Genomic DNA, 72089 nt, shown 5'->3' with positions numbered 1-72089 from the left:
CGCGGACTGTGCGGCTGGTCCCGGCGGAGGTTCGAGTCCTCCGTCGGGCATGGGTGTGTGTGTTTGTCCTTAGGATAATTTAGGTTAAGTAGTGTGTAAGGGACTGATGACCTTAGCAGTTAAATCCCACAAGATTTCACACACATTTGACCATTTGAACGCACCGCTAGTTCCTGCTACTAATAAGGCGAGTACACCGTTCGCTTGTTACATTTTTTACGAGCTTCAAACAGGAGCGACTTATTTTCAGTTATCTGTGTAGTTACTAGTTTATTTTTGTAATTTCTTGCATGTTCAAGTGCTTACTAGGCACAACCCTTTATTTCAATGACAGTGCAGTGTACAGTACCGCCGTTGCTATTGACCCTCGTATCGTGAAGGCTTTTGTTTGGTTAGAACTCAGTGCCAGTTAGAACGTCAGTGACAGAGCACCTCGTGTTCCTGCTGCTAATAAGGCGAGTACACAGTTCGTTTGTTGTATATTTTTACGAGCTTCAAACAGGAGCGACTGCAGTAATGGATAGGAACTGCGGTTGATGTGTACAGAAGCGAGCTGAGTTGGCGACCCGTCACTCACAGCTACAGGCTGCGTTGGCATCCGTCACTCAGCTTGAGGCTGCTGCCAAAGGGCGTCACTGCGGGGGATCGAACGCGGGGATGCGAGGGACGTCGAGCACGTCCCACGTGTCCTCCGATCGGTCCACTGCTGTGACCTCCCCGGGTACTGCCTGCACTGAGGTTGACCACTGACCCGTGGTCGAGTGGGAGATCATTCCAAAGTCTGGCAGGCAGAGAAAACTTTGCGAGGGGCCGTTCGCAGGGCCTCCCCGGTTCGTTTGACGAACAGGTTTCGGGGGTTATCTGAGGCTGACGATGTCTCTGAGCCGGATGCAGTGTCGTCCACCCTGTTGCAGAGGAAGCTTCTCGGCCCGCAAGGTCTGGGCATTCACAGAGGGTGGGTTTGCTGGTAGTTGGGAGCTCCAACGTTAGGCGCGTAATGGGGCCCCTTAGGAACATGGCTGCTAAGGAGGGGAAGGAAGCCAGTGTGCACTCCGTGTGCATTCAGGGGGGAGTCATTCCGGATGTGGAAAGGGTGCTTCCGGATGCCATGAAGAGTACAGGGTGCAGCCAGCTGCAGGTGGTGGCTCATGTCGGTACCAATGACGTGTGTCGCTTTGGATCGGAGCAGATTCTGTCTGGTTTCGGGCGGCTAGCGGAAATGGTAAAGCCTGCCAGGCTTGCTTCTGAGGTTAAGGTGGAGCTCACCATCTGCAGCATCGTCGATAGAACCGACTGTAGTCCTTTGGTGCAGAGCCGAGTGGAGGGTCTGAGTCAGAGGCTCAGGCGGTTCTGTGACCGTGTAGGCTGCAGATTCCTTGACTTGCGCCATCGGGTGGTGGGTTTCCGGGTTCCGCTTAATAGCTCAGGAGTCCACTACACACACGAGGCGGCTACACGGGTAGCGGGGGCTGTGTGGAAGGGACTGGTAGGTTTTTTGGGTTAGAGAGTCTCAGGGAACCACAGAAGGAACGTCCGTCTAAAAATGGGAAGGTAAAACACAGTAAGGTAGTTGTAGAAACGATTGGTATTGTAGTTGTAAATTGTCGTAGCTGTGTTGGGAAAGAACCAGAGCTCGAAGCCCTAATAGAAAGCACTGAAGCTCAAATAGTTGTAGGTACATTTTTTCAAACGATCTAACAGTGTTCAGAAAAGACAGATTAAATACAGTTGGCGGTGGAGTATTTATTGCTGTGAGAGGTAGTTTGCCTTGTAACGAAATTGAAGTAGATAGTTCGTGTGAAATAGTATGCCCAAATCAGTAGATATAGTTGCTGAACAGTTAAAAGAAAACATGAGTCTCATTTCAAATAAGTACCCCGCTCATACAATTATAGTCGGTGGTGACTTCAATCTACCTTCGATATGCTGGAAAAATTATACGTTTGAAGCTGGCGGCAGGCATAAAACGTCATCCGAAATTGTACTGAATGCTTTCTCAGAAAGTTATTTTGAACAATTAGTTCATGAGCCCACTCGAAGCGTAAATGGTTGCGAAAGGATGAAGTAAGCGGTTTTTGTGGTGTGCTCTTCGAAGCCACCAAGTGTTAAGCTACAATATAGGAATTTCGAGTACAAGTGTTTTAGAGGTGTAAATGTGGAAGCAGAAGACTTCTCACAAGCAAGGTAAAGATGGTAAATATTTATTACCGTCGTGTCTCCAGCGCGTTAGTGTAGACGAGTTGGCTGATAATCGGCAGTTGTTGAATAACCCCAGATTTTATGTAAAGGCTAATTAGATATTTCCCTTTTGTAACCTTTCTAAGATTTGTTAACACAGGTATATGTAACTTGATGATTTGTTTTTATGATTTTTAGTGAGGTTAGGTAATACTTGTTATATAAATGTCATTGTTTGCGAATCAATTAGTAAAAAAGGATGTAACTTTTCTGAGTAATGTAAAGTCAATTGTCAGATGTTTTGGAAAGCCAAACTTAACTTCGAATACAATCTCGCCCAAATCAGTACCGCCTCCCTGTCCAGGTCATATGTTTCTCAAAGGCATTGAATATTTCTTCAGTATTTTCATTTATCAGCCAAAAGAATTAATTACACATATCAAAGCAATACGGCCAGCACTGCACACCTCTGAGTCTGTTGCTAGCATATTTTAATGTTTTCGTGAGAGAGCTGCTTTAGAGGTAAGACAATTTAATTTATTTGTTATCTGCACAGGGACCAATGTTATCAGTTTTCAACAGGATCAGACTATTCAGTGAATATGGGGCTGAATGTATTTTGCAGTGACTGTATTTCTTTACTGGTACTGGGAGTTGCATTTCCAAACCAATGCGTATAAATGTTTCGATAACAGTAACACAGAGTAAGTACACCACTTGCTGTTACAACACACTACACGATAACTCCAGTTATATCCATTGCACAATCACGCATTCATTTAGTGTGCCGCAAAGCAGATCAAGTAAGACAATTTCATTTATTTATTATGTGCATAAGCACTCACTTAAGTATCTCAAATTATATTTCAAGAATGTTACACTTGCTGACAGCTCTGCCAGTCGTTCGCTTTTTGAAATCTTTGATATTAAAATAGTCAGGTATATATATTCTGTTTTTCTCAACCACTCTATAGCGATAATAATACTTAGATGTTTTTGGGGTATCGAAATTCACTAATTTGTACAAAATTTCTTCCTCAGTTCGTTGGCATTCTTACTCTCCACCTTGTTTTTCATTATTTGATAGCTGAATAATTTTTGTCTTAGTCTGTGTAATCTGTATTTGATTTACGGTTCCGCACAAAAGTGTCACCGAGCGAGGTGGCGCAGTGGTTAGCACACTGGACTCGCATTGGGGAGGACGACGGTTCAATCCCAGGTCCGGCCATCCTGATTTAGCTTTTCCGTGATTTCCCTAAATCGCTCCAGGCAAATGCCGGGATGGTTCCTCTGAAAGGGCACGGCCGACTTCCTTCCCTGATCCGACGAGACCGATGACCTTGCAGTTTGGTCTCTTCCCACAAACAACCCAACCCCACAAAAGTGTCAAGGTTCCGGCGCGTAATCTGACAATTAAAGATACCGAAATAGACGATTTTCCGATTATTGACAACGATCTTGAGAATGATAGTAACCACTCTGCAGTGCAACAGTTGCAAAGCACCACAGAAAACGTGATTTCCATTTCCCAAAATAATGTACAGTTTACTGTCAGTATGATTTCACTTAATTTACCATCTGCTCAGACTGTTGATACCAGCACAGCGAACGACGCTGAGGTAGACATTCCTAACACGCAGGTGTCCAAAAAGAATGGTTCAAATGGCTCTGAGCACTATGGGACTTAACATCTATGGTCATCAGTCCCCTAGAACTTAGAACTACTTAAACCTAACTAACCTAAGGACAGCACACAACACCCAGTCATCACGACGCAGGTGTCAGAACAGGTTCTTTTACCGAATCAGGTCAATAAACTTCCTAATACTTGCACAGTCAGTCAGAATGCCAATAGTATGTCAGAGAACACAGTAGTGCAAAGTACCCAGTCTGTTTCTAAAAATCCTCAGTTTCCATTAGAGGTAATTATGCAGATAATACAACAAACGAGACGTTCATGATCGTGGATGATATCTCCACAGCACCAAGCAGAACACAGGTAACACCCGACACATCATTTCTAACGAATTTGGAAGCAATGCTTCAAACTCTCATGCAAATGATGGTTAAACAGATTAACAAAACTGATGCCTGTATTGCTCGGTTCAATGAACGGTTTAACAAAAATGATGAACAGTTTTCCAGCATACGAGAAAATGAACAATTTTCCAGCATACGCGACGAGCCTAAATCATGCACAGAAACGACCGATAATCGTTTCAAATAGGTAGATACAGATATTAAGGCCATTGAAAATGATAAAGCCCGTTACATATGTTGCCGAGACGCAAATCCCACATCCTATTAAAAAACACATCGACAATACATAGCAAAATTTTACTTGAGGAATTATCCAAAATTGTTCAAATGGCTCTAAGCACAATGGGACTTAACATCTGAGGTCATCAGTACCCTAGACTTAGAACTACCTAACTAACCTAAAGACATCACACACATCCATGCCCGAGGCAGGATTCGAACCTGCGACCGTATCAGCAGCGCGGTTCCGGACTGAAGCGTCTAGAACCGATCGGTCAAAGCGGCCGGCGAGGAATTAACCACGATCTCTATTAAGCAGCTTGAAATTGTCAGTATTTCCTCTAACGCTACCGTCAGCAACAGTAGTTTGATAATCTCAGAAAACACTGATGAACCATTTGTGCCTACTAAAACTGTTAACAAACCTGTTTTCCACGTCAGAGGCCACGGACAGACAAAGTGTGATAGCTGCTACAGGTAAGTGCTACGCCGTCCTTGAAACCAGCAACGGCGCTATCAACAATGCCGCAGGGCCGTATAACGGCACGCCACATCTTACTTCGAAGCAATGTAGCGCCACGTCGACCAAAATAAAACTCTGCTGCGTATACATGAAGTCCACTGATGTCCAAGTTACTTCCTTATACTGGCAATGCCAATCTGATTTAACAGCAGTGAACAGATCCCATGAAATTAATCGCTAAGTTATCAACAGCAAATCAGTCCACAATAAAATAACCAGGGTCCAATATCACCAGCACCAAACTTTCAAGCATATTTATTAGAAAAGATCGATTCTCAAAACTAGTCACATTTACATTCATCTCGAGAATATTATGCCAAGCCAAACACAGAGCTGGATCAAATATATTGCGCTATGTAAATACAATACAGCAGCAGATTCTGCCTAAGCCGTACGCGGTCCGGTTCATGCTATTTATTGTTTGTCATCTTCTATTACGGTACTTCCGCCTCGTTTTCTTATTTCATTTACTAGCGTCATTAGCTTCCTGCCTTAACTGTCCGTGAATGGCAGCAGCAGCGCCTATCGATAGTGCACTGTCGTACCACAGTACGTACCGATAGTATTTCCGGGCCGTTGAGTGTCTGGAAGTGACCTGGAAAGGGACCAGGAGGGCGGTCGGGGACGGAGCTCCAGTGAGGTCCGCACAGCCAATACCAGCTGGACGACCGTTGGTTGGTCGTTCGGTCTGTCGTCTCATCGACGACGTGTATTTCAGCCGGTTCCTTCCAGCGCAGAGATCTCGGTAGTGTTCCCTCTGCCTGGTTGGGTCCGAGCCAATGTCTCCAGATCGTCGTCCGGCCGAAGGAAGTCAGTTCAGTTGGACCAGGAGTGCAGTCGGGTACGGAGCAGTGAGTCGACAGAATCAGTCGGAAGGCAGACAGTGCGAGTAAGCACCGGGACCGTGGTCGACGCAGACGGAAGGCTGTTGGTCGGTCGATCGGCTGGTTGTCGCATGGCGACATGTGGTCTGCTGAGCACTGACACCAGAATCAGTCGGCGAAGAGTTGGCAGCCAGCAGCAGTCAGGTCCGTATGGTGTTAGTATTCGCCGGGACCGCTGTTGGCGAAGGTGGGTTGCCGTTGGTCGTTGGCTCGGCAGTCGTCTCAGTCGACGACGTCTTGGATCCTCAAGACGAACACCATTTTCCGAGTTGGGATGTGGTTGAACCTTGTTCGTTTGTTGGAACTGAGCAGCGACGCAGTCTCCACACCGCGAAGCCAGGCCGGGGCTTTTGGGCGGCGGGCACGCGCTGTGCCATCTGGAGGCGCTAGCTGTGCGAGCGACTTTTCGCTTTCTTCCGAAGCAGGATCCTCAAGTTGAGTAATTAGTTACCTGTTCTTAAAACTCGACTGTTGCGATTTGTTCGTTATTTGTGGATTGTTGTTTCCTCAGCCGTTGATGCGTGTGATCCACAGATGGTTCAGATGGCTGTAACCACTGAAACCTTCCCGTCTCCTCTATATCTCTTTTGTTACGCAACCTTCCCTTCTACAATAACCTATGAAACCTTCCCTTAGGGTTTCTATCTCTTGCTTAATAATAACAAATGAAATCTTCCCTTTGAAATTAATTCTCTTTCTCATTTATAATATGTGCAATCTTCACATACAAATTTAAACGCTGCTTATTAAAAGTGATTTTCTGATTATTTCGACAAAACATAGAATGTGTCGTCGTCGTGGCCCTCAGTCGTTACCTGCAATAACCCAAAACTGTTCCTTACCTTTTTTTTTTACTGTTACTGGATAGCCCGCATCTCGTGGTCGTGCGGTAGCGTTCTCGCTTCCCACGCCCGGGTTCCCGGGTTCGATTCCCGGCGGGGTCAGGGATTTTCTCTGCCTCGTGATGGCTGGGTGTTGTGTGCTGTCCTTAGGTTAGTTAGGTTTAAGTAATTCTAAGTTCTAGGGGACTGATGACCATAGATGTTAAGTCCCATAGTGCTCAGAGCCATTTTTTTGTTACTGGATAGCCATCCGACTGCTACATCGAACTGCGACATCAACAAACTGACTCTGTTTTACTATATTAGCTGCTGGTGGGCTGTCATAATAAGTGGCTGTATTTATTACTAAAGCTGACGTTATTCTTTAATAGCAAAGCTGACGTTATTTAATAGCAAAGCTGACGTTATTCTTTAATTAATTTGACTGAAGTTACGTAATTCATAGCGAAACTTTTTCTTGACAACAATAAATTTTTTCAAAGTTTTACGTTGATGGTCATAAGATTGTTATTCTTTAATATGAGGCCTTCAGCCGAGTTTTACATGAAATATTTTAAGATAAGGCCTTCAGCCTTTTCAAATGCAGTAAAGCAATATTACTTGCAAAAATTAATTATATTCTGAAAACGATTCTTCAAATGTTTAATGTTGGTGATGAAATGATTTTAAAAACGTTCAAGTGGGACTTACTTTTTACAATAATCGTACAACTGACATTGCACAAACATACCTTCAGTAGTCTTGAGTTCCTCAAAAAATAATAATAATAATAATAATTCAATAATATTAGTTCCTCTTATGATAATAGTTAGCTGATGTCTCTGTACATCCGTTTATAATCTCTTGTAAATCATAGCTGGTGGCTGGCAGGCACACCGCTCCTCTCAACCTATCGCTTCAGACCTGCTACCGACTCGCTTCACATCTCGCTTACTACTGACTTCCTGCGAACGCTAAAGTGCGGTCTCTCCCGCCAAAATGCTTTCTGGTGCAATAGACGATAGACGATAGACGATAGAAATATACACGTCTTACAGCACTATGCGACATAACATCTGAGGTCATCAGTCCCCTAGACTTAGAACTACTTAAACCTAACTAACCTGAGGACATCACACACATCCATGCCCGAGGCAGAATTCTAATCTGCTACCGTAGCAGCCGCGTGGTTCCGGACTGAAGCGCCTAGAACCACTCGGCCATAGCGGCCGACCGTGTGATAACAAGTCGTGTGTGTTGTTGCCTAGAATCTGCAGCCTCCCGTAGTGACTTGACAGTTGTGACTTGTGTTTTTGGTATTCTTTTAAACTTAAGTGGTATTTGATGCCTTGATCTTGGTGAGGCCGCGTTTGAAGTTATTGGTATCTCGGTTTACTCTTCATTGGCCGATATTTTCCATTATCTGTGCTGCTGGTTCTGACCGTTGGAAATCGGTCAGATTGTCGATCGGTCGTGAACCGTCCCGATGCTGTGCAGCCTTCCTATTAAGAGGTTGTCGGTCGGGCTGTCTGTCTCACCTAAGCGTGCGTTAATGGTACTTCGCAAGCCGACCCTTGGAACCTTTTGAGCGCCGCTTCTTCTGTTTTACATTGTCATTTCCTTTTATTTTTAAGTACTGTGTATGGCCTTCAGCCGAGTTAGCTTATTTAAAATGCAAGGCTGTTCTTTTAGGTCTTAAGCCGTAAAATTGTTTTCTGCATGGTAGGTGTGGCCTTCAGCCGTGTTTTAATCTCACACAAATTAGAAAGTCAAAATCTTTGTCTTGCCCTTAAGTCATAAGATTGTTATTCTTTAATATGAGGCCATCAGCCGAGTTTTACACGAAATATTTTAAGGTAAGGCCTTCAGCCTTTCCAAACTGGAAGCTCTTATTCCTAGGCCTTAAGCTGTTAAATTATTTGTTGATATGCTGCCTTCAGCCCAGTTTTCAGCCTGTCCAGAATTAACATTGAAAATCTTTGTTTTGTCATTAAACTGTAACACTGTTCTTGCTTAATGTGGGGCCTTCAGCCGAGTTCTATGGGAGAGATTTAAGCTGAGGTCTCCAGCCTATTTTTATTGATGTAAGCCTTCCGGAGAAGCCGAGCGGTTCTAGGCGCTTCAGTCTGGAACCGCGCGACTGCATTACTTATTGAACGCCTCTTCATATCATATCTGACACTTCCTGACATAGTAGAATACTGTGTGAGACTTGGACTCACTTTTCCATGATATCCATTCTCCCTTGAGTACTATTCCAGTAACCATCATTTCCATTATTCTGTATATTATTCTTCTCACCAACTTGGATGCATAAAGTGTTATGATGATTGTGTAATGGCTCTCACACTTATCTGCCCTTACTGTCTTTTGATCTCACCTCGGGCATGGATGTGTGTGATGTCCTTAGGTTAGTTACGTTTAAGTAGTTCTAAGTTCTAGGGGACTGATGACATCAGCTGTTAAGTCCCATAGTGCTCAGAGCCATTTGAATCATTATTGAAGTAAAAAAAAAGTTTTTTTTGAAAGAAGTGAAACTTCCATAAGAACACCTGTACCTCAATTCCTTGCTTAGGGCTTGGGCCCTGGATTTTCGTATGTGGCCTTCAGCCGATTTAAATCAAATCAACGGAGCTCTTTCGTTAAAACCTTGAGAGTTTTTAATTCTTGCTTATGTTATTGTGTGTTTTAACTTATAAAATTTATATGTTGAGTGTAACTGACAGCAACTTATTTTGCCCCCTTTCCACAAATATTTACATCACCCGCTCTGTCCTGCTAGTACAGGGATTTCATTGCCATCTCATAAATTACTTTTTATACGCTTTTGCTTTCCCGGACTGCAACGTTAGACACTATTTTGACACTGATACACTGAATTTGTCCACTTTTTACGTCTTTTCTAGCTATGCAACACCTGAATGATATGTACTGAATTTCACTCTCCATCGTATAGCAGTAATGAAAAATTACTGAAATACCAATAAGGTAAGTTTTGGCGCCAAGAATACGGCTACGATTATGAACCAAATTATACGCACGCTTATTTCAGCAGCAAGAATTTCAGAAGAAAATTTTACGGCCTTTATTCTACAAAATTTCTATGTAACACAAGCTACGTTATTTACACTACTGATATGCGTGAATTTTGGCGACATAAATTATTTCGTCAGTTAGACTTCTTGCATTCTGAAAACATCACACTACTGCTATTCATATATATATTTTTTAACACTTTTCAGCTTTGTATAACTTTTTTGCTACTTTTCAGGAACTATGATATTCGGCATTTGTCTTGCAGAAGTCGTTATTTGCATTACCAGCAAATCTCAGTTTGCTTGCCTTGATTTTATATATGAGTCCACAAACCTATAAAACACACCAGACATTTTACTTGACATATTTCCCATGCTTATACAATTTCTATTGGCACCTTGTTTTCACCTTTCTTGATTGTTCAGCATTTTATTAGGCGGCGACGTGCCCGGTAGGGAGAATCTTGCAGGTCGGTACTCTTACCGTAAGTTTAGGCCTTCCACATTATTCTGTTTTCAAATGGTTCAAACGGCTCTGAGCACTATGGGACTTAACATCTGTGGTCATCAGTCCCCTAGAACTTAGAAATACTTAAACCTAACTAACCTAAGAACATCACACACATCCATGCCCGAGGCAGGATTCGAACCTGCGACCGTAGCAGTCCCGCGGTTCCGGACTGAGCGTCTAGAACCGCTAGACCACCGCGGCCGGCATTCTGTTTTCATACGCTTGTGTATGCAAATAACAATTGAAAGAGATACAATTTATTCTGCCTAGCGGATCACATACCTTGGATGGTCTGACCGCTGCAAACTGTCACTCATTTTTTTTTTCATAACAAAAATGTGTGTCCTTTGGTACGAGCCTGTATATGCCTTATGTTCATTTATTTCTGATTCTATTTTGTCTTTGCTGATACCACGTGATGTGCTATTTTTTATGATGCTATTCCAGTAACCCTCATTTCCATTATTCTGTATATTATTCTTGTCACCAACTTGGATGCATAAAGTGTTATGATGGTTGTGTAATGGCTGTCACACTTATCTGTCCTTACTGTCTTTTGATCTCACTTCCACTTTGCCATTATTGCACACACTATGCAATATACTACTGAAGATGCAAGATACTACCAGATTTAGCCGCACTGTGCTAACGGATACGCTCGTCGTACGTCCCACATTGATTTCTGCGGTTATTTCAGGCAGTGTTGCTTATCTGTTAGCGCTGAAAATCTTACACAAACGCTCTCGGTCGTTAAGCGAAACCGTCGGCCACTGCATCGTTCGTGGTGAAAGGTAATGTCTGATTTGGTATTTCTAGCACGCTCTTGGCACTGTGGATCTCGGAATATTCAATTCCCTATAGATTTCCGAAATGGAATGCCCCTTGCATCTAGCTCCAACTACCATTCCTCGTTCAGAGTCCGTTAATTCCCGTCTTGCGGCCATAGTCACGTCGGAAACCATTTCACATGAAAAACCCGAGTACAAATGACAGACCCGTTTTTTTTTCTTTATTGTGATTTCATTCCCCTGCCCCATATGGGCAGGGGAGGGCTGTCAGCAGCACAATCCGCCGCTCTTCAGCCGAGTGACATGACAACTAAAACAAGAATAAAATAATAATACATACATAAGGAGATAAAAAGGGGAACATAAAACAGAGTAAGGGGAGAAAATGGAGGTAAAAATACACTGACACGTAGACGTTCATTGGGGACAGTTAAAAAAGTCACCAGAAAGTTAAAAAACACAGTTGGCGATTCTTAAAACACAGAGAAGACACTGGATGCGCATGCACAGGTTAAAAGTTGGCCACAGTATTAAAAACACTCCGAAGCAACACACTTAAAACCCACTTGGAGCACACACGACGAAGAATAAAACTACCAGGTGGGACCTGCCGAGGGAAAGGTCAGAGAGGATGGAAAAGGAGGGGAGAGCATGGGGCAGCTGGGGAAGCGGCGGGATGAAGAGAGGTTCATGAAGAGGCAGGAGACACATGGGGCGGGAGAGGAAAAGGGAAGACAGGGCAGGAGGGAGCGCAGAGACACTGAAAGAAGGCACAAGAGACGGAGGGGGAGTAGGAGGGGAAATCCGCTCAGAAGGAGGGAGAGGGGGGAGAGGGAGCCCTGAGGAGGAGGCAGGAAGAGGGGGTTAGAGTTGGTAGGAAGGGTAGATGTCAGGGCGAAGCTCATCATCCGGGAGGGATAGACGGTGGAAGTTGGGTTGGGAAAGGAGATGGAGGGTGTGGAGATGGAGAGAGGGAGGGACACAACGGTAAAGGCGCGGCAACTGGTTGGGAGTGGAGAGGAAGGGAGACACCAGGGGGTGAGGGGGATCAAGGCGGCGGACAATATATAGTGTGCGGATGTGTTCAAGGAAAAGGAGAAGGTGGGGGAAGGGGATGAGGTCATAGAGGATGCGCGTGGGGGACGGAAGGCAGATGCGGAAGGTGAGGCGGAGTGCATGGCGTTCGAGGATTTGGAGGGCTTTATAGAACTGGGGAGGGGTGGAAATCCAAGCGATGCTGGCATAACAAAGGATGGGGCGGATCATGGATTTGTAGATGTGAAGGATGGTGGAAGGATGCAGACCCCACGTCCGGCCGGACAGGAGTTTCAGGAGGCGGAGGCGGTTGTGAGCTTTGTTTTGGATGGTAAGGAGATGGGGAGTCCAGGTGAGGTGGCGGTCGAGTGTGAGGCCAAGGTATTTGAGGGTAGGAGTGAGGTGGATAGGACGGCCATAAATGGTGAGGTAGAAATCATGGAGGCGGAAACAGCCCCGTCAATGCACTGCCCTTTTATACCTTGTGTTTGCGGTACTACCGCCATCACTATCCCGTGACTTTTGTCATCTCAGTGTAATTCGCAGCGCATTTGATCTATTCGCTCGCCAACAGTACGGAAGTAAGACGCAGCCCCTGCCTGCGCTATCTGCTCAGCGCAGCGCAGCGCCTCGCCTTGGAGAACTTGACTCTGGCTGTCAAATTGGCCGCATGGAGCGCGCGGCGAGATTTAGCGGCGGTAAACAAGCGCAGTGCCCTCTGACCGTGGCGTCGCGCAGCGACAAACACCCGCTGTCTCCGGCCGCCCTAAAAACATCGCTAAATGAACCGGTGGGCGCGCGCGCAAATGTAGCGGAAAAACTGGCTGTTTTCGCGAGCTTTTAAGCACCGCCGGGTCTTATCTCGGAATATGGGGCGGAATGCGATTCCCCTCCCCTCCCCCACCACCGCCCCTACCTGCTCGCTCCCTCGACACAGACGGCGACTTTCTGCTCCGACGTAAACAGGCAGGTCTGCCCGTATCAAATGGCCCGTGCGAAGTGCTTTTACCTCTTTGTGGACTCAAAAAGCCGGAACGAGAAATCATTAACAGCACTCACAGTGGACCGTTTCCGCCGTTTTACGAGTGTGTGACAGGAAAACGCAGCACTGAGGCTTTCCGTGTTCGTCAAAGTTACCGTGGAATCGTGAAGGAAACGTCAGTGCTGGGCGCAATAAATTTCTTGTATGCGACTACCTTCCGAAAACATTCAGCCGTCGGCAACTGACAGCAAGTTAACCCAAGAGAGAGATATTACCACTGCCCTCTTGAAATAGCTCTAAGAAATATCTCCATTTCCACTTCCCCCTATGCGTTGCACAAACACTTTCATAATACCATTTCACTGATGCATACTCTTTCTTTAGTTACCTTTTCGAGAGAAAATCATGCACATTAGGGTTTATTAGTTGCCGGCAAGGAAATTCAGAATCAAAGGCATACAATTTTTGAGTATTTATTTGCGAAAATTGTGATCCATTTTGCCGGCCAGTGTGGCCGAGCGGTTCTAGGCGCTTCACTCTGGAACCGCGCGACCGCTACGGTCGCAGGTTCGAATCCTGCCTCGGGCATGGAGATGTGTGATGTACTTAAGTTAGTTAGGTTTAAATAGTTCTAGGGGACTGAGGACCTCAGATGTTAAGTCCCATAGTGCTCAGAGCCATTTGAACCATTTTTTTGTGATCCATTTCTTAGAAGTCACTTATGAATTCTCTATAAAGAAAGTGACCGCATGCGCTCATAGGGGAGATACTGGGGGTTGAGGGAATCAAGATCTCAGAAATCGGTTGTAAAAGTGACTTTTTAGAAACTTCCATTGTGGTACTTACCGAATGTATCGCCACTACGACTGTTACCTCTTCCCCTGCTCAGAGAAACGTTAACCCTTTCGGGACGGAGCGCGTTTCCCCAAATCGGAGGAATTCGGTGGTGCTGTGCGGGTTCCATATCCCTTAGGTTTCTTTCGTCGGTTATAAAATCTAGTTTTTGACTTATCGGTGTACCTTTTTTTGTAAATGAAGCTTAAAACACGCTCTTTACTGGCATACTATTTTCATTATTTCATATCGCGCTCTTTTTGACTTGGCGTTGGTGTCAAAATAGAAAAAAAATGAAAAATTTGATTTTCTTTTTACTTTTTTTTAGTTGAGAGGTGATGCATTGAATCAGAGATATTAAAATTAGTTGCATCTTATTCTTTAAAGTTTTAGCTTTAAAACGACATATAAAATACAGGGTGTCCGAAAAGTCTTTGCCTGATTACATAAATTGATAACTCAGGCTAGAGGTAAGATACAAAATGTGAAACTGGTGTCTAATTGTTTACAAACTATCAAAGTTTTTTTTCACACATCAATAAACTTCCACATGAGCACCACGTACCACATCTAGACGATATTCAATTTCCGTCCACACATTAGCCAATATCTCTGGAGGGATCGATTCAACGACTGTGGTTATCCGTTGCCGCAGGGTTTCAAGATCTGGTACACGTGTTCGGTAGACCTCGTCCTTGACATAACCCCATAAAAAGAAGTCTAATGGTGTTACGTCAGGAGAGCGTGGAGGCCAAACTGCTGGCCCATCACGCCAAATCCATCGCCCAGGAGAGGTCATATCGTGATAGGCACGGACGTCCAAACCCCAATAGGCGATGCACCGTCTTGCTGAAACAAGACATCTGGCTGATCCTGAAGCAGCTGGGGAACAGCATACAGTTGCAATATATCCAGATACACTGCAGATGTGACGGTAGCCTCAGCGAAGAAGAATGGCCCGATAATTCGATCGTGCAATAGCGCGTACCAAACATTCACCTTTGGATTGCCTCTGGTGCAGTCCATGACCTCGCCAGGGTTTGTGAACCCTAAATGCGCACATTATGGCGATTCACTACTCCACTGACAAAAAGGTCGCTTCGTCGGAAAACGCAACTCGTCTGAGATAACCATCATCGTCCTCAAAGCGTCATAGCATTTCGACCGCAAAGTCATATCGACGCGTTCTGTCATTGGGCAACAAGCCCTGAACAATTTGCACTTTGTATGCACGAAACGTTTGTGTAAAATGTCATGGAGAGAGCTTTTTGGCATCTGTAATTCACGTGAGGCCCTGCGCACCTATTTCTTCGGACTTCGCAGAAAAGACTGCCTTACAGCTTCCACCCTGTCTGCTGAGGTTCTTGGTCGACCAGACCTCGGAAGGTCAGCAACCGATCCTGTGTTCTTGAACTTCTCATACCAGGCTTTAATGCCCTTGACAGCAGGTGGATTCCTTCCAAATGTTGTCTGGAAGTGTTTCTGCACTGTGGTTGGTGATCGTGTCTCATGGTACGACAGGACACACTGAGCCTTCTCCTGATTGGTTAACATGGCTTCTTGGGCACTGCACCTCATCCACTACTTACGTACTGCGAACCTAAAACAGAAAAAAAACTTTGATAGTTGTAAACAATTCAACACAAGTTTCATATCTGTAACTTACTTCTAGCCTGAGTTATCAATTTATGTAATCAGGGAAAGTCTTTTCGGACACCCTGTACAAATTTATCTCTTATGGGACGTCCGTAGGAAGAAAAATCAAAAGTCCATTTTGAGGGATGAAAAATTTGATTTATGTCAATAAACTACAAATTTTCATAAAATTTGCTTAAAACAAACTTTATAACTTTGGTAGGTGTCACGCGAGCTCCCTAGCAACAGCGCGACCAATTAGTAGAGAAGACTGGGGGGAGAGGAGTTGAGCACTTGCCGATCACCCGCGCTCCGAGTGTAGTTCTCATTTTTCCCAACAGAATGCGGCCCGTCCCGTGTCGATACTCCAAGCCAGTCCCTAGATACAGCGCTGGGTGTGTGACGCTACAATCGGGCCATGTATATGGGCCTCGCGTCCCATAGTGACTGCCGCGTCGGGCCACGTATACAGGCCTTGAGTCCCAAAAGGGTTAAATACTGCTCAGCAACATCGTTCAGTCTCACTTTTGTCGATTTTCTGGTGCACGCCCCGTCGAGTAAGTGTCCATCGCGGCAGACTTCGTGTGCACCCTCTCTGGCTTGTAAGCATGCACTGATTCGGTTGGGAAGCGTGTCGTAAGCCCGTTATACCCACTCCTGTTGCAGGATGCCCCAAGACCAGTTCCAACTGCTCCTTAATATCTTGGACACTGGAACTAGGACGGAGTTGTCGCCCCAAATGATCCCACACATCGCGGACAGAACTGGGGGTCTTGAATACGGGAGTACGTCAACGTCATCCAGAAAGTTCATAGGAATACGTGCCACGTTTGACGAGCATTGTCCTTTTGAAAAATGGCACCGTGATACTGTCGCATCAGACGTAACCCATGAGGATGCAGGATGTCCGCGACATCCTGTTGTACTGTCAATCACTACCAGCCGTGACCTGTAGTCACACCAGATGGGTCTTCACACCATGAAGCTGGAAGTAACATCGCTACGCCTCTTTCAAAAATTGGAAAGCGGGACCTCTCCCCAGGTCCCCATACTGGCGGACAATGGTCGTCCGGGGTAGAACAGAACCGCTATTTATCGCTGAGCACAAAGCGTTGCCATTAATCAACATTCCATGCTTCCCAGTCAAGGCACCATTCCAATCACAGCCGTTTGTGGTGTAGTGTTAAGAACATCCTAAGCAAGGGACTGTAATTCCCTAGTCCTGTTGTTGGTGCTAGACTCCTACCAATCATACGGAGCAGGAGAATGTCTCCCATAGCGTAATACTGCTGCCACCAGCCTGCGTCCGTGGCGGGCTGCACGTTTAGAGCCGCCGTTCACCTCGGTGACGACGTTTACGGAAACAACTACCGACATAGTGTAACAAAAATGTGATTCATCCGAAGAGTCGACACGTTTCGATTGATCGGTGGTTGAATCCCTATGGTCCCGTGCCGGCTGCAATTGCAACTGACGATGTCGTCGGGTCAACATGTGAACATGTAGAGTCGGTCTGCTGCGGAACTCCATGTTCAACAATCTACGATGAACGGTGTGCTCCTTAACACTTGCGCGTGCATCAGTATTGTGCTCTTTCAGGAGAGATGCCACAGATCACCATCTATCCCATTTTGCAGAGACGACAAGCCTCCGAACTCCACATTCCGTGAAGAGTCGTGGACGTCCAGCCATTTGGCGCCTAGCAGTACACTACTGGCCATTAAAATTTCTAGACCAAGAAGAAATGCAGATGATAAACGAGTATTAATTGGACGAATATACACTCCTGGAAATGGAAAAAAGAACACATTGACACCGGTGTGTCAGACCCACCATACTTGCTCCGGACACTGCGAGAGGGCTGAACAAGCAATGATCACACGCACGCCACAGCGGACACATCAGGAACCGCGGTGTTGGCCGTCGAATGGCGCTAGCTGCGCAGCATTTGTGCACCGCCGCCGTCAGTGTCAGCCAGTTTGCCGTGGCATACGGAGCTCCATCGCAGACTTTAACACTGGTAGCATGCCGCGACAGCGTGGACGTGAACCTGGGACCGGACCGCAGCGACGCACGGATGCACGCCAAGACCGTAGGATCCTACGCAGTGCCGTAGGGGACCGCACCGCCACTTCCCAGCAAATTAGGGACACTGTTGCTCCTGGGGTATCGGCGAGGACCATTCGCAACCGTCTCCATGAAGCTGGGCTACGGTCCCGCACACCGTTAGGCCGTCTTCCGCTCACGCCCCAACATCGTGCAGCCCGCCTCCAGTGGTGTCGCGACAGGCGTGAATGGAGGGACGAATGGAGACGTGTCGTCTTCAGCGATGAGAGTCGCTTCTGCCTTGGTGCCAATGATGGTCGTATGCGTGTTTGGCGCCGTGCAGGTGAGCGCCACAATCAGGACTGCATACGACCGAGGCACACAGGGCCAACACCCGGCACCATGGTGTGGGGAGCGATCTGCTACACTGGCCGTACACCACTGGTGATCGTCGAGGGGACACTGAATAGTGCACGTTACATCCAAACCGTCATCGAACCCATCGTTCTACCATTCCTAGACCGGCAAGGGAACTTGCTGTTCCAACAGGACAATGCACGTCCGCATGTATCCCGTGCCACCCAACGTGCTCTAGAAGGTGTAAGTCAACTACCCTGGCCAACAAGATCTCCGGATCTGTCCCCCATTGAGCATGTTTGGGACTGGATGAAGCGTCGTCTCACGCGGTCTGCACGTCCAGCACGAACGCTGGTCCAACTGAGGCGCCAGGTGGAAATGGCATGGCAAGCCGTTCCACAGGACTACATCCAGCATCTCTACGATCGTCTCCATGGGAGAATAGCAGCCTGCATTGCTGCGAAAGGTGGATATACACTGTACTAGTGCCGACATTGTGCATGCTCTGTTGCCTGTGTCTATGTGCCTGTGGTTCTGTCAGTGTGATCATGTGATGTATCTGACCCCAGGAATGTGTCAATAAAGTTTCCCCTTCCTGGGACAATGAATTCACGGTGTTCTTATTTCAATTTCCAGGAGTGTATTATACTAGAACTGACATGTGATTACATTTTCACGCAATTTGGGTGCATAGATCCTGAGAAATCAGTACCCAGAACAACAACCTCTGGCCGTAATAACGGCCTTGATACGCCTGGGCATTGAGTCATGCAGAGCTTGGATGGCGTGTATAGGTACAGCTGCCCATGCAGCTTCAACACGATACCACAGTTCATCAAGAGTAGTGACTGGGGTATTGTGACGAGCCAGTTGCTCGGCCACCATTGACCAGACGTTTTCAATTGGTGAGAGATCTGGAGAATGTGCTGGCCAGGGCAGCAGTCGAACATTTTCTGTATCCAGAAAGGCCCGTACAGGACCTGCAACATGCGGTCGTGCATTATTCCTGCTGAAATGTAGTGTTTCGCAGGGATCGAATGAAGGGTAGAGCCACGGGTCGTAACACATTTGAAATGTAACGTCCACTGTTCAAATTGCCGTCAATGCGGACAAGAGGTGACCCATACGTGTAAACAATAGCACCCCATACCTTCACGCTGGGTGATACGCCAGTATGGCGATGACGAATACACGCTTCCAATGTGCGTTCAGCGCGATGTCGCCAAACACGGATGCGTTTTATCATTCGTTCACCCAGGTTCGTCGTTGAGTACACCATAGCAGGCGCTCCTGTCTGTGACGCAGGGTCAAGAGTAACCGCAGCCATGGTCTCCAAGATAATAGTCCATGCTGCTGCAAATGTCGTCGAACTGTTCGTGCAGACGGTTGTTGTCTTGCAAACGTCCCCATCTGTCGACTCAGGGATCGAGACGCGGCTGCACGATCCGTTACAGCCATGCGGATAAGATGTCTGTCATCTCGACTGCTAGTGATACGAGGCCGTTGGGATCCAGAGTTCCGTATTACCCTCCTGAAACCACCGATTCCTTATTCTGCTAACAGTCATTGGATCTCGACCAACGCGAGCAGCAATTTCGCGATACGATAAACCGATAGGGTACAATCCGACCTTTATCAAAGTGGGAAACGTGATGGTACGCATTTCTCCTCCTTACACGAAGCATCACAACAACGTTTCACCAGGCAACGCCGGTCAACTGCTGTTTGTGTATGAGAAATCGGTTGGAAACTTTCCTCATGTCACCACGTTGTAGGTGTCACCACCGGCGCCAGCCTTGTGTGAATGCTCTGAAAAGCTAATCATTTGCACATCACAGCATCTTCTTCCTGTCGTTTAAATTTCGCGTCTGTAGCACGTCATCTTCGTGTTGCAGCAATTTTAATGGCCAGTAGTGTAGTTTACCTCTTTCCGTAGATGCTCACTACAGTAGAACGTAAACAGTCGACTAGCTTCGTTATGTTCGAGATAGTCGTTCACAACCTCTGCGTAATAATAATGTGTCGTTTGTCAAAGTCGCTTTGTTATACCTGTCACGTGCCTGCAATGGCACCTGGCGACATCCAGCGTCGCGGTGGACAGTGGTCATTACGTTTTGTCTCATCAGTTTATACCGAACTTTACCATTATATCTTCAGTGGAACGGCACAAAATCTGTATCAATACACACCGTGTATGTTGAGGCCTGAAGAGCAGAGTACAGGTCACGCATGAGCGTAGTTAAGGCAGAAAGCCGAGAAGATGCCATGGGATCCCCTGAAGGCGCCGCCGCTGCCGCAGTCGCTGCTGCCGCTGCCTCCACCTCCACGGGTCGAGGTCAAGGCGACGCCGCCCCCGCATCCTCCTCTCCGCCTCCGCTTCCCGCTCTCCTCCCCCACCCCGCCTCTGCCGGCGGCGCGTTAAACATTGAAGGGCCGGCGCGCGAAGCGGCTTAATGTTTCAGGAGCAGCCTGCGGCCCGGGATTACGCAGCTCTCTAATTGCAGGCGCCACGCCGTGACACGGCTCGGCCCTCCCTGCACTGCGCTGGTACAAGGCGACGTATCGCGCGCCGCTGCCGCCTGCACTATCGCTACACTACATCCACTGCCTCACAATTTTCGTCGTTACGAAGTCCCTTCTTCTTTGTAACCAGAACTAGGTGACCACCCTGGCGTTACCCGGGTTTTTACTAACGCAACCCCACCGCTCCAACACCCCTCTCCATCCACCATCCAACTCTTCCAACTTTGAAACTTTCTGGCAAGCTAAAACTGTGTGTCGGACCGAGACTCGAACTCGGGACCTTTGCCTTTCGCGGGCAAGTGCTCTACCAACTGAGATACCCAAGCACGACTCACGCCCCTTCCTCACAGCTTTACTTCTGCCAGTACCTCGTCTCCTACCTTCCAAACTTAACAGAAGCTCTCCTGCGAACCTTGCAGAACTAGCACTCCTGAAAGAAAGGATATTGCTGAGACATGGCTTAGCCACAGCCTGGGGGGGTGTTTCCAGAATGAGATTTTCACTCTGCAGCGGACTGCGCGCTGATATGAAACTTGAGTAGCTCAGTTGGTAGAGCACTTGCCCGCGAAAGGCAAAGGTCCCGATTTCGGGTCTCGGTCCGGCACACAGTTTTAATCTGCCAGAAAGTTTCATATCAGCGCACACTCCGCTGCAGAGTGGAAATCTCATTCTGGAAACATCTTCCAACTTTCATTACATGGTCTGAATGCCACCCGTTGGGCCGAGGCTCAATTCGATATGCTTCAAAATATTTCCCCTTGACGGGAATACTCGAACGGTGTTACATTCGGCCACCTGTGGCCAGTGGAGGAGCTACTAGGCATATTCAGAAAGCAAATGTATTGTGGCCATAACGGGCTGTGCTTTTTCAGCATTGGCAACACTTAGTGGTAGAGGAGAATCTCCTAACCACAGCGAGCATCGCAGGAACACTGTAGGACGTATACCCACGTTGTAGTGTCCAGCTGCGTGAAAAATGATAAGAAAGCTCGTCTGTGACAGCGAAAGGTATAATTCAGGCACTGAGAGTCGATGGAAAGGACTAAAATATAGTGGCAGGGTGTAATCGTTGATGTGTAAAGACATAAAGCCACTGTAAGACCCCTCACTAAATAAGCTCCAACGGCTGGGAAATAAATTATTCTTAAATTGAATTCATAAGTGAAACTTCCTGGTAGATTAAAACTGTGTGACGGACCGAGACTCGAACTCGAGACCTTTGCCTTTCGCGGGCAAGTGCTCTACCATCTTTTTTTCGTTCTAATTTATTTATTTATTTATTTTTCTATATTTGTTGAGATCACGTAGGACGCCCTCCAGGCGAAAAACATTGATGTAGAATTACCATCAATAACAAGCAAAATAAAAAGGGAATTACAGAATTTAAAGAAAACGACCTCCTGGCAGAACAGGCAAAATGGCTTCCGCGTCCCGCCAACTTGTGGGTGGACGCACACTGAATCCCAAGTGTGATCCAGGCATGCCTTCACGAAGAATATTGCATTTGCCGATATATTGGATCAGTTCTGGTATTACGAAATCTCACTGAAATTACCTTCTCATACCTGGGACACCCCACCTGCAAGGGGGATCGAAGAAGGCACTACCCAAAAAATTAGCACAGTACTGACGGTGTCGCGGATGGTGCACGAGAAAAGTAAAGCGATCTTGCAGGAACGTCCAAAAATGAACAACACTCTTATCACCTTCATGGAACAAATGAGAAATCTAGAGGCCTTTTATCCAGTTCACAACGCTGGTCTTCGTACGTGGGAAGTATGTCTCATCTGGGAACAGAAGAGATTTCGGTGTAATGGCATGGGGAGCCGTACGTAGAAGAAAGGCAAGCATCTTTTGAATCAGCTCCACACCTCTGCAGAAGATCCACACATCAGTCGATGTTCGTCCGTATCAAGTGTGTGTCTGCGAGGACACAGCGGCAAATCTGTCATTTTTATGACATGTAGACGAAGTTGTGTCATGTATTTTCCATTAACGACCAGATACCAGCTCGCATGAGCGCTCGTGTCCAGGAGGATATGGTGCACAGAACGCCAAACCACAACTTTCCTAGTATGATTTTTCAACATTAGGCGGTAAACATCTGGTACTAGACAAGTTTTTTTTTCTTTATTGAATTTCAATTCCCCCGAAGGGGGCGGGCTGGCAGCAGCTTAGTATGCCGCTCTTCAGCCTACAGACTTTGTGAGAAAGATGAAGAGAATAAATAATAAAAACAGGCGATAAAATCGGAGACTTGAAGAGTAACATGGCGAAAAGAAATCGTGGAACTTAAAACAAAGAACAGAGGGATGATGATGCTAATAAAATACATACGAAGCAGACAGGTAAAACAAAAGACAGACAATTAAAAAACACGGCGACAGTCTGGATTCTGTTCGCAAAAGACATAAAATTCACACCTAGCGACAGCATGGTTTCTGTTCGCAACACGAGAAAGACGAACAACACTGAATAGTCACTGGAACACTCCACTAAAAAGTTGGCAAATGTGACATACCACAGCCGAGAGCAGGTGGGGGGAAACTGGACAGATGATGGGAAAACAAAAAAAGGGGGGAAAGGAGAGTAAAAGCGAAGGGGGGAACCGGGAAAGGAGCTGATGGAGGATGATGACCCATAAGAGGGGTGGGGGGCAGACGCGACAGGGAGTGGGGTAAGCAGAGGAGGGGAATACAAAAGGACTCTGGGTGGGGGGGGAGAAGGGAGGTAGGGAGAGGTTTAGTGGGGAGAAAACAGGACGGAAGGGGGGAAGAGGGAGCCCAGGGAAAGAACAGAGGAAAGGAGGGGGAGTGAGGATCAGAGTTGATAGGAGGGATAAATGGAGGGAGAGAGGGCATCGTCCGGGAGGGTGAGTTGATGGAAGCCACCTTGGGAAAGGAGATGTAGGGTGTAGAGATGGAGGGCAGGGGGTAGGCAAGTGGGCATGGACATAACTGTATTCGATGAAAAATGTTCTGACATGTGAGAGCGAGGAAGAATTAAGGACTACTGCAGCAGGTGCCACTCGAGAGGGAGGGGCCAGTTCGTCAATCAGGCTTCCCGATAATCCAGTTCGGCGGCGGGTCCACGACCTAACCATCGTACTTGCATAAAGGGCAGCTGCTCTCGCTTGCACGTTGACAAGGCCGAGGCCGCCATCTCGAGGAGGAAGTGTCAGCATGATCTAGCGGACTTTGAGGATAAGAGCCGCGCTTACAAAGTAGCCGAACGCCGCCTAAAGGCTGTGTGCCATTGACTTTGGCATCGGTAAAATCTGTGCTAAATGGGGCAGTTGCGAGACTAGATGAGTGTTAACAAAATCCACCCCTTGTAACATGTCCAATGCTCTCAGGAGGCTGCCACGAACGTTCGCGCGGATAGCTTGAAGCAGGCGTTTATAGTGAAATGAGATCGTGCGCTGTATATCACGCGTGATAAACATTTGAGCTTGTCCACTAGTGACAATGGAGCCACACTCTCTGCTGGAAGACCTCTACCGACGGACATAGCACTAAATTTGTTCTGTTGACGTTTCCCACATCATAACGTTTAGCGTGAATTTTATATATAGGCAACAAGCAAGTAACTAAGTAAAAATAGGTTCCAAAAGCATCCAGAAAATTAAACAGAGTTCGGTCGTTCCTAATCGACTAACATAGACATCAATGTGATTTCGTCTAGGACGTGCCGCACAGGTCGTAAATATTTAAAGATAGTCGCGTTTTTTGACACTTAGTTACTGATAAAACAAATCTTTATTTGCCAGCAGTTTCATTTGAAACGACCATGATCAGCAACTTACGCAGCACAAAGGTGATATGTGAGGTACTTTTCACCAACTGGTTATTATTTTACGAATAAAACAGTCTGTCATATTTTATTTAGCTACCATGGCGAGTTCCGGCCAAATTAGTCTGTTTAAACATATCAAAAAGAAAAGGATCACCACCAGCGACACTTGTTGTGTGTCGCTGGAACAACAGTCGAAATTAATCACAGTAGCAGCTAAGAAACTGTTGTATAGACCGTTTTGTTCGTAATATAATAAATCAAGATCCTTGACTTCTTCTACGATACAGTGGCTCCTTTCTTTAAATTTGACCATCTGACTATCAAGGCCACGATATGTGGTGATCGTACTCACAAAAATTACATAAAATGTAAATCAAACATACGCAAAATTGTCGCAGGAGCCTACATGCCTACACTTTTACTGTGTTGTCAATATTTGGAAACAGAATTTAAATTACTCTTTTGTGTCCATGAAATACATACAATATCTGATCAGAAGTATCCGGACACCCTTATGTGAATCGGAATTGACCACTAGATGTCACGAGAGGCGGACTGACCACAATAAAACAAAGTCGGAAGTGTTCCGTTGACAGGAAAATGGAAAGTGTTTAAGCTACTTGTCTCATAATGAACTTACAGCTCCGGATAATCCTCCGAAAGAATCGCAGTTTGTCGTTTTCTTTCAGCTTCTCCAAAAATAATCGTTATTTTCGTCCTATATTATTGTACATTTGATGAGAAATTTATTTATTAATTACTGCTTTTATTTTACCTGAAAATATTAGGGGCGTTGCACCCTGTCTTACATCTTAACAGGCATACTCAGAGATTCGTTTAACATTAACATAGAGAGTGAACGCTGTACAGCAGTTTTAGTAATACAGATTATTATTATAGTAAAGGCAGTCCTATCAAGATTGCGTTAGTTAAATTTTTCATAACTTTGCTGTAAGGCAGGTGTTATGATAGGCCTACACTATAGAAAGGTGTAGCACCAGTACAGAAAGACTCAAATCTGTGAAAGAATTTGACTAGTTCGGGGAAGAACGACAAATAGTAGCATCAAGTCAGAAGACACAAAAGATAAAACATAGAAATAAAATCAGATATGGATGAGTAAAACTGGAAGTATGCTGAAAGTGTGGACACGGACCTGCTTCGTTATTGCATAGGGGGCGAGAGCTGAACTGCGCTGAGAGGAAAGGTGATAGGAGTTTAGTGTCTGGTCGACGGTGAGGTCTTTAGAGACGGACACTAACTCGGAGTGGAGAAGAACTAGGAGGAAAATCGACCGTGTCCTTCTCAAAGGAACGATCCCAGAATTTCCCTTCAGCGGGTTAGGGAAACTCACAGAAAACCTAAATCTGCGTTGTCGGACAGGGATTTGAACAGCCGCCTTGCCGAATGCGAGTCCATTGTGCTAACCATTGTGCCACTGTGAAACGCGTAAGCGGATTTCTATTTCAGTCAAGAAAAAGGCTCCATAAGATACAATGTAAGTTGTGTTGTTGGGGTCTTCAGTCCAGAGACTGGTTCGATGCCACTCTCCATGCTACTCTATCCAGTGCAAGCTTATTCATCTCCCAGTACCTACAGCAACCTACATCCTTCTGAATCCGTTTAGTGTGTTCATCTCTTGGTCTCCCTCTACTATTTTTACCCTCCACGCTGCCCTCCAATACCAAATTGGTGATCCCTTGATGCCTCAGAATATGCCCTACCAACCGATCCCTTCTTCTAGTCTAGTTGTGCCACAAATTCCTCTTCTCTCCAATTCTGTTCTGTACCTCTTCATTAGTTATGTGATCTACCCATTTAATCTTCAGCATTCTTCTGTAGCACCACATTTCGGAAGCTTCTATTCTCTTCTTGTCTAAACTATTTATCGTCCACGTTTCACTTCCATACATGGTTACAGTACATACAAATATTTTCAGAAACGACTTCGTGACACTTAAATCTATACTCGATGTTAACAAATTTCTCTTCTTCAGAAACGCTTTCCTTGCCATTACCAGTCTACATTTTATATCACTACGAAGTCTTTCGCGACGGAGTCCTTGCATAAAAAGTTCTCGGTTTACTTGCCGCGTCAAATTTGGATAAAATCCCAAGCTTTTGATGACTACCTCCGTCATCTTCGTCAGGGGTAAAACTGACTGTCGTGGACCGGTGAGGCTTCCGCTTTTATAAGCAGTGGACGACTTCTCATTGGCTGGATGATGTCACGGTGAAACCGATACGTACTGCGGTGGCGGCCTCTATACCCATAGATTTTTATATCCTCTCTACTTCGACCATCATCAGTTATTTTGCTCCCCAAATAGCAAAACTCATTTACTACTTTAAGCGTCTCATATCCTAATCTGATTCCCGCAGCATCACCCGATTTAATTCGACTACATTCCATTATCCTCGTTTTGCTTTTGTTGATGTTCATCTCATAATCCTCCTTTCAAGACAATGTCCATTCCGTTCAATTGCTCTTCCAAGTCCTCTGCTGTCTCTGACAGAATTACAATGTCATCGGCGAACCTCAAAGTTTTTATTTCTTCTCCATGGATTTTAATTCCTACTCCGAATTTTTCTTTTGTTTCCTTTACTGCTTGCTCAATACACAGATTGAATAACATCGGAGATAGGTTACAACCCTGTCTTACTCCCTTCCCAACAAGTGCTTCCCTTTCCTGTCCCTCGACAATGTAATATTTTTTAGTAAATAGCAGCCTATGTTACTAAACGACTAATCATGCTCGGACTCACTTTTCTGTTTAACCGTTTCCAGGGGCAACAAAAATTTTATTTGTAGTATTTCATATGGTTGCTGAGCGAATCTGAATGTCCTGCCCGGACAGCCGAGCGCGTTAGTATTGTGTTTCCGTGTCGCTGGGAAGGGAGGCTGCTCCAGATCGCATCCGCCTCGCTCGTTAATGACGAGGGTTGGCGAATTGGCCAGCGCGGATGTGGTTTTTGGGCGTTTCCCACATCCACTTAAGTAACTACGAGGTGATCCCCACTTTCTTCCTCCGAAACACGCAAGACGAACATTTAGAAAAACGTTCCCACACTTGCACGTGAGAATATTCTAGATATAGGTGGACAGGTACATGCATTCCGTCCCATGAGGGTAGATGGGGGAGGAGGGAGGGGGAACGAAGACAGCATGGTGTCAGAAAGAACTTCTGGCCATCAACTAACACTAAAATCGCATCGACCTATACAACAATGCATACCCCGTAAGGGAAACGGGAAAAAACAAAAGAGGAAGAGTGATGAATTTAAAAATTTACAATGTCCTCGTGATCTATTTCTATTAAATATATTGGCTTTCTGGTCGTCCCCAGACAACCATCTTAACAGTGGAATGTCAATTACGACGATACGAGCGTGAGGACAACACAGCACCGACGCGGCAAGTCGGTTAGGTATCCGCCGCACTGACCCCGTATCTGCCACTAAGATGTACAGTCTTATCTTAAACGTTTAGCGCGATAAGACAGGTACTGCAGTTGGAGACTGTGTTATGTCTTTGAGGCAGTGTAATTCAAGGTCCATGGATATAAAATGTAGTCTGGCAATGGCAAGGAAAGCGTTTCTGAAGAAGAGAAATTTGTTAACATCGAGTATAGATTTAAGTGTCAGGAAGTCGTTTCTGAAAATATTTGTGTGGTGTGTAGCCATGTATGGAAGTGAAACGTGGACGGTAAATAGTATAGACAAGAAGAGAGTGGAAGCTTTCGAAATGTGGTGCTACAGAAGAATGCTGAAGATTAGATGGGTAGATCACATAACTAATGAGGAGGTATTGAATAGAATTGGAGAGAAGAGAAATTTGTGGCACAACTTGACTAGAAGAAGGGATCGGTTGGTAGGGCATATTCTGAGGCATCGAGGGATCACCAATTTAGTATTGGAGGGCAGCGTGGACGGTAAAAATAGTAGAGGGAGACCAAGAGATGAATACACTAAACAGATTCAGAAAGATGTAGGTTGCAGTAGGTACCGAGAGATGAAGAATCTTGATCAGGATAGAGTAAGCATGGAGAGCTGCATCAAACCAGTCGGTGGACTAAAGACCACAACAGCAACAACAAATTAGACAGAATATGTTCATGGAGTATTTCAGAATGAGAGCACTTAATGACTTGTAACAAACTTTACACATAATTTCATACCTTTACTAAACCTTTTCTCGACAACAATACCCACAAAACGACGATAGGAAAAACGTTTGTCGCTTACTACATTTTCGCTGTTCCTACTTTATAATTTCAGCATCAAGCATGACGCTTTAATTTATTACTTCTTTATTACGAACTCTGTTCCCAACACATTTTGCAGACAATATCCTCATATATCGCTAAATTTATCTGCAAGAGTATCATTGTACGGCACATTGTTCAGAAGGTAAGTACTCAAAAACATTCAAAAAATGGTTCAAATGGCTCTGAGCAGTAGGGGACTTAACTTCTGAGGTCATCAGTCCCCTAGACTTAGAACTACTTAAACCTAACTAACCTAAGGACATCACACACATCCATGCCTGAGGCAGGATTTGAACCTGCGACCGTGGCGGTCCTGCGGTTCCAGACTGTAGCGCCTAGAACCGCTCGGCCACCCCGGCCGGAAAAAAACATTCAGATGCGTCAAAAACTAGCTTTTCCTTAAAACGTATCGCAAATTAGTGTCTACCAACAAATTTTAAAGATAATTTCAAACCTTTTTTTACTTATATGCTTAATGTCAAATATGTAACATTAATTCATTTGTAAACTGACCAAACTGTTTTATAGTTGGGAGTTCGAGTCTTTAAGAAATTTGGGTAGGGTTACTGATGTAATCCATACTAATATTATATAAGCGAAAGTAGCTCTCTCTGTTACGCTTTCACGATTTGGATGAAATTTGGGATGGAGACAACGTGAACGCTGAGAAAGAACACTGGCTACTTTAGAACTCGCGCAAAATATTTATTGATCTGAAGGATATAACGTTAAATAAGAAACAATAACTACTCTTTGAAGAAGCTATTTACTTTTGACTTTAGAACTTTATATGTCTTTATAATATTTGTGAAAATGCATTTGTTGTTTGATATGTTATACATAATACGATTCAACGTAATGAAAGCAACGCTTGTACAATCCTCAATGTGTTTAATCCATACTTCCATACTTCATTAGTCACAAGCCCATCGCATTTTAGCCGCTGAGCACCGCGCATCTATTATAGCTTCAGAGACGCTTGAAGATCTTCAGCGACGCCATCATTTAAATTCTGTGTGACAAACAGAGATACATCATGCTGTAACATATAGAAAATAGAGACTTTTAGTGAGGTTGCATTTGATTACTATATGCGAGCGTAGTCGTGGGTGAGAGGCAGATATTTAGAGGGCAGCAGACTTCATTGCACGTACAGATATTGTAAAATTTGTACTGCACCAGACTACAAAATATTTTTCCTTCACGAAATTGAAATTACCATTTTCTTCAAGGAAATGTGACTAGTTACCGTATTTACTGGTTTCCAGTGTTCCAGGGAAAAAGTTACCAACGATCAGGCGAATCTGAAGAACCATTCCCCTTAGATTAATAAACCTGCAGTAGAATTCGTTACGAAGTTTTAATAATCTAGTTGTAACAAAGACGTCTAACTTTTCATATAAAGTGTGCTAAAACTATAAAGAAGTGCATAATTGTTTATATGTTATCCTTTTCCAGACTATTCCAGTCGCTGCTACATCTTTCTTTCTCTCACATTCACCAGTGTAACTTGACTGGTATTTCTGCCGTTGTGCGTTTTCAGCTATTTTTAAGTAAAATTTTCGTATGAGTGTGTTGACTATGAATATATTTTATTCCATTTGAAACTCGCCATGCGCCTTTTCCTAGTTAAAAACGTAGCCACTTCGTGAAAAAATAGGTAATAAATATCTTCTACTGTCTTTTCAGCGGCGTTTATTACTATGCCGATCTACATGTTGAAGCTAGAGCTTCAGCATCAGAAGGTCAGTTGTATGAATGCTGGTGAAGCTGAGATTTTGAAATGAACACTGGCGTAGCAAAAAATCTTATTGAAAAGACAGTAGAAGATTTTATCATCGTGTTTTCCATTAACTCGCTGTCTCGATTTTGCTAGTCACTACGTCAGTCACGCAAGTAGCAACAACTTTGTTACTAACAACAGGAATGTGCAGCGGTGGACTTCCGCCTGTGCAGAAACGAGCGCAAACAGCTGAAGTAAACTGACGCTGTTTTCTGCATTTGATATAAGGTAAACAGTTTCCTACAGAAGAGCGATGTTTAGTTTGTTCCTACAGCAACATACTGGATTGACAAAGGAAAACATCTTTCGTAAAGCAACGTGCTACGCCAAGCCACTGTTGCTGGGCTCTGTGCTTGTGCGCCTTACAAGGCAACACTCTCGGCGCGTGTAGCGGGTTGCCTGCCCAGCCGCCGTGTCTGACGTCACGGCAAAGCCAGCCGACGCACCCCGCGGACGACGGCGTGGCGGCTGCGAGCAGACCGGTAGGCCACGCGGCGTCCAACAAGCTCTGACCTCTGCGTTCTGTCGGTCGATCAATATTCGCGCGTCCATCGCCGGTCAGTCCATCGGAACAGTCCGAGGGGTGGCCCGGACTGCACGCCACGCCACATGTGGTGCCAAACTGAGTGGGCACTCTACGCGAGTTGATTCCGTCATTCGCACAAGGCTGTGTGCTTCAGGTAAATTAACACATTTACCTTCCTTGTGATCGGTTTGATTTTTACCCTCTGATTTCCTTTACCTTACGTAAGGGAACTGAATAAATACGTCAGCAAATTCAACTTATCCGACAAATACCAATCCAATTTCCGTAAACGCCGCATCACAAACATTGCGCTAAGTAATTATTCTTTAAAATATGGCATTAAAACCGTGTGGGTACAATTTGACACAACTAGACTCCTGTAAAGCATTTGATACAGCCAACCTGAAATATTGCCCTGCAAAAAGGGACAGCTGGAATTTTCAGATAGTGCACGGCAGAGGATTGGAAACTATCTGGAAACTATCTGGTAAACAGTCACAAGACGTCTTGGATGAAACTTGACTCAAGAGTTCCACAGGGCTCACTTGTGGGGCCGCTGTTGTTCTTCTTGTATGTAAAACATATATCACCAGTCCTTTCCTGCTCTTAATATCATACATAAGCCGACGATATTCACATTAACTCAAGTGCCAAACCTGAAGATGTCAGTACTGCCATTGTCTTCATAGTTCGTAAGGGCGAAAAATCTGGGACTTTGGCGTATTTGCAGCATTCTGCTGCATCCTTTTCAATAAGCTACCACAAGAACTCAAAAATCTTAGCAGTAGCCCAAACTCTTTTAAGTCTAAACTGAAGAGTTTCCTCATGGCTCACTCCTTCTATTCTGTCGAGCAGCTCCTGGAAGAACTAAAAAATTAAGCAAATTCCAGTGTTACATTGTTGATTTTCTTTATTTAAACTTACGACTTGTCGCCTGAATATGTTTTTTATATTTCATTTTATCTGTTACTACTATCGTGTTATTATTTTATATATTGACTCGTTCCATGGCCATGGAGACTTCTCCTTAATTTGGTCCCACGGAACAATAAATAAATAAATAAATAGAAGGCCCAAATAATTTTAGTATTCTTTCAGAATTTAATTACATCTTAATTCCGCGAACAGCTATATACTATTCGACAGTATCGCAGTACCATATCAGAAAATAATGAAGATCTTACTGTAACATTCGACAAGCACCTGAACTAGGCACAAAACATTGCCTCCATGAGAGTAAAACTTCTTCCTTCTATGTCGTCCAGATCCTATTTCCACAGACTATCAACAGTGAACTTGTGCTACCATACGCTGTACCGAACCTCCACTAGACTTACGTAATCCAGTGCATAGTAAGCTCTCAACAACTTAATTCCAAATGATCCGAACATGATCATATTGGCTGGCCATCTGACTTTAGGGAGAGACTTACTTCGGCCACTACCTTACGAAAACCAAACTGCGGCCTCGCTGTATTCGATGTGGCTTTTCCTTCACAATTTATTATATAAGAAGGCAAGGTTCTTCTGAAATAAAAAATAATATCCTATAACTTACTTTAATCAACTCGCAAAGAGTAGAAAACACGCCTAATTTTATCGCACTCATTCACTTTAATGAAACTGACAAATTTCAAAAATTATTCGCACTAAAAAAGCCAAGGTGGATTCAATATTCTTATTCCAACAAAATATTTCTCTCAATTCAACTAAATACTTTAGTGCAACTGAGCACCTTACAACTCAGCTTCGTGTATTTCCCGCTCACGACTCATTCATTACACGTTCACTCGACTGACCACACTCCAATACTGGCTTCGCGCCCTCCCCAGTGACAAGCCGTATCGACGCAAGACGACCATGTCCAATCCTCCGGAAAAGGCGAGAAACTACAGGAAGTTGCAGAATCAGAGGCTCGCCAGCGAGCGCGTGATACTAGGCAGCTCGCTAACAAGGATTTCTGTCACGGTATCCTTACAATATATCGAGTAGTGAAAGTTCTAGGTCTAGACGGTTAGAACTGTACATAAACGCGTTACATCTTTAACATGCATCTATCTGACCAAGCCAACGTTTCATACGTCAAGTTAGGATTTGCGAACAGACAAGTTATGTGAGTGCCATAACTGTCTACATTAACAGCTCAGCAGTGTGCATGCATCGCATTACTTCGCATCAGTGATGAAGTGTTTTTCATCTCATCACAATCTAAACACAAAATCTCACTTCTTAAACTCCTCCCCTGTTGTTCCTGACCGCCTCTGAGACAAACTACCTTTAAACTCTACCCACTACTCAGTGTCCTGTTGCTTTTAAGAAAAAGCTGAAGCACTTCCCAATGTAAAACTCAGAAACTTTCCTCTAAAAATGAACATGTATGGTCAGCTCACAGTGTCAAAGAGCAAAGCAAATCCTTTAATTTTCTCCTAGTTACAGTTCTGTCTCTTCATTTCTCAGCCAGTCATACCACTGTCAATAGCGCTCTTCATTACTTGGGCCCATCATGTTCTTATTCCACTTCTAACCTTTCTCTTACTAAAATGCTTCCACTGCCAACAGGTTAAATCTGTCAGCTCGAAATCTGTCTTTGTTCTAGTTTCAATGAACCAATATAAACTAGGTTTTGTTTTTTAGCTAGACTTACTACTTTATCCAATATATATTGTAATTCCTCCGTCAGTAACCACTTTCATCGATTCGCAAAGCCAATGACTCAGGATGAGGACAAAGTCGAACCTGATATAGCAGCCTGCAGAGACAGAGGCATGGGGGCATTCTGCAACCACAAAGGTGGTAGACTGGCAGCTGCATAAGAATGCACACCTTTCGAAGAGAATGGCAGGTAATAAATGTGTCGATAATTCGGAGACCCTGCAGGCACTAAGATAAAGCATAGATACAAAAGCGTCAATAATGCACACGTGAAAGTGTGTCAAACTCCTGGATGGCAGCAGCAGTTTTCACCTGCCTTAAAAAGCGAGAGACATGCCTAGTATTCATGGACACCTGAAGGCAATGAGACGTGCCATAGAGACATGCACGCCAAGAATTCGGACAGACAGGTGTTTGAAACTATGGAACTGCGGATGAAGTCAGCCTGCTTAAAAAAATATTTTCCAGATAGTAAGAATCTTGTTTATAAATCAAGAGCTCCAGCAGATTCTTATAAGAAGCACAAACAGAAGATTTTACAGACCTCATACAGAGACAGACGTTACAAAGAAGTGTTGTATGGCTGTTTTCGCGTCAACTAAGGAATGCAGGAAAACATCGGAACAATATGCTGGACCAACGCTGGGAACAGCCTCGATAGTGGACACAAGAGAAAAACAACAGCTCCTGAATCCACACACCAGCCCAAGCAAGACAGAAAATTCAGAGGTGTCGTCACGGAAAGATGAGTCTCTGGGTGGCACTGAAAATTTAGTTCACTAGTGACAATGCCGAGAGAGGAACCTGTGAGCTAAGGAGAGTGATGAGAAGTGGAGAGAGAGGCGGTGATACAGCGCGAAAGCAAGAGGACATGGACGCTCTTCCAACCATCGCCTACTTAGACTGCTGATTTTGTATATGATCTTTATTCCCATCCGAATGTTCATCGTCACTTTTTTACTTTTTCTTTTCCTGTTCCAGGCTAATTAGACGAATCCTTGATGTCTAGTGCTTGGGAAGGAGACATTCGACTGAGCATTGCAATTTTCTGCCTAAAATCCACCCGCCCCCCCTCACACCATGATGTCAGTGCTTCGGCTGTGGAGACCATACCCGGGCCTCGACGTAAAGCCGCGGGACATGGGGGAGGGCGACCAACCCGCCACCGCACAGCTCCGAAGCGGCGCGCAATCCCGACATCAACATACGACACATGACTGAGAAGAATGGTGAGAAAATTCATCCCCCGCCCCCCCCCCCCCTCCCTGCTTCACCTTAATAACTGTGTCCACGGCCAGTCAAATCCGCCATGAGTTCTGTAATTTTATGTAGAAAAGGTACTGTAATGAAAGCAAACATATCATATTTTAATTATCTAATCAATGTGTTACATTCGCTTATTAAACCCTTAATCTCATAACCTTTTGCTGTTTTATTTCATGATCATAGTAGTCACTTAAGTATTGGCTCCCAGCGTGAGACGATCTCATTCGTAAATTGCATGTCATTTCGTGCCAGGGATCAGATTTTTGAGTTCACTTCTGTTTGGAGTCCAGCGTGTGGCCATCTCCCTGGTAATTTGCATGCTACACGATGTGATCAAAAGTATTTGGACACCTGGCTGAAAATGACTTACAAGTTCGTGGCGCCCTCCATCGGTAATGGTGTCGGCCCACCATTTGCCTTGATGACAGCTTTCACTCTCGCAGCCATACGTTCAGCCAGGTGATGGAAGGTCTCATGGGGAATGGCAGCCCATTCTTCACGTAATTCTGCACTGAGGAAAGGTATCGATATCGGTTGGTGAGGCCTGGCACGAAGTTGGCGTTCCAAAACATCCCAAAGGTGTTCCGCAGAATTTAGATCAGGACTGTGTGCAGGCCAGTCCATTACAGGGATGTTATTGTCGTGTAACCACCTCCGCCACAGGCCGTGCATTGTGAACAGGTGCTCGATCGCCATCCCCGAATTGCTCCTCAAGAGTGGGAAGCAAGAAGGTGCTTAAAACAACAGTTTAGGCCTCTGCTGTGATAGCGCCACGCAAAACAACAAGGGGTGCAAGCCCCCTCCATGAAAAACACGACCACATCATAATACCACCGCCTCCGGATTTTAGTGTTGGCACTACACTCGCTGGCAGATGACGTTCACCGGACATTCGGCATACCCACACCCTGCCATCGGACCGTCACATTGCGTACCGTGAATCGTCACCCCACACAACATTTTTTCAGTGCTCAATAGTCCAATGTTAACGCTCCTTATACCAAGCGAAGCATCGTTTGACATTTACCGGCATGATGTGTGGCTTATGAGCAGCCCCTCGAACATGAAATCCAAGTTTTCTCAACTCCCGCCTAACTGTGATTGTGCATGCAGTGGACCCTGATGCAGTTTGGAATTCCTGCTTGATGGTCAGGATAGATGTTTGCCTATTACACATTACGACCCTCTTCAACTGTCGGTGATCACTGACAGTCAACAGACGAGGTCGGCCTGTATGCTTTTGTGTTGTACGTGTCCCTTCACGTTTCCCCTTCACTATCACATCGAAAACAGTGGAACTAGGGATGTTTATGAGTGTGGAAATTTCGTGTACAGACGTATGACACAAGTGACACCCAACCACCTGACCACGTTCGAAATCCGTGAGTTCCGCGGAGCGTCACATTCTGCCCTCTCACGATGTCAAATGACTACTGTGGCCGCTGATACGGAATACCTGGCAGTAGTAGGCAGCACAATGCACCTAATAGGAAAAACATATGTTTTCGGGTGTCCTGATACTTTTGATCACGTGGTGTATGTCATATCACAGAGATCTGAAGGATTCACTACCATCTGGCTCCCAACGTAGAACGATCTCAATGGTAATTTGCATGCTATGCGGTATCACGGAGCATATTGAAAGATTCACCGCAATGTGTTGTAATTATTGGATCCCAAATTATACGTAGGATCTCAAGTAAAATGTGCATTGTATGTTGTTGTTGTTGTTGTTGTTGTTGTCTTTTGTTGTTGTTGTTGTTGTCTTTTGTTGTTGTTGTTCTGGTCTGGTGTGTTGTTGTTGTTCTGGTCTTCACTATGATGAGTGGTTTCATGCAACGCTTTTGTATACTGTGCAAGTCTTTTATGTCTGTATAAATACTGTAGCCTACATCCATTTGACCGTGCTTACTGTATTCAAGCGTTGTTCACCTTCTGCAATTTTCGGCTCCTTTCCCCCTCCGCAAACACACACACACACACACACACACACAGTACTTCCCTCCGCTAACGATTCCTTGACGCCTCTGTATGTGTTACATCGACCGATTCCTTCTTTTAGTCAGATTTTACCACAAATTTTGGTTTTCCCAGATTCGGTTCAGCCGGCCGCTGTGGCAGAGCGGTTCTAGGCGCTTCAGTCTGGGAACCACGTGACCGCTACGGTCGCAGGTTCGAATCATGCCTCGGGCATGGATGTCTGTGATGTACTTAGGTTAGTTAGGTTTAAGTAGTTCTAAGTTCTAGGGTACTGATTACCTCAGCTGTTAAATCCCATAGTGCTCAGAGCCATTTGAACCATTTGAACCAGATTCGGTTCGGCATCTCCTCATTCATTGTTCTATATATTCCTCTAACCTCTAAGAATCATGTGTAGTATCACATTTCAGTAGTTTCTATTCCCTTGTTTGCTGAACTGTATAGCTTTCAAAGTTTCACTTCCATACTAGGCTACACTCGAGACAATTATCTTCAGAAAATAGTTTATAATATTTAATTTATATTCGTCGTTAACAAATTACTCTTTTTCATGTATTGTTTTCTTGCTGCTTCCAGTTTACATTTTATAGCCTCTCCACTTCGTCTTCATGACATATTTTGCTGCCCGAACGGGAAAACTCATCTACTACTTTTAGTGTCGCATTCCTTAACGCACTCTCCATCGCCTGATTTAACTCGACTACACTGCATGTCCCTTGTTTTACTTCTGTTGATTTTCGTCTTATAGCCTATACTGAAGACGATATACAATGCTTTTAACTGCTCTTCCACGTCCTTTACAGTCTCTGACAGAATTACAACGTCATCGATACACCCCAAATTTTATTTCATTCCCCTGAATTGTAAACCCCTTCCAAATATCTATTTCGTTTCCTTCATAGATTGCTCAATGCACAGACTGAATAACATCGAGAATTGGCTACAAATGTGTCTCATTACCTTCTCAACCATTGCTTCCCCCTCATGTCATTCTACACTTACAACAACAGTCTGGTTTCCGTGCAAATTGGAGATAAGCTTTTGCTCTTTGTATACTGTCTCTGCTACCGTCAGAATTTCACAGAGTGTGTTCCAGTCAACGTTTTCGAATGTTCTCACGATGTCTAAGAATGCTGTAAACACAGGTTGGCCTTTGTTCAATCTTTCTTCTAAGGTAAGCCATAACAGCCGGCCGCTGTGACCGAGCGGTTCTAGGCGCTTCAGTCCGCGCGACCGCTACGGTCGCAGGTTCGAATCCTGCCTCGGGCATGGATGTGTGTGATGTCCTTAGGTTAGTTAGGTTTAAGTAGTTCCAAGTCTTTGGGACTGATGACCTCAGAAGTTAAGTCCCATAGTGCTCAGAGCCATTTGAACCGTAAGCCATAACGTCAGTATCGCCTCGCGCGGTCCTGAATCTTTCCAGCACCAAAATTGAGCTTCTCATAGGTTGGTCTCTGTCAGTTTCGCCATTATTCTGCAAATGATTCGGGCCACTATTTTTCAACCGTACCTTTAAACTGATGGTTCGATAACATTCAAACTTATCAGCACTACCGGCTTTAAATTAGCACACTCTTCTTGACGTCTGAGGGTCTTTCGGATGTTTCGTATACCTTGCACACAAGGTGGATTACCTTTGTTTTGCCGCAGTGGCACGGCATCCCATGTGTTCACATTTCAATCAAATCCCAGAAAAAGGTGAATGTGAAAATTGTAAATGTACAGTCGTGGACAAAACGAGCGAGACCCCCTCGCCTTTTCGTTATGCTGATCCGCACAGCTTTAAAGTCTGCTACACAGCATAACAGGCAAGGCGACGAAGTGCTACCCACATACTACCCATAGGCGTAAAATTGAAAAACTATCGGAACTTTGTCAGACTGTTTTCAATCATGTGTAAGACTGTAGTCTGACGTGCGATCATTCCCATTGCTAGCTAGCTAAAGAAACATTTCGGCTAATGAACGTTTTCTGACTGTGGAGAATTCGAAACATTGTAGAATACTTTTGACAGCTGTGTCGCCGTTTATTTCCTGGGGTGGTGCAGAATTATCCTACTAAATTTACTCGCTAATAACAGTATCTTGTTAATTCGATAAACATCCCGAATGATTGTCATATAAGCGGTGACATAAAGGTAGAAAATTCAAGTTTTTTAGTCCATTGAGTCCAGATAGTTCTATGTAACAGAAACTGCAGATGATTTTGCCATTTTCATTGCGAAATTGCCGACTCATTCATGTCTGGGGTAATACGAGTAGTAGAGGGCTGTTTTGGCTGTTTGTCTGGGTTGTATGCTAACGTGTTTGCTACTGCAAGGGAGGTGTGGTTTGTTTTCGGTTCTAATCTCGATGGAGGCAGAGAGACTATCAGTAAAGCAATTTTAAGAAATTCTCGCGCCCCCCAATACGTTTTAATGCTACCTTTATCCTGTACTGGCGCCCTGTGGATGTCAATATGAAACTCCTGTAGAATTTCATACTTGTTCTGCCTAGTTTTTCCGCTTCAGACAATAATTGAATTAAGTACTGCACTGAATGATTTTTAGCTGAATTTCGTTATGAATCTTCACGTATTGCTAAATTTGCACACTTTCATGGTAGATCAGCAACGGTAATCCAGTATGACTGGTCTGAAGGTTGACACAGACAGTTTCGCGGCATAATGCGTATAATATTTTGCTAATTCGTAACGACCTGGGGTACTTTGCCTTACTGAAACAGTTATGTTATCTCGATAAGCTGAAATTAATTTTTATTGGTACAGTTCATATTGATTAGCGTTTCTTCTTTCATTTATATCTTGTATTTACGTGTTGTGTTTAACACACTAATCGGCATTAATATAGTCTTACACATGATTGAAAACAGTCTGACAAAGTTCGGATAGTTTTACAATTTCACGCCTGTGTGTAGTATGTTGGTAGCACTTCGTCGCCTTGCCTGTTATGCTGTATAGCAGACTTTAAAGCTATGCGGATCAGCATAACGAAAAGGCGAGGGGTCTCGCTCGTTTTGTCCACGACTGTACACATGAAAACAATCATTCTTCATTTTTTTCTCATATTACACCATTTTATCCGCATTTTCAAAATACTTTTACCGTATCAAACGCTTTTAAGTTATCCAGATAGCACGCATACGTGCCAAAGCGTTGGCCAGGTACTGGTGAGGTTGAAGTTCTGTCCTGAGCCTCTATGAGTAAGCTTATGGGTGTTCCTCCTGCACGGAGGGACAATAAGAAACGTAGCTAGTAACATGTCCACTTGCGCTGGTGGAAGGACCAGCTCAAATGCTAGCCTAACTCTGACGGAAAATCACGAACTGACCCAAACTGAAAGGGTGGAGCCCACAGCCCAAGCAGTAACCACGAGTCTTCATTGTAACGGAATGATTTTCACACAGTCGCTTAGCTGTATATTAATTTATTCATAGTGCTATTGTGTTAACAGCGCCCTTGGTCTAGGGTTCGCCGGCATGCTAGCTCAGCGTGTTCGGTCGCAGGGTCATCTTCCCTCTGTAATAAAAACACTGAGTAAACTGATCAACGATGAACTTGAAAGGGTGTCACAGGACGCCCGCCCCGAATAAACCTAACGAACAAAAACGAACAAAACTAAATTAAGAAAAAAAGTTAGTGTCCTCGGTTAGTAATCAAAACGTCTTCGATCATGGGTTAGAAACCCGCCACGGCGTAAGAATTCACCCTCATTCTGCTAACCGCCTCGTCAAAGATGGCGGAGGAGCGGACAGAGGTTCAGGGCACTCTCGTGTCCTAGCAGTGGGAAACCGCCCCTTAACGTGGGAGAATCAGCAATGATTAACGACATGAGGATGCAGAAGGCAATGGAAACCACTGCATTAAAGACACGTAACGTGTATCCACAGGACATGTGATCTGTTACTGATAAAGTGCCATGATGATTTCTTCATTGGAAAAAAATCCGGAATAGTCCTCCATTCAGATCTCCGGAAGGGGAGTTGACCATGAGAAAAAGACTGAATAATCAACGAAAGTATAACGTACTACGAGTCGGGACGAAGAACGTCAGAAGCTTAAACGTGGTAGGGAATCTAGAAACCCAGAAAAGGGAAATGTAAAGGCTCAATCTAGGTATAGTAGGGGTCAGTGAAATGGTACGGAAAGAAGACAAGGATTTATGGTCAGATGAGCGTAGGATAATATCAACAGCAGCAGAAAATGGTATCACGGGAGTACGATTCTTTATAAATAGGAAAGTAGGGCAGAGTGTGTGTTACTATGAACAGGTCAGTGATAGGGTTGTTCCTATCAGAATCGACAGCAAACCAACACCGACAAATAGATCAGGTACACATGCCGACGTCGCAAGCCGAAAATGAAGACATGGAGAAAGTATATGAGGATACTGAAAGGGTAATACAGTACGTTAAAGGAGGTGAAAATCTAATAGTCATGGGGGACCGTAATGTAGTAGTGGAAGGAATAGAAGAAAAGATTATAGCAGAATATGGGCTTCGAGTAAGGAATGAGAGAGGAGAAAGACTATTTGAGTTTTGTAATAAATTTCAGCTGGTAATAGCGAATATTCTGTTCAAGAATCACAAGGGCAGGAGTCATTCTTGGAAAAGGCCGGGTGATACGGTAAGATTTCAATTATATTACATCAGGGTCAGACAGAGACTCCGAAATCAGATACTGTATTGAAAAGCGTACCCAAGAGCAGACGTAGACTCAGATCACAACCTTATAGTGATGAAGAGTAGGCTGTAATTTAAGATATTAGTCAGGAATAATCGATAAGCAACGAAATGGGATATGGACGTACCAAGGAATGATGAGGTACGCTTGAAGTTCTTTAAGGATATAGATACAGCAATCAGGAATAGCTCAGTCGGCAGTAAAGTAGAAGGAGAATGGACACCAATAAAATTGGCAGTCACAGAATTTGAAAAGAAAAACATAGATACAAACAAGATAATTGCGACGAAACCATGGGTAACAGAAGAATAATTCAGTTGATCGATGAAAGAAGGAAATACAAAAATATTCAGAGAAATTCAGAAATACAGCAATACAAGAAGCTGGGGAATAAAATAAATAACAGGAAGTGCAGGGAAGCTAATACGAAATGGCTACATGAAAAATGTGAAGAAATCGGAAAAGAAATGATTGTCGGAAGGACAGACCCAGTATACAGGAAAGTCAAAATAAACTTCCGTGAAATTAAAAGCAAGGATCGTAACGTTAAGACTACAAAGGGAAATCCACTGTTAAATGCAGAGGAGAGAGCGGACAGGTGGAAAGAGTATATTGAAGGCCTCTATGAGGGAGAAGATTTGTCTGATGTGCCAGAAGAAGAAATAGGAGTAGATTTAGAAGAGATAACGGATTTAATATTAGAATCAGAATTCTGGGTACTTAAGATCAAATAAGGCAGTAGAGATAACATTCTCTCAGAATTTCTAAAATAGTTGGGGGGAAGTTGCTACAAAACGACTATTCACTTTGGTGTGTCGAATGTTTGCAGCCCTTGTATTAAAGTTACTGACAAGAATAATATAGAGAAGAAAGGAAAAGAAAATGGAGAATGTGTTAGATTACGATCAGTTTGGCTTTAGGAAAGGTAAAGCCGCCAGAGAGGCAGTTCCGACGTTCGGTTAATAATGGAAGCAAGGCTAAAGAAAAATCAACCTTCGTGGGATTTGTCGTCCTGGAAAAAGCGTTCGACTATGTCAAATGGTGCAAGATGTACGATGTTCTTTGTAAAACAGGGGAAAGCTGCATGGAAAGATGGGTAATATACAATATGTACGAGAGCCAAGAGGGAACAATAAGAGTGCAAGACCAAGAACGATGTGCTGAGATTGAGAAGGGTGTAAGACATGGATGTAGTCTTTCGCCCTTACTATTCAGTCTATACAGCGAAGAAGCAAGACAGATGTTGTTGTTCTGTGGTCTTCAGTCCAGAGACTGGTTTGATGCAGCTCTCCATGCTACTCTATCCTACAACCTATATGCTTCTGAAACTGCTTTGTGTATTCATCTTTCGGTCTCCCTCTAAGATTTTTACCCTCCACGCTTTCCTCCAATTCTAAATTGATGATCGCTTGATGCCCGAGAATCTGTCCTACCAACCGATCCCTTTTTCTAGTCAGGTTGTGCCACAAATTCTCCCCAAATCTATTCAGTATCTCCTCATTAGTTATGTGATCTACCCATCTAATCTTTAGCATTGTTCTGTAACATCACATTTCGAAAACTCTTCTTTTCTAACCTATTTATCGTCCATGTTTCACTTCCATACATGGTTAAACTCCATATAAATACTTTCAGAAAAGACTTCCTGACACTTAAATCTACACTCGATGTTAACAGATTTCTCTTCTTCTTGCCATAGTCAGTCTACATTTTATATCCTCTCTACTTTGACTATCACCAGTTATTTTACTCCTCAAACAGCAAAACTCATCTACTACTTTAAGTGTCTCATTTCCGAATCTAATTCCCTCAGCATCACCTCATTTAATTCGACTACATTCGTTTTGCTTTTGTTGATGTTCATCTTATATCCTCCTGTCAAGACACTGTTCATTCTGTTCAACTGCTCTTCCATGTTCCTTGCTGTCTCTGATAAAATTACAATGTCGTAAACCTCAAAGTTTTTTTTTCTTCTCCGTGGATTTAATTCTTAGTCCACATTTTTCTTTTGTTTCCTTTACTGCTTGCTCAATATACAGATTGAATAACGTCTGGGATAACCTAAAACCCTGTCTCACTTCCTTCTGAACAACATGCTTCCCTTTCATGTCCTCCGACTCTTAAAACTCTCATCTGGTTTCTCTACAAATTGTAAATAGCCCTTCGCTCCCTGTATTTTACCCCTGCCACCTCCAGAATGATAATGACAGATAAAGAAAGGTTAAAGAATGGAATTAAAATTCAAAGTGAAAGGATATCAGTGAGGTTGCTATCCTGAGTGAAACTGAAGAAGAATAACATGATCTGCTGAATGAAATGAACAGTCTAATGAGTGTAGTATACAGGACGGTCCATTGAACGTGACCGGTCCAAATATCTCACGAAATAAGCGTCAAAAGAAAAAACTACAAAGAGCGAAACTTGTCTAGCTTGAAGGGGGAAACCAGATAGGGCTATGGTTGGCCCGCTAGATGGCGCTGCCATAGTTCAAAGGGACATCAACTGCGTTTTTTTAAAATAGGAACCCCCATTTTTATTACATATTCCTGTAGTACGTAAGGAAATATGAATGTTCTATCACAAAGCGAAAAAAGTGGTCAAACTAAAACATTCATATTTCTTTACGTACTACACGAATATGTAATAAAAAATGGGGGTTCCTATTTTAAAAAAAACGCAATTGATATCCGTTTGACCTATGGCAGCGCCATCTAGCGGGCCAACCATAGCGCCATCTGGTTTCCCCCTTCTAGCTGGACAAGTTTCGTTCTTTGTAGTTTTTTCGTTTCACGCTTATTTCGTGAAATATTTGGCCCGGTCACTATCAATGGACCACCCTGTATAGATGGAGAGGAAATTGAAAGAAGACGAAAGTAGTGAGAAGTTACAGAAATGAGAACAGCGAGAAACTTAACATCAGGATTGATGGTCACGAAGTAGATGAAGTTAAGGAATTCTACTACCTTGGCAGCAAAATAACAGACGACGGATGGAGCAAGGACAGCAAAAGCAGACTAGCACTGGTAAAAATAGCATTCCTGGACAAGAGAAGTCCACTAGTATCAAAGATAGGCCTTAATTTGAGGAAGAAATTTCTGAGAATCTACGTTTGGGCCACAGCATTGTATGGTAGTGAAACATGGACTGCGGGAAAACCGGAACAGAAGAAATTTAATTATTTGAGATGTGGTGCTAAGACGACTATTGAATATTAAGTGGAGTGATAAAGCGAGGGATGAGGAGGTCTTGAACAGAATCAGAGAGGAAAGGAATATGTGGAAAACAAAAAAATGGTTCAAATGGCTCTGAGCACTATGAGACTTAACATCTGAGGTCATCAGTCCCCTAGAACTTAGAACTACTTAAACCTAACTAACCTAAGGACATCACACACATTCATGCCCGGGGCAGGATTCGAACCTGCGACCGTAACAGCAGCGCGGCTGCGGACTGAAGCGCCTAGAACCGCTCGGGCACGGCGGCCGGCTTGAGGAAAACAATAACAAGGTGAAGGGACAGGGTGATAGGGCAGCTTTAAGACATCAGGGAATGACTTCCATGGTGCTAGAGGGAGCTGTAGAGGGCAGAAACTGTAGAGGAAAACAGAGATTGGAATACATGCAGCAGATAGTTGAGGACGTAGTCTGCTAGAGCTACTTTGAGATGAAAAGGTTGTCACAGGAGAGGAATTCGTGGCGGGAGGCATCAAACCAGTCAGAAAACTGGTGACTCAAAAAATGGTGTTTTTATACATATTCAACTGTTCTTGAACTTTCCTGAAGTTTTCTTCAAGTTTACCTTGCGTTTATAGCTTTTGTATGTCTTCCTTCCTTCTGAGAATGTACGTTTGGAGCACAGTACTGTATGGTAGTGAAACATGGACTGCAGGAATTATTTATTTTACTATAGTTATGATCAGTATTTATACATTTTACTATAAATCCAGTCACAGACCACAAATGTTTATTAATGAATTTATTTATTTCGGTCAACGAGTATGACCCGAGCAAAGACAGTATACCACGTTATTCGTGTCACAGCGTATTTTGATGGTGCAGTCACACGTGGATACGTCCAACGTGATGCAGAGCACAGCAGCGGAACTCCTCTGAAAAGACGACTTTGTGCCACCTGACTAATCCGTGTTATCGTTGGACGCACCACTGACCAACTACTGTTGCAGCTGGTCAAACTGCTGCAATGGCCGTCTTCAGTCGCTGGTGATCCACATTGCACTGTCCTTGCAGTCGCACGCATTTCTCCAAACAAGCCCATATCCTCATTGAAGGTTCTTGACGTTTGTATACGATCTTGAGCGGCCGAGCGAACAATATCTCTTTTCTCTCGGGCGCTAGTCGCGTGGGTCCGTTGAGATTCTACATAACATTGAATATGGCCCTCTTGATTCCATCCGTCCTGGGATCCCGGCGATTGAGAGCAGCAGTATCGGGGAACGATAAACCGACAAACATGGGTAACATGAGGCCTAAAATGCAATTCGCACAAACAATCAACATCCAAACGCAATTTCTGAGTTAGAAAACTGCAGCGTTATCTTCCCTTCGACGTTAATTCTACCGCCTTTTTGCGGCTACGGTGAAACGGTAATCATTTGCATGTCCAAATATTGTCCTCCAAGACATATGCCAGTTTGTGGGATACACCACCTAAACGATTTAATTTTAATAGACAACGATGGATTAACTATTTCTGCTGGGACACTCTGTACGTACACGACGAAATAGGTGCAAAATTTCAAAGCCGTTCTGAACGAGTGTACTGCCTGCGACAGACTGGCCGACGCCTGCTTTTTTATTTCCGACTCTTTTGCTCCGCAGAATGTCGCTGCCGTTTCTACGGCTCAGTAAGAACCAGCCTCCTCAGCAGAGTCTGGCAAGCTTCTCTAGACACTCCTAGGCGACCTGTGACTTTCACAGCCGCCATCCAAAATTTACGAGTGCGCGGCGGAGCTGCTGGAAGAACAAGACGCTCGCTCGGCCCGCTGTCTCGTTATGAGCGAGCGACCGCGTCGTCGCCGCCGCCTCACCTGAACTTATGACCTTTGCCCGGCAACGCTGAACTCATCCCGGACCCGTCGTCATCCTTGCTGCTTTCATCTCCACAGCTCGCTAGTTTTCCTGAATAAAAGTAAAGACGCCGCCCTCATTAGCTTCCTAACTTGACTTTTTTCTACAGAATTCCATCTTAATTGGCAAAATAATGCGTAGAAGTAGAATTAACTTTTGTAAGAAACCTTGCTCACGTCAGTCTAATCTATTAATAACTTATAAAGCGAGAAACTATGATTCTTCTCACTGAAATATATGTTTTGAAACCTTTTTTGAGTCAGCTGTCTTCCGGCTGGTTTGATCCGTCCCGCCACAAATTCCTCTCTTGTACCGGCCTCTTCATCTTAGAGTCGCACTTGCACCCAGTGCTCTCAACTTTGAGGGGCACTCAGATGAAAACTCTTGATTACTAAAAAAGTAATCGCCATAACTGTTAATATATTTATCCTACTGTGAGACAAGACGGTCAATACCATGAGATACTTTCAGTCCTACTTTTATCCATGACATACTTGCTCCTGCGACAGACCCTACGACCACAAAATCAATATAGTACCCCTCCCCACAACTCCGTCCAACCTGCCTGTCCTGGACCGATAGGTTTAAACTTGGTTGTCCTCTAGACAGATGCGGACTGTTGTGAACAGTATTTAACAACTGGCAGGGACCGGTGGGCTGGGGAAGTGCAGGGAGGGAGGGTGGTAAGTCAGTGTATCAGAAATGCAATACAAGGTAGTATACCTACCCCAATATGTCTGAATACAATACACGCTGAATTCAAAGCATATATACTGAAGAGCCAAAGAAACTGGTACACCTGCCTACTATCGTGTAGGGGCCCCGCGAGCACGCAGAAATGTCACAACACGACGTGGCATGGACTCGACTAATATCTGAAGTAGTGCTGGAAGGAACCGATACAATGAAGTGTGAGTTCTGCCATGGCTTCGGTGACAAAAATTGATCAATGGGAGAACAAGGTGTCCACCTCCTTCAGTGTAAGTCGGACTGTGCTGTTGTCCAAGAATGAGGCACTCCACATTGAGGACCAACCATGTCATCTGCACAACAGATGGCTTAACTTATGATGTCTTCCATATAGTGAAAACTGTGGCTGACGCATTTGAGTCCCAGAATCAACTACACGTCCAGGATCTCACGCCTGATGAACTCCAGAATGAACACGATATTCTGACAGCCGTTACCGTTTTCAGAAACAAACCACCTTTTACTGTCTCTCACCTTATGGCCCCAGGGGAAATCCAACAGATCCTCCAGTGGAACTGTGGGCTGTCGGCTTCCAGAATGAATGGTATCTTACACGAACACCTCCCGCGCAAGTCAGTCCTCTTATTCACTGAACTGCTGTCTCACAACTGATCCTTTCCCCCGACAGTGGAAGCAGACCACATTGATTGCAATCCCCAAACCCTAGAAGACTCCTACAGTCCCTACCAACAACAGGCCCATTAGTTTTCTGAATAACATAGCAAAAGTCCTGGAATCTTTGATCCCCCACCGCATTTATCAGCCTCTGTCGTCGGCTTGGAGAATCAATTGTTCAGTTGTGTGTGAAATCTTATGGGACTTAACTGCTAAGGTCATCAGTCCCTAAGCTTACACGCTACTTAATCTAAACTATCCTAAGGACAAACACACACACCCATGCCCGAGGGAGGACTCGAACCTCCGCCGGGACCAGCCGCACAGCTTGGAGAATCCATCCAGAACAGTTTCACATCCCATCTGTGAGCCGAACTAAGAGTTCTCAGGCTCGCAGAAAACGTCAGCAAAGACTTCAGCTCCGCCATGTCGATGCCAGCAGTTTTCCTGCACCTGCAAAATGCTTACAACAGAACAGTCTCGTGTACAAAATGCTGACCCAGACGAGCATCCTAGGCAGCACCTCCGTGACTGGACCTTCCCGGTTGCTCAACAAGGAAAACTTTTGAGCATGTATCACATGTCGATGGTTACCCCTCAAGGCTCTGTTGTCTCCCACCTCTTCAACATTTATGTTAATGATATGCCAGTCATCTCACATTGCCACCTGTTGCAATACGCAGATGATATGGCGCTCTACACGACTGGCTGCAACACCGTCAAGTTCATTGCTCGTCTCCAGAGACAGGTGGACACAAAAGTCACCTGGTGCGGCATTCTATCCTCCACCACAACACCACTATTGCAGGTATTTGGGTGCCATGGTCCCCAGATACCAAATATCTAAAAGTCCGGATGAACATGTGGAATGTATCACTCAAAAGGTACAGAAGCTGACAAGAGCATTGTACCCACTCTTGAACTTAGACACCAATCTCCAACTCCTCTGTACAGTTGTCCATCCTTCCCTCACCTATGGCTCCACCACATGGCCACATTAAGTGCTTCCTGGATCCAGACCCTCCAGCACCTGCAGAATAAGGTGCTTCTGTGGAGTCTCCATGCCCCTACACTAACGAGAATTGTTACCCTACTTATGGAAACAAACATTGTCCCTCTTAAGAAGTCCATTCGAGAGAAGGCAAGGCGGTTCTACAACAAAGTGGAACCCAGCGCGACAGGGTCAATGGCTTGCCGCGCATTGGCCCCACAACTCTCTGGCACTGGCACCAACACCCAGTTCCTCTTATCATCCAATAAGGGGTCAGTTTTGATACATCTGCTCATTATGTGCATTTCTTGCTACGACCTCCGCTATATCTACCTATGTAGATGTGTCATTTCTTACCAGCAAGCCTTTGGAAGGTGGTACATGACTTGAAGCCCCACCGCCGCACCTTCAAAGTACAATACGAAGAGGTCATTGTAAGATAGGAAGACTCTACTCCTTGACCAAGACAGACCACTCTAAACCAGTAACGCTGTACACAACCCACCACCAAAAAAGCCTTGGCATCAGTTTTCAGCGGGCCTCAGCGCCATAATCCTGAAGATGGCTACCACCTAGATCCACAAGATATTAAATCTAGTTGATTTTAAGTTCTGGCAGCAAACCTGAGGAGACCCTCAAGACTTATTACACTGGGAAACCTACACAGTCAGACTTCGTTTCTCTCTTTCCATAAGATCTACCCTTTCAATGTGTCCTATCTACACATCATTATATTGGTTGATTGGGATGTATACCTGTGTTAATTTCACGTCTTTTTGTTTTAAATGTGATCTTATCGTAATCGGTCTTCTGCCCATATAGTCTACATTTCCTTACGTCCTTCTAGCTTCTGTCCTAATAATATTCCCACTCCGTTTGCTCCACTTTCTTCCTCTCCAGAACATTGTAGCCTATATTTACTGTTTTCTGTCTGACCGTTTCCTCCCTGTCTCACTTAACACTGACAAGTACATCCAGGTTCTTCTTTTTCATCTCTTGTCTAACATTCTCTAAGTTTGCTCTCTGTAGTAAAGTTAGTAAATTCCATGTTCCAGTTCTGATGTATTCTTATTTTTTGTTCTTTCTTTTTTGGGCATTTCCTCTCAATGTATTTCCCTACCAGTGATAAAACTGAGACGGAGCTTTACCTCTGGAATATTTTACAGAGAGTCATACCATGTACTTGGTAGTGATCCATTCTCAAAAATCTAATAATTACAAGAAGTAACAATGTAAGCAGACAATGACAATGTGGCAATTAAATGCAGTGCTACATATTAAAAAGTGACCTGTCGCTTAGGTATGTTAATCAAGAATTGAAAACATTTCGGTACACAATTTCATGAACTCCATTATGACATACACTCCGCTCTGTAAGAGGTGGAATCCAAAAGTTTCCGAAATTTGAATTTTGCGCGCAGGTGGTTAAGAGTTCACTGAAATACCGAGAAGTATCTCCCTGGAATCAGTGGCAAGTGGCTGTGAACTGAGTTGTTTGGTTATCTGTTGGCGAGAATATTTTCATTGTCTGTAGTTTCTGAAAGAGCAGCCTATGTACATTGTTGTTTTAAACTTGTGCAAACTGCTGCAGAAATGCGCCAAATGTTGAAGCAAGGTTTTTAAGAGATTTAGATGCCGATGGAAACAACTGTTTAAAATGGCTCTGAGCACTATGGGACTTAACTTCTGAGGTCATCAGTCCCCTAGAACCTAGAACTAATTAAACCTAACTAACCTAAAGACATCACACACATCCATGCCCGAGGCAGGATTCGAACCTGCGACCGTAGCGGTCGCGCAGTTCCAGACTGTAGCGCCTAGAACCGCTCGGCCACCCCGGCCGGCAAACAACTGTTTAGATCAGACACAGACTTATAAGCCTTTCAAAAACTGGCGAACATCGACTGATGACCGGAGAATGTTACTGAAGTGATGAATTTGATTCTGGAAGATCGTAATAGACTATCCACGACTCTCTAGCACCTTGGTAATACATTGTGATACATGTGACCGAGGCCTATGAGAATAACTGAACGTGAAAACGATTCAGGCGAAGTTTGAACCACGGACCAAGCAGAAACCACCGCAAAGAAAGAGTTCTTCAGCTAAGACAGAAAAAAGTTGTAAAAGTTCTACAGGTCAAGTGTGCGGTAATGTCCTTGTTGATCGGTTCCTTTTTTATACTGGCGGGACTGTTAACAAAGAGCTGTCCCTCCAGGCTAGACGGTCAGTAAAGAGTTATATCATGAAGTTCAAAGCTGTTTCAGGGTGGAGATGAGGAGAAAACGTCCACAGCAATAGCGTAAAAACTACTGTGCGCTCCCCATAACAACATACGATCGCATACGGACTATTTTATTCAAGAATTTTTTACTAACGTAGGTGTTCTCCACCTTCCGTACTCACAAGACTTACCTACCTCTGACTTCTTCCTCAAGATGAAAAACGCTTTGGAAGGGTTCAGATTTCATGCGGGAGAGGGGATTCACTCGAAGTCACAATGAATATTAAAGAACCAAAAAGCAAAAGCCTTCCAGGATGCGTTTCAAAAGCGTCAGAAACGTTGGCATCGGTGTGTTCTTTCCCAAGTTGATCACTTCACTATTGCGCTTGTACAGATATGACTTCTGAAAGTAGTCGTCATCACATCGTAAAACTCACCTGGGCACCTTCTATCTCATTAATGTCAATGTATTTTACAAGAGAAAAATTTGAATTCACTCTAGAATTTTCAGGAGCATCTACCAGTATTGTCTAAGCTAACGAATGTTTCCAAATGTTCTAGAATATTGTCGAAATTTCTACAATATCAGTAGGAAACGACACCTATCACATAGATCCCCACTCTGAACAAGTGCTTTGTGGAATGTAGTCAGGATACAGTAACAACTAATAGAAAGATGAGAAACTACGTAAATAGATAATGGATGTGTGAGCGAACATTTTTAGCAACCAAATCAGCGAATACAGATTATAGTACAAAGGGAAGATAAAATATTTAAATCTATTCACACAGTGATGAACCCAGACGAAAGCGTCAACTTCCCAAAAGAATTCCAAAATTCACTCAGTGTTCACTGTAAGTCCTCACAAAAAAGCGTCTGAACAATATCATAGAAGCGGAAATATTGATCGGAAAAGGAAACGAGAAGTTTTTGTTCACACTACGAATTCCACTCATTTCAGCTAACATACCATCCAGCTTTAAAAGGTTCGATTTCCGATACGTTTAGCATACAATATGAGCACCAATAGAGCACAACGCAAACATTCTAACATTGAGAAGAGAATTTAAGAGAATCGTATTCCTCGCAAGAACAACTATACATAGAGTTTCACGTGTTGAACAACCACAAAACTTATTCGTCTTTGCACTCAAAAGCGAAACACCAAATGTTGTATATAACAATATACTCTAAGTGAGACGCTAAAAAAAATGAGATTGTCGTTACTACATTTTTTTTATAATTCAGAAAACAAATGGAGAAGAAAGAAAACAAGCGGAGGTCCTTCGCAGCTAGTAGTTAATAATTTTGACGTTCTTAAGGGTAGATCTAGTAACTAATGAAGAGGTACTGAATCGATTCACGGAGAAAGGACCTTCATAGTTAAACCTGACTCAAAGAAGAGTTAGGTTAATATAATTGTTATTAATTTGTATGAATTATATCTTAAGAGACAACAACAGAACCAAACATATGAAGTGTATCTATGTATACATGCTGTTTGTTTTAACTTGAAACAACTAAATACTATACCTCGAAAAATACGCATCGCAGGAAAAAAGATTCCAGTAAAAAAATTAATCCGTAATTTCGCGGAGGACATCTGTGTTAAAACTGGCCACCTCCTAGCAGCCTCGCCCCCAATCCTCCGTAGGAGGGTCGATTTTTCATTTTCAAATGAGAACCCATCCCCGTTTTAATTGCAGATTGAGATTCTACGCCAAAAAATGACTAGGGTCTACCAAAAATATTTTTTTTTTCTATTCGTGATAGATGCCGCTGCGATCGACAAAATTGAATTTTTCCAGTTTTGTCCATTTAAGAACCGAGTCTTTTGTATCTACTTTATCCTACTTTACATTTTCGATAAAAATATAACCTTTTCATTTCCAAACGGTTGATATTACCGTTAAAAATTTAATTTAGTCTTGTACATTTCATTGTACAGAAAAACTTTACGTTTAGATATTTGAAAATCTGGCAAGTGAGCCACATATAATGTGACATAGCTTCCTGTTCCCACACCATCAGGATGCTTGATTTCGGCGATTTCCCTCGAATCTCATCATCAGAGTGACTCATTCCGGTGTTTTTCGGCGTTCAACAGCCCTAACTCTCACGCCGATTACGGTGCCATCTACCACGAATGGAAAATATTGTATCAGACTACCCTCAGGAATTTCTTAGCGTACTATACTAATGTGCAATAAAAAAGGGGTGTTCCCTTTTGAAAATAAAAAGTTGGTTCTTGCTATGGGTGGGGGATTAGCGGCTGTCCAGTTGCAGCACAGACTTCGCCTTTGAAAATGCTAATTTTTCATATGGAACATTTTTTCATATGATGTGTATTTTTCGAAATATTTACTTGTCCCAGTTAAAACAAACACTGTGCATAATCTGCAAGAAACCTGTCACATAGGGAAAGATATTACAATACAAGTATTATGTGAAACTCATCCATCAAAAAGTGAAAAATTAGCAGTTTTAGATGATATGTAGAAATGCTAAAAAGTATCAAACTTCGCTCATCCTGAACTCAGTGTGTGTTGCAGCAGTCTGACTGTACTTCATATGGCCCTCATAACTACACTCTCTGGGTGCGTCCAAGAACAGGCATATCATAAGGTGCTCCATGTCCTGAATTTCACTACACTCATATTTACCAGTATCTATGTAATGACATTTGCTCATGTTTTGACCACCCTATGCCCACACGAAGTTGGTTCAAAGTTCTCTATTACCACCAGTCCAGATTTGAGTCTTAGGGTAGATCCTGTAGTTTGTTACTGGCGTTTGGACAGTCTTGTTACCAGAGTGATTTTATGTATACCTGTGATGGTTACACTTAATTCATAAAACCGGCTGGATTTAAGTCGTTTGTTCATGGTTTGATGTTTTCATAGAGAGTGACCCTTGTCATTTATCGTTTTCTTTTTTTCGTTCTTTGGACCTCAAAAAGAAAAAATGGTTCAAAGGGCTCTGAGCACTATGGGACTTAACATCTGAGGACATTAGTCCCCTAGAACTTAGAACTACTTAACCTAACTAACCTAAGGACATCACACACATCCATGCCCGAGGCAGGATTCGAACCTGCGACCGTAGCAGTCACGCGGCTATAGAGTGCAGCGCTTAGAACCGCTCAGCCACACCGGACGGCTTTTGACCTCAGGAAGGTTCTTCAGATACTGAATACGAGCGATCCACTCTAGTTGGATTCAGGTAGCCGTTTATTTTTCTGAAGATATTATTAAGGACCGTATCAATTTTTTTGGCGTGCTTAGATCCCTCCAAAACCTGAATTGTACTCTTGGCGACCGAGAGATAGGTGTCGAGTTCTGTGGAGCGTAGTATAATCTCTTTGACTTCCACTTTGCAGATGTTAATTTTTTTAGTATGCCATTCCATGTTTGAAATTTCCCTTTGATTTGCTCAGTGTCAGGTTAATAGAAGACATCAAGCAACATTTATGGAGGAAAAGTGTGTGTGTCTGGGTCAAGATTGTGGTGGGATACCAGAGCTTCAGTTAAGTAACCAGGCTTAGTACTCGTAGTTATGTAGACATGATAGACGCGATAGACTAGCGTGCAGTACTGCATCAATCCATTTTCAGTCTGATGACTACAACAACGATGAACTGTAAACTTGATGCTCTCAACTTGAGCTACTAGACTGAACCAAGACGTGTTTAAATCGGATGATGAAACACAGTCTTCGTGGCGATTGGTTTTGCTCGGTCGTTGGCACACTGGACTCGCATTCGGGAGGACGACCGTTCAAATCCGAGCATCCAGATTATGGTTATCCGTGACTTCCTTAAATCGCTCCAGGCAAATGCTACGATGGTTCCTCTGAAAAGAGCACCGCCGAATTTCCTTTGACAAGACTTATGCTACTGCTGAATGGGTCGCTAGAATAATTGGTCACTTGCTGTTAGATTCTTTTTTATTGACGCGTTTCTGGCACAGCTCATCATCAGAACGTCAAGCGTAAAAGTCCTCAAACAAAGTATGGAGTTACATATGCCAGACGTCAGCATTTCGCGATCGGGAAGTCTCTTCACTCTCAACGCGTGACTGTGTGGTGTGCAGTGACCAGTCACGCAATAATCGATGCGGTATTCCTTAATGGCACGGTGACTACCGAGAAGTACACCGAGCGAGGTGGCGCAGTGGTCAGCACACTGGACTCGCATTCTGGAGGACGACAGTTCAATCCCGCGTCCGGACATCCTGATTTAGGTTTTCCGTGATTTCCCTAAATCGCTCCAGGCAAATGCCGGGATGGTTCCTCTGAAAGGGCACGGCTGACTTCCTTCCCTGATCCGACGAGACCGATGACCTTGCAGTTTGGTCTCTTCCCACAAACAACCCAACCCCACAAAAGTGTCAAGGTTCCGGCGCGTAATCTGACAATTAAAGATACCGAAAGAGACGATTTTCCGATTATTGACAACGATCTTGAGAATGATAGTAACCACTCTGCAGTGCAACAGTTGCAAAGCACCACAGAAAACGTGAGTTCCGTTTCCCAAAATAATGTACAGTTTACTGACAGTATGATTTCACTTAATTTACCAACTACTCAGTCTGTTGATACCGGCACAGCGAACGACGCTGAGGTAGACATTCCTAACACGCAGGTGTCAGAACAGGTTCTTTTACCGAATCAGGTCAATAAACTTCCTAATACTTGTACAGTCAGTCAGAATGCCAATAGTATGTTAGAGAACACAGTAGTGCAAAGTACCCAGTCTGTTTCTAAAAATCCTCAGCTTCCATTAGTGGTAATTATGCAGATAATACAACAAACGAGACGTTCATGGTCGTGGATGATATCTCCACAGCACCAAGCAGAACACAGGCTACACCTGACACACCGACACGAATTTGGAAGCAATGCTTCAAACTCTCATGCAAATGATGGTTAAACAGATTAACGAAACTGATGCCTGCATTGCTCGGTTCAATGAACGGTTTAATAAAAATGATGAACAGTTTTCCAGCATACGAGAAAATCAAGGTGACACCACCACTCAGTTCAATGAACAATTTTCCAGCATACGTGACGAGCCTAAATCATGCACAGAAACGACCGATATTCGTTTCAAATAGGTAGATACAGATATTAAGGCCATTGAAAATAATAAAGCCCGTTACATATGTTGCCGAGACGCAAATCTCACATCCCATTAAAAAACACATCGACAATACATCCGATGAGACCGATGACCTCGCTGTTTGGTCTCTTTCCCCAAAACCAACAAACCAACCAACTGAGAAGTACCTGAATGTTTTGAAAGATGATTTCATACCCATTATTCAAAGTGACCCTGATTTCGACAAGGTGAGGTTCATGCAAGCCGGAGCTCGACCCCATCGAAACAGGAGAGTGATGTCCTGGAAGAGCACATTGCCGGCCGTAGTGGCCGGACGGTTCTAGGCGCTTCAGTCTGGAACCGCGCGACCGCTACGTTCGCAGGTTCGAATCCTGCCGCGGGCATGTATGTGTGTTGTTCTTAGGTTAGGTTAGGTTTAAGTCGTTCTAAGTTGTAGGGGACTGATGACCTCAGATATTAAGTCCCATAGTGCTCAGTGCAATTTGAACCACTTAGGAGCACATTGGGGATCGCATTCTGGCTCTGGGGTACCCAGAAGCCACTGGCATGGGCCTCAACTGGCCGCCATATTCTCCGGATCTGGAAACATGCGACTCCTTTTTGTGGGGCTATATTAAAGATAAGGCGTACAGTAATAACCCCAAAACTACTGCTGAGCTGAAAACAGCCATTCTGGAGGTCATCGACAGCATCGATGTTCCGAAATTTCAGCGGGTCATACACAATTTCGCTAATCGTCTGCGCCACATCATCGCCAATGATGGGAGGCATATCCAACATCTCATAACCTAAATCCGAATAACTGTAGTGACGTTTACATGTTGAATAAAGTGTGTGCACAAAGTAGTTTGTCATTAATTTACGTTTTTTTAAAATATAGTTCGATAATTGTCACCCCGTACATTCTCCAAAATTATTCTGTGACAGGTCCAATAGGAGGGCTTCGGCAATTCCTACCGATGTGCTGTATTCCGGCTGCGAGGGATCCTTCCACCTGGCGCAGCGGCTACAGGGAGCGTCCGATGTAGCGATGTAGAGATTAAAATACACTACTGGCCATTAAAATTGCTGCACCACGAAGATGACGTGCTACAGACGCGATATTTAACCGACAGGAAGAAGATGCTGTGATATGCAAATGATTAGCTTTTCAGAACATTCACACAAGGTTGGCGCCGGTGGCGACACCTACGACGTGCTGACATCAGGAAAGTTTTCAATCGATTTCTCATACACAAACATCAGTTGACCGGCGTTGCCTGGTGAAACGTTCTTGTGATGCCTCGTGTAAGGAGGAGAAATGCGTACCATCACGTTTCCGACTTTGATAAGGGTCGGATTGTAGTCTACCGCGATTGCGGTTTATCGTATCGCGATATTGCTGCTCGCGTTGGTCGAGATCCAATGACTGTTAGCAGAATATGGAATCGGTGAGTTGAGGAGGGTAATACAGAACGCCGTGCTGGATCCCAACGGTCTCGTATCACTAGCAGTCGAGGTCACAGGCATCTTATACGCATGGCTGTAACGGATCGTGCAGCCATGTCTCGATTCCTGAGTCAACAGATGGGGACGTTTGCAAGACAACAACCATCTGCACGAACAGTTCAAAAATGGCTCTGAGCACTATGCGACTTAACTTCTGAGGCCACCAGTCGCCTAGAACTTAGAGCTAATTAAACCTAACTAACCTGAGGACATCACACACATCCACGCCCGAGGCAGGATTCGAACCTGCGACCGTAGCGGTCGCTCGGCTACAGACTGTAGCGCCTAGAACCGCACGGCCACTAAGGCCGGCAGAACAGTTCGACGACGTTTGGAGCAGCATGGACTATCAGCTCCGAGACCATGGCTGCGGATGCCCTTGACGCTGCATCACAGACAGGACGGCCTGCGATGGTGTACTCAACGACGAACCTGGGTGCACGGGAACCGCGGGACTGCTACGGTCGCAGGTTCGAATCCTGCCTCGGGCATGGGTGTGTGTGATGTCCTTAGGTTGTTAGGTTTAAGTAGTTCTAAGTTCTAGGGGACTTATGACCTAAGATGTTCAGTCCCATAGTGCTCAGAGCCATTTGAATCATTTGAACCTGGGTGCACGAATGGCAAAACGTCATTTTTTCGGATAAATCCAGATTCTGTTTACAGCATCATGATGGTCGTATCCGTGTTTGGCGACATCGCGGTGAACGCACATTGGAAGCGTGTATCCATCATCGCCATACTGGCGTACCACACGGCGTGATGGTATGGGGTGCCATTGGTTACAAATGGTTCAAATGGCTCTGAGCACTATGGGACTTAACAGCTATGGTCATCAGTCCCGTAGAACTTAGAACTACTTAAACCTAACTAACCTAAGGACATCACACAACACCCAGTCATCACGAGGCAGAGAAAATCTCCATTGGTTACACGTCTCAGTCACCTCTTGTTCGCATTGACGGCACTTTGAATAGTGGACGTTACATTTCAGATGTGTGACGACCCGTGGCTCTACTCTTCATTCGATCCCTGCAAAACCCTACATTTCAGCAGGATAATGCACGACATCATGTTGCAGGTCCTGTATGGCCTTTCTGGATACAGAAAATGTTCGACTGCTGCCCTGGCCAGCACATTCTCCAGATCTCTCACCAACTGAAATCGTCTGGTCAATGGTGGCAGAGCAGCTGGCTCGTCACAATACGCCAGTCACTACTCTTGATGAACTGTGGTATCGTGTTGAAGCTGCTTGGGCAGCTGTACCTGTACACGCCATCCAAGCTCTATTTGACTCAATGCCCAGGCGTATCATGGCCGTTATTACGGCCAGAGGTGGTTGTTCTGGGTATTGATTTTCAGGAACTAAGCACCCAAATTGCGTGAAAATATAATCACATGTCAGTTCTAGTATAATATATTTGTCCAATGAATACCCGTTTATCATTTGCATTTCTTCTTGGTGTAGCAATTTTAATGGCCAGTAGTGTGATTTCTCAAAGACTAAACTGTAAGGAATCAAACAATATCATCAGATCTAGCAATACAATTCATTTTACCTGGTAAAAATCACCTATTTTCCTTGTGAGTAAATACGGTTGCCCCTTACGTTCCTTTCCTAATCCGGGCTTCCCTCTAACGACGTTGCTGTCGATAGGACGTTATACCCTCACCTTCCGCCCTTCGGCCGTCGTCAGCATGCTGTGAAGTCGAGCTGTGCACCGCACCCGGATCCCAGCCTCTACCGGCGTCGCTCTGTCGCCGACGCCCCAGCACATCCGTATAAGCAGTGGCGCGGCGGCGCTGATTGCCGCTGGCGCCACAGCAGCGGGGAGGACGGGGAACCCCCCCAGCTTCCCCTCCGCCCTCCTCCGCCCCTCCTTCATAAATCAGGGGTGTGGCGGCGTGACGTCACGGACGTGAATCACGCGGCCGCTGATTTAGGGCGGCCGGGATCAGCCGGCGCCGAACCCGCGCCGCCGCTGAATGGAGCGCCAAACACAAAATTAATGCGCCGCGAAAATTGGGCGCCCGCGACGGTCGCTAATCCAGGGATATTGCGCCGCCGCCAGCAGGGGAATTCCCTCACTCCGGGGCGCGGCGCGGCGCAGCGGTGTATTTCGGGGAAGATCCGGCCTCTTTGCACACGCGTCCGGGAACCACACGTGGAGGGACGAATGAGTGTGGTGCCGAGGTGACGCAGTGGGCTGCTTCGCAGTCGTCGAGCTGAGTACGTGCCAACAACAGCGAGAGAATATCCTTCCACAGAAAATCGATCAGAAACTCTGAAATTTCTTTCTGATTTAGTACGTGTCGTAACTTGACTAGCCAATTGGTGGAACTACTGTGACCTCTGTACGTTGACAACAACCCATGAGGTGCCACTGATACGTCTATGCAAACAGGATCACTATTCCAAACAAATAGTATCAGGCACGCATATATATCAATATTTACATAAATATGTATATGTCCAAAACATTGGTTTATTCAGGAATACAAATACTCAACCTTCATGTGATCATTATATAAAAACAGTACTAGTCTGTGCCAGTATTCCATTCAGAGACTAAACCCGAAATCAGTGAATACGACTGTCTGCTTCCTGATGTAGACATTGCTCTGTTGCAATGTCATACGTAGTCTTTGTGCTGTTGATTTTATGTCGGACTAGTCTACGGCGAGCATGCGATTCCTTCGGCGAACAGGCCGATGCTCCTCAGCAGGTGAACCCAATACCGATGGAACTTGATGGAACTGGAGCACCCCGTTAACAAGCAGAACGCGGCTTATATCCCCGATTGCACAGTGAATCAAACTGCATGCTACTTATTCCAGTGATTGCTGACGTAGAACACGGTTCACGTTATGCTGGCGACCTCTGTTGTAGATCACTCGAATTGCCAGATGTCACGCTCCGCCAGCGAGTTAGACTGCCCAGCGCAACCTTTGTGGCCAAAAAAGTTGCGACCACGCGGCTCACGATCACAACATTATGCATAGCTGCACATGTTAAAGATATATGCTTTGTTCTGGCAAAGAAGGGCCTAAAGTAACTTCTAGGTTCCATGAACGGACTTTGAAATATCCTGTCAAAACTGCAATACCAATGGATCCAGTTTATTTTGCTAATCGCATGGTGAAATTGCTCCCAATATTTCTGCTCAGTCGCATCTTTTCTGATTAGCGATGCATATGAAATTATAAGACAATAGAAGAGCTTTGCAAACACCAATCGAAAACAAAAACAAATCTATTATATTCTTTGGAAATATAGAAAATTAAATCACTCCAAACAAAAAGAATAGCATTAAAAAGGAGGCAAAGAGTGTACAAATCACCAGATATGAAGACAACAAAAGAAGCAGACTATGATAACACAGTTCAATGATTGGAATTCAGTGGTAAGGAGAAAGGTTAAATAAGACGAGTGGAAGAGAGATGGTGACAAGCAACAATCCATTTATGTGATTATTTGAGAGACACAGTGGTTGATCTCTAGTCCTGGAGGCAACCATCCACGTGTTGTAGCGAGTATTAAAACCCACGAAACTGCAGTTCATTCAATAATTTCCTTTCCCATTTATGAGAGGTTTCAGATGCCTAACCTGTTAGTCCACATGGAGTGGCTACAGACTACACCAACCGCAGACGCACATGTTGTCGCTCCAAACTCCAGCTAAAAGCTAAACCTGTGAGGGTAGATCCTATCCCTGAGGTTGACACTTATCTAGAGAAACACAACTGCACCCCGAAAGTGGAACGACTGAGGAGTATCATTACAGTATTACCATCTCTTGTTCACCTCTATAATCTTCGTAAAACTAGTATTCACATGTAAGTTCTTAATAACTATCATTAATTTTTAACTTAGTTAACTGCTTCTATTGACTTTTACTCAATATTTAAATACTGAACGTGTGGGATGATAAGATGATGGTATTAATGACTATGTACTCGCCACATAGACCAGACAGGCAAAAATTACATATTCGTGTAATCGAGAGCAGAAAGACTAGTTACAAAGAAAAAACTTCTAGAAGACCTAGCACATGTTACGAATACAGTTAGTACCATAACTAACTTACTCCATATCATCGAGAATGTGCTTCAACAAAATAACAAAAAACAGTCAAATTTTACGTAAGGGTAACCAAGATTATAGGCCTCGGCACGATTTCATTCTCTCTCTCTCTCTCTCTCTCTCTCTCTCTCACACACACACACACACACACACACACACACACACACACCTTCGGTGTTATTCTTGGTGGCAATAGTTAGTGACTCACCCTATATATATATATATATATATATATATATATATATGTGTGTGTGTGTGTGTGTGTGTGTGTGTGTGTGGGACAAAAGTGGCATGGGACAACGGGGGTCATAATATTACTTTGGTTTTTTGTTGCAAGGTGGGGTCGCTTCAGAGATACGAAGGTCAACTTTTTTTTTCTTAATCGGATGCTATAGTTTGGTACTTATTTTCTGATAGCGGCTATCGAGACAATTCAATATTCAATGATGTGTAACAGTAAGGTTTTTGAAGGTCAACGAAGGTCACAAAGGTGGCATGAACGTCCATTTACAGGCGGTGTTCGAATGATGACCATTGGTATCACTGCAGTGCTGCAATCTTCTTATCATGGATTGAGTGGTATCCCTTATCACATCGGCAATTATCGAAACACATGCTCTAACAATTCTCTCTCGCATATTTTCAGGTGTAGTTGGAACGTCTTTATAAACAATGTCTTTTACGAATCCCCACAAGAAAAATTCCAGAGGTGTCAAGTCTGGCGAACGAGCCGGCCACGACATACCTCCACAGCGTCCAATCCAACGGTTTGGGAACTGTCTCTGGAACTCATTTCTAGCCAGCAGCGAAAAATGTGCCGGACACCCATCGTATTGATACCACATTCTGTTCCTTGTTCCTAGAGGTATTTCTTCCAATAACAGACCTAATGTTTCTTGCAGGAATGTAATGTACTTAAGATTTCCTTCGATGAAATAGAGGCCCATAATTCTGTCCTCCAGAATCCCACACCATACATTCACCGACCACGGTTTTTGGTGTGCAATTTTTCGCAGCCAACATGGATTTTCAGCTTTCCAATAATGCATGTTATGCAAATTTACATTTCCATTGTTCGTGAATGTAGCCTCGTCAGTAAATAAAATCAAATTAGTAAATGTGTCATCCCTCTGAATCTGAAGTTGAGGCCATCGGCAGAAGTCAGTGCGACGCATACAAACCGTGCCAGTTAATTTTTGGTGGAGACTGATATGGTAAGGATGATATTTATGGTGAAGCAGAACACGAACAACACTATTCTGGTTCATGTCAAATTCCCTTGCGATTTGACGCGAACTAACACAAGGATCTCGAACGACAGTGGCAAGAGTACCAATTTCACTTTCCTCGCTGCCGGATGTGTTTCCGATGCGTTAAAGATCCAGTTGTTCTCCATTACCATACACATGTTTACATGTGTATGATCTAAGTAATACACGAGTTTTGCTATTTGGGCAACAAAATATCTGATGGCCAAAGCAGAAAGGATATAAAATATCCGGAAAAGTAATTCTGAAAGAGATTATTTTATTAACATCTAATATAATTTAAGTGTTACGAAGTCTTTTCTTAAGGTATCTGCCTCGAATGTAGCCTTGCATGGAAATGAAATGTGGACCATAAACAGTTAAAACAAGAAGAAAACGGCGATACAGAAAAATTAGATGGTAGATGGAATAGCTAATGAGCTAACGGAATAGGGATTGAGAGATATGTATGGCATAGTACAAGAGGGGATCGGCTGATAGGAAACAAACGAGGTGTCAATGAATCGTCGATTTTGTAATAGGAGGAAGTATTGGGGTAAAAATTGTAGAGGGAGACTGAAGCGCGAACACAGCAACCAGGTTCAAGTGGATGGGTGAAGGGAATGCACGGGATAGACTAATGTGGAGAGAGGCATAAACCAGTCTGTGAAATGAACACTACAACAACAACTACACCACAAACGAATGCTTACCATATACTACACTGCACAAGAGAATTAAAGGAACACTTTTTCAAAACCCCGCAATTATTCCCCATTGCGCTTGACACACATCCATTTCAGCATACCTACTAGCAGGCGGTTAAGAATTCTCTCACTCGTTTTCTCTTTACATGTACATTTTTGAAATGCTCAACAAACTTGGGCGGGTGGCACTGACAGTCTCGCCCAACAGGGGCTGAGGTCTAGAGGGCCCTCTTAGAGGGACCCTTTGCCCTCTTATTCCGCATGAGACAGCGATGCAGCCCTCCATGATCATGCCACAGGAGGGGGCAAAACATTAAGGCTGAAAAAGCATCAGAATCCTTTGCGCTTCGAATCCAGTTCAAAATTCGTCGAATGGGTTTGATCGGTCCCTTGTGATTCCACAGCAAAAATTGCGGTCTCACTGCACACGAAAAGGGTGCGATCACGTTTAATGGGGTTGCTGGCCAACGTTGTCCTCAGAGAAGGATTGAAGCGTCCGTGGGGTGTCAGCAATGTCAAATACTGTCAAGAATGTCGTCCTGTTGCTCATCTTATTGCGAACTGTCATTTTTGACCGCAGAATGTGCGGAAATCAAGGAGTCAAGGGAGCGGTGATTTCATTGTCTACCTTTATGCCACCCGCAGAGGCGTTTTCGTATCTATTCTGACCGGCGGCGTGTCTGAAACGTTTTCCCGGCCACACGTAAGAAAACAGTGTGATGCTAATGCTGGACGTCGCGCCTCTAATCTCCATCGTGGAAGCGTCAGAAGAAGAGGTAAAATGTGGTTAAGAGGGGGTGCGAAAACCGTCCCATCGTGTGGCACGTCCACTGTGGCGTTAGGCTGAATTGTGGTGAAATCTGGTGCCAAAGTGACATCATTAACCCACCTTACACATCACGTGAGCTTCTGAACTGTGGCCTTTTCTCCGCTTGTATCGACACCTTGCGATTTGAAGTGTCGCTGAGGCCTAGGATGACGTCACAGGGCGCCACGCTTTTGCGCCATTACAGGGGAGGTTATAGGCACCTATGAGGCAAATTTCAAACATATACCTTGCAATGGGAAATAATTACGGGGTTTAGAAAACCTTCTTCTTTTTCTTGTGGCTTTGTCCCGAATCGCTGTAGGGTCGGCATGGTTATGAACTGATTTGGCATGGGTGACGGTGCCATGTGGAGGGAGCTGAGCGGTTTTTTAGGTTAGAAGGTCTGGGGAAAGTACAGAAAGAGCTTCACTTTCAAAGGGTGCAGGACGAACGCAGGAGGAGGGTAGATATAGGAACAATCAGTATCGTAATTATTAACTGTCGCAGCTATGTTGCAAAAGAAACAGAGCGCCAAACCCTAGTAGAAGCACTGAATCTCAAATCGTTATAGGTACGGAAAGCTAGCTAAAGCCGGAGATAAGTTCAGCCAAAGTTTTTACAGAGGAGCTAACAGTGATGACAAAGGATGGATGAAGCACAGTTGTGGTGGAGTGGAGTGTTTATTGCCATCATAAGTAGTTGACCTTGTAGTGAAACTGAAGTAGACAGTTCCTGTGAATTACACTGAAGCTCCAAAGAAAGTTGTATAGGCATGCGCATTCAAACACAGAGATATGTAAACAGGCAGAACACGGCGCTGTGGTCGGCAACGCCTACATAGGACAACAAGAGTCTGGCGCAGTTGTTTAATCGGTTACTGCCGCTACAATGCCAGGTTATCAAGATTTATGTCACCTTGAACGTGGTGTTATAGTCGCCGCACGAGCGATGGGAGACAGCATCTCCGAAGTAGCGATGAAGTGGGGACTTTCCCGTACGACCATTTCAGGAGTGTAACGTGAATATCAGGAATTCTGTAAAACAAATCTCCGAAATCGCTGGGGCCAGAGAAAAATCCTCCAACAACGGGAACAACGATGACTGAAGAGAATCGTTCAGCGTGACAGAAGCGCAACCCTTTCGCAAATTGCTGCAGATTTCAGTGCTGTACCATCAACAAGTGGCAACGCGAGAACCATTCAATCTCGAACTGTCTACTCATCGATATGAGCTTTCCGAGCCGAAGGCCAACTCGTGAACCCTTGATGATTGCACGACAAAAAGCTTTACGCCTCGCCTGGGCCCGTCAACACTGACATTGGACTGTTGATGACTGGAAACATGTTGCCTCGTCGGATGAATCTCGTTCAAATTGTATCGATCGGATGGACGTGTACGGGTATGGAGACAACCTCATGAATCCATGGACCCTGCATGTCAGCAGGGACAGTTCAAGCTGTTGGAAACACTGTAATGCTGTGGGACCCCTAAACGTCTAGCTACGACTTTGATAGATGACGTCTGTAAGCATCCATTCATGTTCACTGTGCCTTCCGACGGACTTGGACAATTCCAGCAGGACAATGTGACACCCCAAACGCCCAGAATTGCTACAGAGTGGCTCCAGGAACACTCTTCTGGCCATCAAACTCTTCAGACATGAACATTATTGAGCATATCTGGGATGGCTTGCAACCTGCTGTTCAGAAGAGGTCTCCACCCCTCGTACTCTTACGGATTAATGGACAGCTCTGCAGGATTCATGGTGTCAGTTCCCTCCAGCATTACTTCAGACATTACTAGAGTCCATGCCACATCATGTTGCGGCACTTCTGCATGCTCGCGGGGGCCCTACACGATATTAGGCAGGTGTACCAATTTCCTTGGCTCTTCAGTGGGTAGACATCACATTTGACAATGGGAATAAATTAATAATTGGTTCCTTTTACCGACACCTGACTCAGATGATACAGTTTTTGAATAGTTCAAAGAAAACTTGAGCCCATTCCAAATAGGCACCTCACTCATAGAGTTGCAGTTGGTGGTGACTTCAATCTATCCTCGATATGTTGTCGAAAATACCTGCTTAAAGTCGGTTGTAGCCGTAGAAAGTCGTCGGAAATCGTTGTGAATCCTTTATCAGAAAATTATTTTGAACAACTGATTGAGTAGCCCACTCAAAGTCTAAATTGTTGCGAAAACATATTTGACCTCTTTGCAACAAATAATCCTGAGAAAATAGCGCTCATCGTGACTTGTACAGGGATTAGTGACCACAACGTTGTTGAATACCGTAACATTCAAACCACCAAAAATAAACACAAATACATGCATTTAAAAAAAAAAACACTTAATAATTAGCTTGACACCTTCCTCAGAGACAGTCTCCGCTCCTTCCATACTGACTGCATAAGCGTAGACCAAATGTGGTTTAAATTCAAAGAAATAGTATCGACGGCAATTGAGAGACATATGCCAAATAAATTAATAAGAAATGGTGCTGATCCACCATGGCACACAAAATAGGTCAAAACACTATTTTAGAAGCAACGAAAAAAGCACGCCAAATTTAAAAGGACCCAAAATCCCCAAGATAGGCGAAGTTTTATGTCTCGAAATAGGGCAGGAAACCAAAAGAGGGTCTGGTAGTACGTAATGTACACCAGTGGCAAGACGTAATCAGTACCTTCACTGCGTGATGACAATGATGATGTTATTGTTGACAGTGCCACTAAAGCAGAGCTAATAAACAGGGTTTTCTGAAATTTCACAAAAGAAGACGAAGTAAATATTCAAGAATTCGAATCAAGAACGACATAAACATGAGTGACGTAGAAGTAAATACCCTCGGAGTAGTGAAGCAACTTTAAACACTTAATAAAAAGAAGTCTTCCTGTCCAGACTGTGTTCGAACTTGGTTCCTTTCAGAGTATGTTGATGAAATAGCTCATATACAATCTCTCGCTCGTAGAAAGATCCATACCCAAATACTGGAAAGTTGCACAAGTTATGCCAATACCCAAAAAATAAAATAGCAATAATCCGCTGAATTACAGACCTCTATTACTAAGGTCGATTTGCAGTAGGATTTTGGAACACATACTGTGCCCTAAAATTATGAATCATAGCGAATAAAACAATTTACTGACCAACAGTTGACACGGATTCAGAAAATATCATTCTTATGAAACACAACTACCTCTTTTTTCTCACGAAGTAATGAGTGTCATCGACTGCTCACAATCGACTTCTAATTAAATCACGTACAAATGTAACTGGGTTCATGATTTCCTGCCAGGAAAGTCACAGTTCACGATAACTGACGGCAAGTCATCGAGTAAAACAGAAGTAATATCTGGCGTTCCCCAAGGGAGTGCTGTATGTCCTCTGTTGTTCCTTATCTACATACACGATTTAAGAGACAATCTGAGCAGTTCTCTTAGATTGTTTGCAGATGATGCTGTGAATTACCGTCAAGTAAAGTCATCAGATGATCAAAATGAATTGCAAAATGATTTAGACAAGGTATCTTTATGGTGCAAAAAGTGGCAATTGACTCTAAATCATGAAAAGTGTGAAGTCATCCACATGATCACTAAAAAGAAACCGCTAAATTACACGGTAAATCACACAAATCTAAAGGCTGTAAACTCAACTAAATACCCAGAGATTACAGTTACAAATAAATTGGAAGGATCACGTACCTAATGTTGTGTGGGAGGCAAACTAAGGACTGTGATTTATTGGCAGACCACACAGAAAATGTGACAGGATTACCAAAGAGACTGCTCACACTACGTTTGCGCATCCTCTTCTGGAATATTGCTGTGCGGTGTGCAATCCGTATCAGATAGGATTGACGAACGGCATCGGAAAAGGTCAAAGAATGGCAGCTCGTCTTGCGTTATCGCGAAAGAGGGGAGAGAGTGCCACGGATGTGATACACGAATTGGGATGGCAATAAAAAAAAAAAAGCGTTCTTCGCTGCAGCAGGACCTTCTCATGCAATGTCATTCACCAACTTTCTCCTCAGAGTGTGAAAATATTTTGTTGGCATTCACCTACGCACATATCGAGAAATGATAATCATAATAAAATAAGAGAAATCAGAACTCGCACGAATAGATTAAGTGTTCGTTTTGCCGGCACGCTGTTCGGTAGTGGAACGGTAGAGGAATAGTTTAAAGATGGTTCGATGACCCCTTTGTCAGGCACTTGTTTGCAAATTGCAGGGTAATTACGTAGATGTAGATGTAGACGTTAGTTTAAGGAGTGGCTAGATTCCCCCCTTGTCCCCACTCCGTAATCCTTCTTTCCAGTCCCCTTCTCCAGATTTCCGATAGTCCAACTTTCGCTTATTGGTTCAAATGGCTCTGAGCACTATGGGACTTAACATCTTAGGTCATCAGTCCCCTAGAACTTAGAACTGCTTAAACCTAACTAACCTAAGGACATCACACACATCCATGCCCGAGGCAGGATTCGAACCTGCGACCGTAGCGGTCACGCGGTTCCGGACTGCAGCGCCTAGAACCGCACGGCCACCGCGGCCGGCAACTTTCGCTTCCAGGTACCGCTGTGCTTCAGACGTACGCCTTCCCGAACATCTTCCTCATTCACCTGATAATGTGTAAAGTTGAATTCATTTTGCTACTTGGACGAAAATATTGTAACAATTACAGAGGTATCTCTTTAATCAGCGTTGTGGGTAAAATCTTCTCAGGTATTGTTGAAAGGAAAGTGCGAGTATTAGTTGAGGACCAATTGGATGAAAATCAGTGTGGGTTTAGGCCTCTTAGAGGTTGTCAGGACCAGATCTTTAGCTTACGGCAAATAATGGAGAAGTTTTATGAGTGGAACAGGGAATTGTATCTATGCTTTATAGATCTAGAAAAGGCATATGACCGGGTTCCTAGGAGGAAGTTATTGTCTGTTCTACAAGATTATGGAATAGGAGGCAAACTTTTGCAAGCAATTAAAGGTCTTTACATGGATAGTCAGGCAGCAGTTAGAGTTGACGGTAAATTGAGTTCATGGTTCAGACTAGTTTCAGGGTAAGACAAGGCTGCAACCTGTCTCCACTGTTGTTCATATTACTTATGGATCATTTGTTGAAAACAATAGACTGGCTGGGTGAGATTAAGATATGTGAACACAAAATAAGCAGTCTTGCATATGCGGATGACTTAGTTGTGATGGCAGATTCGATTGAAAGTTTGCAAAGTAATATTTCAGAGCTAGATCAGAAATGTAAGGACTATGGTATGAAGATTAGCATCTCCAAAACGAAAGTAATGTCAGTGGGAAAGAAATATAAACGGATTGAGTGCCAAATAGGAGGAACAAAGTTAGAACAGGTGGACGGTTTCAAGTACTTAGGATGCATATTCTCACAGGATGGCAACATAGTGAAAGAACTGGAAGCGAGGTGTAGCAAAGCTAATGCAGTGAGCGCTCAGCTACGATCTACTCTCTTCTGCAAGAAGGAAGTCAGTGCCAAGACTAAGTTATCTGTGCACCGTTCAATCTTTCGACCAACTTTGTTGTATGGGAGCGAAAGCTGGGTGGATTCAGGTTACCTTATCAACAAGGTTGAGGTTACGGATATGAAAGTAGCTAGGATGATTGCAGGTGCTAGTAGATGGGAACAATGGCAGGAGGGTATCCACAATGAGGAAATCAAAGAAAAACTGGGAATGAACTCTATAGATGTAGCAGTCAGGGCGAACAGGCTTAGATGGTGGGGTCATGTTACACGCATGGGAGAAGCAAGGTTACCCAAGAGACTCATGGATTCAGCAGTGGAGGGTAGGAGGAGTCGGGGCAGACCGAGGACAAGGTACCTGGATTCGGTTAAGAATGATTTTGAAGTAATAGGTTTAACACCAGAAGAGGCACCAATGTTAGCACTGAATAGGGGATCATGGAGGAACTGTATAAGGGGGGCTATGCTCCAGACTGAACGCTGAAAGGCATAATCAGTCTTAATTGATGATGATGATGATGATGATGACTTGGACGAAAGTGCAATAAATGAGACCACCCACATCGGTAGCAGCTGAATGATCTTCCAAATGGGATTGTTCGTGGATTATAATTTACTAATGTCATTAACATGGTGGCGACCATTATCCAACGGTCTTCGTCGGCTGTCCTACTGAACCTCGCACAGTTCTAGAGACGCAAGCAATGTGTCCATCCTGGCTAGCACACTGTTCCAAGAATGGACACCAAGAAACTGCCTTCCTTCGCCAGGAGTCAGCAATCCGTCGAAAGCAATAGATCTAACAGTGTTAGGAGCACGGAATATTAGTAAAGTGCTTATCGAAATTTACTGAAAGAGGTACCAGTTTAAACGTAACTGTTTCCTACACATCTTATACCTTGCCTGTGGGACAGTTCACACACATTTACTTACCGCCTCAAGTGTTTCAGAATGATGAAATTCTTTCTCTGTATGATCATTATGAAGTGAACACTACATGGCCCTCCATCCATTAATCTGCAGTGCGTTGGTTTTAAAATGAAAAGAACAATAAATGATTTCTTCCTTCTCATTGTGTATAGACGTTTCCCAGGCCACAGCTCGTTGACCGTAGCTCCGAACGCTACGATTGTCATATGAGACCATCGCAGCGTGGACTGTTTATCGCAGAATCCATAAGCGCCTGCTTGCGGCTGTCTTAACAAGCGCTTCGTATCTGACACTCATTCAGTGCTCTTCGCCTACGGTACGATACTTGAACCGACGCTCTTACTCCCGTTATAAAGAATATTTTAGTAGGTTGTCGGAAAGGACTGGTTGAAAACAAAAAGAAAATAAAAGACAATCTCTTTACACACAAACATCAAGATTTATTCACTTATCACACAGTAGCAGCGCAAAACTTTGAGAATAGTAGTCGTCTGCAGGCCTTAAACTCTGCCTGAACGGCGTTCAAATCAATTGGCGGCATTACGCACTTTGGAATTCCATCTGTGAACTCACTCGCAACACACTTTACAGGAATACTTGTTTTGTAAATAAAAGCGCCTTTTCCTGCTGCCACTTAATTTATTTATCCCAGACACGTTTCGCCTTTCTCTTGTTCTAAGGCATCATCAGTGGGATCTATAACGATACAGTTTTGTTATTTTTAGATTATTAACCAGTTCACATCGCGATTTTTATGTAAAAAAGTAATTACTTACGATCTGCTGATCTGCTTTTCCTCTCATCTGGTCTGGAGGTCCCACTACCTCTTTATTACTGACATACAAGCACAACTTTGCGTTCTGATCTTCTTCACACTGTTCACCAAGTTTCTCATTCCTTTTTGTGGTGTGCTATTGTTCTTTTGTCGCTCGATTAACTATTTCGTCAGATACTGCTTTTAACAACGTAAATATTGCAGCTCCATTACGTGTTTCCTCCTCTTTGGCGTGTTTACCTACTTGTTGCCAACTTAACGAAGTATATGTCCAAGACTAACTCCTATTCATCATGTTTATAGAAGTTTATTGCATTGGTCTGCCATCGTTAGTCTCTCGCAGCTCCGTCAGTGACATGCTACAAGTTTAAAATCGCATACCTACCCTAAAATAGCATAGCGTTACCGTCAAGCACACGGC

Source organism: Schistocerca cancellata, chromosome 7, assembly GCF_023864275.1.
Source record: "Schistocerca cancellata isolate TAMUIC-IGC-003103 chromosome 7, iqSchCanc2.1, whole genome shotgun sequence".
In the NCBI taxonomy this organism is placed as follows: domain Eukaryota; kingdom Metazoa; phylum Arthropoda; class Insecta; order Orthoptera; family Acrididae; genus Schistocerca; species Schistocerca cancellata.
This window is presented reverse-complemented; position numbering follows the sequence as displayed.